Consider the following 72,089-nt stretch of genomic DNA (forward strand, 5'->3'; position numbering starts at 1 on the left):
ATAATATGTTGTTACAGGTTGGAGATGTCCTTGTTTCTATGGGTACTTTATGATTTATAACTATAAATATGTAATATGTTGTTATAAGGAGATATGTCGTTATTTCTATGGATGCCGTATGATTTATAATTATACATATAATATGTTGTTACAGGGAGGAGATGTCTTTGCGTCTATGGCGATAGAAGAAGGCTTAAGTGCTATGATTATGTACCGTATTGGGGTTTGTATCCCCAATTCGTGTTCTATTCACGACTTGAATGCTTTACTGAAAAGTGGTAAGTTTAGTAATAACCTTATAATACGTAATAAAGTGTTTATCCATTTTAATTGTAGCACACTCCACTGCATGAACGTTTAATTGCCTTTCAAACGTTATGTACAACATTGTGTATTGACACTAAAATAAATTCACTTATTAGAATAATTTTCTTGGTTTTTCTATCATTCAGTTAAAGTATCTATGAAGTAATTCTGTCAATTGATTTGTTTTGTAGCTACGACTCTTGTTCCTACAATCCAGGCAACCGCAGTTAAGTGAGAAGTGAACGAAACTCCTAAACTGACGGGAGCACAGATAGGAATTACGTAAGTGGATTTTCAACTGATTAAATATCTTATAGAGGAATAGTTTGATATTAAGTTAAAAAAAATGTGACGAAATTTGGAGAAATACTTAATTACAAAACTGTACATGATCCTGTCTAAGTAGGTAAAGGTATCTTTTGAACTAACTGTTATCTAGGTATAAAGGTTATTGAGGAACTTGTATTAGTGTCCCACCGTAATACGTAAAACAACTTAGACCATAAACTGTTCTCCATACTACTTTTGATTTATTCATTATGGATTTCAAATAAGTGATACAGAAACGTGAAATGTCACATATTCTTTTGTCTCTCATTGTCTAGTTCTACTGATGATTTCTGGTAGTCAACGAAGGGTCTCTTGGGGGGAGTAACTTGTGGGAGATTAAAAACGGACCCTAAAAGATATTTGAGTAAACTACTGATTTAAAACCTTTAGTTATAAGTTATTATTTCGTTTTAGTTCCATATCAACGTATACATTTCTTTCTTCATGTTTTTCAGGGTGATGTTCAGTTTTCTTCTACTGTTTCTTGTTCTCGGTAGTTTATTAGACATTCTGATGAATTCCCAGAGAGGGACAGTTGACAACAATAACAATGTATCCCCAGTTTTGAACAGTAAGTAATTAGTGTAAATAATGAGGTTCGAGCTTCCTTCTTTTACTTGTGAATATTAACTTGTAACAATTTATATATACATGATTTATTATCATTAATTTTATATTAAAAAATTAGGATGAAATTGTTTACTGTTATAAATAAGTTTTTGTTGCCAGGCATCTACGTAGTTCCTAGATGGTGGGCAGAGCACAAATAGCCCATTATGTAGCTTCAAATCAAAGTTCTTGTTGCCAAGCATCTACGTAGTACCTAGGTGGTGGGCAGAGCACAGATAGCCCATTGTGTAGCTTCAAATCAAAATTCTTTTTGTCAAGCATCTACGTAGTTCCTAAATGGTGGGCAGAGCACAGATAGCCCATTGTGTAGCTTCAAATCAAAATTCTTGTTACCAAGCATCTACGTAGTATCTAGGTGGTGAGCAGAGCACAGATAGCCCATTGTGTAGCTTCAAATCAAAGTTCTTGTTGCCAAGCATCTACGTAGTTCCTAGGTGGTGGGCAAAGCACAGATAGCCCATTGTGTAGCTTCAAATCAAATCAAACAAACAAGTTCCTAGAGAAAAAATGTGTTTTTTTTTTTAAATTATCTTTACTTCCGTTCAAGAAAATCAGAGTCGTTTGACTTAAACAGAAGATTCAACATTTGAAAGCTGCTAGCAAAATCCAGTTCATTGTTAGAGGATTTTTAGCTGTTGTTTTTACAATATCGTACACGAAGTTAAATAAAATGTGTTTTTTTCCTTTCCTTTTATTTTTCTAGGTAAAATATTCAAAGTTCTTCTTTGTTTTTCTGTGTATACAAATGGCAAGAAAATCTTGAATACTAAAACCGCTTCTGACAACATGGGGGCGCTGCATGGAATCCGGTTTCTGAGTATGACGTGGGTGTTACTTGGGCACACCTATGGGTTCCTCAATTTTCAGGCAATAGGTAAATCATATAATAGAATGTATGAAACATTTTTAATTAGACCATATTATTTTTCAAACATAATTATGAAATGCTATTGGTAAAGCTTACATGTCTTAAATTCTTAGACGTATCCGATTTATTGTGTTATAACACACACACAGAGGTGATACTGTTAAATTGTCTTCTTTTAGAAAACGTTGCGGATGCTGCAGAAATTACGACTAATTTTGCTTTCCTTGCGGTTTCTAACGCTACAGTTTCGGTTGACACATTTTTTTTCTTGAGGTAAGACAGGTATGAACATAAAGTAGAATTATTCTAAAAAGGGGTATTATTGACAATAATAATAATAAAAGATATACGGTTCTATTTTTCATTGACAGTTTAGAATAATTACTGCTTATTTTAGAGCTTTGTAAGCAAGGTAAAATCGTTTGTCTTCATTGTAATATAGACCCTCGTGTATCTGTCATTGTTACATATGTATCCTAATGATATGCTTAGTTACTTTTAGAAAAATTACAAATGAATATCTCGACGTACGTGTGCGCCATCTATAAAATGGCTTATTGTTTATCGTTTGGTTTCTCTGACAGCCTGTAAATACGTATCTTTTCAATGAATATTGGATGTTTATTTTTAATAATTTACTGCAAAACTGAAGTTCATGTTCTGTCGAGTTATTTATACTTGCTAACGTAAGTACTTCATGCAAGTAATGCATCTATTTCCTGTATATGTTAACACACCCTGTATGGAATGTAAGCACACGACATGTATGACATCGAAACACGAGCTAGTCGTTCGAGTATACAAATTGTTATACTAATACTCAATCAACATTACATCAGTCACCTTGCATAACTCGTAATTTAGAAAACGAATATATGGCGTTTTTTATTGGGCATTTTCCAAGGCCTAGTAAAAACATCTTGCCCGTAAGGCCTAGCTTATTTAACGATGTTTTGTTAATGTCTTTATAACTGTTTTTTTTCCCCCGATTAACTTATTATTCACTCTCTGATATTAGCACACAACAATCGAGATATTATGTTCAGTATTTTTAAGTCTACGAAATATATTTACTACAATTACACAAAATTTTATTTGGACTTCCTGGAAGACTAAGTAATGAGGTAAAGAGAACAGTTATCCTGGAGAACATAATATCCATTATGTCGAAAAGGAAGGTTATAAGAGAAAGGAGGCCTGGCATGGCCTAGCGTGCGACTCGTAACCCGAGGGTTGCGGGTTCGCGCCCGCGTCGCGCCAAACATGCTCGCCCTCCCAGCCGTGGGGGCGTTATAATGTGACGGTCAATCCCACTATTCTTTGGTAAAAGAGTAGCCAAAGAGTTGGCGGTGGATGGTGATGACTAGCTGCCTTCCCTCTAGTCTTACACTGCTAAATTAGGGACGGCTAGCACAGATAGCCCTCGAGTAGCTTTGTGCGAAATTCCAAAAACAAACAAACAAACAAAATATAAGAGAAAGGCGGTCAATAGACTCTAAAGCTTTGAATCTAATGTGGTTGCATCTCGACTGCGCATTTATTTTTGTGTCTGTTGTTAAACACAAAGCTACATAATGGACTACCTGTGTTGTATCAAGCACGGGTATCGAAACCTGATATTTAATATTATAAAAGTTTAGACTTACTGCTGAGTCACTAGAAGGGATTTGACTGAGTAATTTTCATTGCCGAAATGTAGAGCACTATCGTATTAACTTGTTATTTACATGACGTATTTTGCTGAAGCGTTAGCTGACAGCACAGATTCCCACAAAACACAAGTCAGTTAGGTTTGTGTGGTCAGTGACAGAGCTCCGAGATATTTGTGTTATACTTTGGTTTGTAAAGTCATATTAAATCTAGAGAAAGGTGTATTTAATATTTTTTAATGAAATATAGAAGCATATATTTATTTGTACACTGCTTCTACAAGAAACTTAATTTTCAAAAATAATTATAAAATATCTTATTTGTTAATCCAAATGAGCAAAAAAAAACAACAAAAACTTTCACCCAAGAATCATCACGTGCCTCTCGGTGGGACAGGCGTAAGTTCACGCTAATATTTGGGGTTCGTTTCCCCGTAGTGGACAGCCAGGCATGGCCAAATGGTTAAGGCACTCAACTCGTAATCCGAAAGTCACGGGTTCGAATCCACGTCACACGAAACACGCTCGCTCTTTCAGCCGTGGAAGCATTATAATGTGACGGTCAATTCGTTGGTAAAAAGTAGCCAAGAGTTGTCGGTGGGTGGTGATGACTAGCTGCCTTCCCTCTAGTCTTACACTGCTAAATTAGGGACGGTTAACGCAGGTAACCCTCGTGTAGATTTGCGCGAAATACAAAACAAACAAACAAAAACCAGCAGTGGACAGAGAAGATACCCCGATGTAGCGTTGCTCGAGAATAAACATCTAAGATTATTCCACTCCAGCTGTGTTTTGTAACATTGTTTATACTTGACTGTAGTTCTATATAAAATGTATCTTAGTGCATTACCTACATATCTTTACTTGTAAAGTTACATAAATATATATACATCGTTGTCTCTAATTTTCAACTTATAGACCTGAGGGAGGGGCAGCTAGTCAACAGCACCCACTCTGACTCTTGGATTGCTCTTATCAAATAGTGGATGGAAGGGGTGACTGTCTCATAGCAATTCCGACGCCAAATTACTAAAGTTCGTTTTTTCAGCAATGGGTCGTGAAACACGAGCCCCGGATCCATGTTCTGGGCACACCATTTACTATCATGTTCTGGACACACTATTTACTACCATGTTCTGGACACATTATTTCCTACCATGTTCTGGACACATTATTTCCTACCATGTTCTGGGCATACTATTTACTACCATGTTCTGGGCACACTATTTACTACCATGTTCTGGACACATTATTTCCTACCATGTTCTGAGCACACTATTTACTACCTTGTTCTGGGCACACGATTTACTACCATGTTCTGGACACACTATTTACTATGTCACTCTTAGTTCATACTAAAATAAAATAAGAATGTATGAACAGTAAATAATTATATTATATTATATTATATTATATTATATTATATTATATTATATTATATTATATTATATTATATTATATTATATTATATTATATTATATTATATTATATTATATTATATTTGTTTCTACGTGAAGTTCTTTACACTTTGAAATATTAGACTTTCCACATACTAAATACAAAATACAATTACTGTTGTACCCACGCTTCGTTAAGCCTACTTTCTAGGCCGCGCGCGGTATAATAACCAGTTTGCAACGCTCTGTGAGTCCGAGGATTTTCGATTCGCTACCCATTATTGTAAAAATACGCTCTGCACATTACTGCTGTGGGTGCACTATAAGAGTGACAGTCAGATTCCATTATTTGACAAAAAAATCAAATCCATATATTCTATCAGATCCCCTCGATATTTCAGCGGTAAACCTGAGAGCTTATAACGCTAATTATCGTGGTTCGAGATCCAAGTTGGGCACAGTACAGAGACTGTGTAGCTTTGTGCAAAATTCTGAAATAAACAAACACTTTTTTTAGTTAACCTAAGATTTTTGAAGAAGCGAGAAAAACAACAACTGTTATTTATGTTTCCCGAAAAATGTTCAAGTAGATATATATATATATATATATACTTATATACTGATATATACATGATTTTAGTAATAATAATGGTATATTTATTGATATTAATTTATTGCTTGCTTATCTAATGGCACTGTGTTCTATTGGACCAAGCGGTTTCCTCGTGGCTTACGTCACTTTGAAGACGATGAAGAAAAAAGATGGACACTTAAGTTTACCTTTGTACTACTTTCATCGATTTTGGAGGTAATATCTTACTTGAAATATTGTATGAGTTTCATGTAGAAAATGTTATAGTTTTTTTTATAATGCATTTTTATTCCTGCTACCAGAACAGTTTAAAAAGAAAGTTTCACAACTAGGTAGAAATGCGAAAGAACTGAAGAGATTGAATTTAATTTCGCAAGGAAAACTTTAGCCTGTGACCGTGTGGATTAGACTGCTACTGAAAATGTTTTCGTTGCCAACATATTTTGACGATAACCACTTTCAAAAGCTTGAGGGCTTGAAAATGATGGGCATATCAAGGATAGCCTGATAAGCTAAAGAAACATCTTTCAAATAGTGTTCAGTTACGTTAATTTAACATATATTTTACTTCATTAGACCTTAATCCCATCTAGTTCTGAGATTGGCGGCTCGGTTATGTCGTATTAGTCAAGACCTTTTTATCGAGTCCGATTTTAGGTGCAGTAAAACAGAAGGAATTTCAAACGCTTTTAATGTTATTTAATCAATAATGTATGTTCTATTAACTTCTTCCTTCCAACGATTCACGAGCTTCTGAATGTCACGTCTATGAAATTATTGGGCTTTGGAGGAAAAGAATGCAGAGAGGGTAGTTTTGACATCTTCGTGTGTTCTAAGCCTTTTTCTATCAAGATAGTTCTGCAAACTTTGGAACAGATGATAATCAGATGGGACATGGTCTGGAGAATAAAGAGGGTGTGGAAGTTTTTCCAGTCTATCTCTTCAATCTTTGTAGATGTGATCCTTGCTGTATAGAGCCGTGCATTATCCTGGTATAACACAACACCTTTATGGTTGATCAAAGCAGGCCTCTTTTATTTCAGTGCAACATTCAAGCGATCTAACTGTTGACAACAGAAATCTAATGTAGTTGTTACATTGAGTAGCAGCAACACAAAGTGGATCACACCAACAATATCCCATCAAATACTTAAGAAAACTTTCCTAGGATGGAGATCCATTGTCCGCGGCGTTAACATTTTTATAAAATATCCATTTTTCATCTCTAGTTACTAACCTGTCCAAAACAGGTGAGTTACGTTCACGAGAGTGCAGAGAAATGCAAATAACCACTTATGCTCTAAGTTTGGCTTCTGTGAAATCGTGGGGATCCATTTTTCAAATTTTGACACCTTTCCAAGCTGTTCCAGATGATGGTGAACTGTCGAAAGGTGTTTTTTGATAGATTGTTTAGGCAGAGTATTCATGATAAAATTTTGTAGAATGGACGGCAACTGCCTTGAAGACGAAAGGTGGAAGACTTTCGAAACGTCGTCCTCTACACTTGTGTCTCCACAACAGGCAGTTGCCGTCCATTCTACAAAGTTTCAACTGTTGAATGGGTTGAACTAAACTTCTGTGCTAGTTCTTCAACTGTTACAACACAATTTTCATCAAGTTCAGCCAGCAGCAAGTCATCATTAAACTCAACAGGACAACCTGAACGTGACGCATCACTTAAGCTGTAGTCACCTGATCTGAACTTCTAAAACCACCTTCGACATTTTCTTTCACTGAGACACTCCGAACTATAAACACCTTGAATGTTCCGTGTAGTTTCTGCTGCACTGTTGCCTTTTTTTAAACTCATAAATCATTATATGTCTAATGTGCTCCTCAGACACATCTATCTTCATAAGGGTGTATTTGATTAATGATCTGAATAAGTGGTGTTGGGTTAGTTTCTTTTATTTGTCTGAACATTTTTATACACGTCCTACTACATATTTTAGCCATTAAAACCTTCTGCAAAGACAGAAATGATGATTCACTTTCTGTATTGAATTTTCGGACATTAATTATAGGATGACCTGATACAATCGGATGTCTGACCCTGACAGCAACGCTAAGGAAGTAGTAAAGCTATTCACTACTCCGGCTGTGGCAAATTTACGCTAATTTGTTATCCCGTAAGGGTTAATCGTGAATCGAACAGCTCGATGACTTTACAATGTACCAATACTATATGATCTGACGTCTTTCAGGTGAAGACTAAACACAAAACGACATTTCGTTAAAACCTGTTTTTGTTGTTTTAAATTTTATTAGAAAGAAAAATATTACGTCATAGCAGCTATTAATTATTTATTTAAGAAGATATATATATATAATATTGTACTATATGACGTAATAGTAGCTAATACATAGTTATTTAAGAAAATATATATAAAATATCTTATACTATATAACGTTATAGCAGGTGTTAATTATATATCTAGGAATATATATATATAAATCTTATACTCTGTAACATTGTAGCTCTTGCTACGTATTTATTTAATCTTACAACTTTAAATCATTTTATAAATGTTACATACTCAGACTTACACCACCTTATGCCTTCGTAATCGCCTTCACTGTTGTTTGGAGAATCATGTCACGGGGTCCATTTTGGGACGAAATGGTCATAGTTCAAGCTGAGAATTGTAGAAAAAATTGGTGGGCAACGCTTTTATATGTCAGTAACTTCGTCAACTCTGAAGAAATTGTAAGTAATTCCCAGAAATATGAATATTAAATTAATTAAAAACAAGTAATATTAAAAATTACAAATCAAAAGTATGATTTTATTTATGTTTTATATTTACTTTATTTCACCTATCAAGAAAAAATATTATGTCCATCTTTATTTCTTTACCTTCTACTTTCTTTTTTGTAATTAGTCGGATTCTTCCCCCTTTCTCTCGTTCATATTGGTTTCCGACCAATCAAGAAATAGTGATATTTTTGTCGTTAGCCCCCTAGTGGGTCAAACAATAGCAACAACATCTTTCAGCGACCACCAGCTTCCTGAGCTTATACTAATCCCGTAGTAACCAGATACGTTATAACTTTATTTACTTTCTACCTGTTCCCACAATATCTTTAGGAAGGTCGTTAACAACTCCTTCCCTTTGTTAACTTTCTTACTTTTTACTGTATTATGAACTATTTTCCAAAGGTTTTACCCACAGTACGTGCGCAAAAGATCACTGGTGCAAAATTATCCGTATTGTAAGTGATCTAAAGTTGACTCTTAATTGTAAAACTTTCAAAAACGTTTATGCTAGAAGTTTAGTTTGCTTATTTGGAATTTTGCGCAAAGCTCCACCAGGGCTATCTGCACTAGTCGTCCTTAGTTTATTAGTTTAAGGCTAAAGGGAAGACAGCTAGTCATCACCACCCACCGCCAACTCTTGGGTTACTATTTTACAACGAATAGCATCATTATAACGTTCTCACGGCTGATAGGGCGAGCATGTTTGGTGTGACGAGGATTCGAACCTTCGACCATTAGATTACAAGTTGACCGCCCTAACCACCTAGCTATGCTAGACCAGAGATTTAGTGGACGGTCGTATTTATTATTTATGTTTTAACCTTAAAGCTAAGCACAATATTAAAAAATATATATATATATTGCAGTCTTTTATTTTTCTTCGTGTGAAAATATTATCGAATATAAAGTTAATATGTCAGAATGGGTGTTTGGAATTAGTTCACAATCAAACAAGACGTGTAAGTATTCACTTAAGGTTAACTGCTTAAAGCTTTAAAAATAACTTGAAAATAATAAAGCTTTAGATTCGACTATTTAATTGTCAACTTATATTTGTTTTTGGCCATTAAAATGTTAATTAATTTATTTTAAATTAGATTTAAAATTTAAAATTAAATTTAAAATTGCGACATAAACCATCATTTTCTGTATGTTTCAGTGTCCTAAATAACCTAACATTATTATGATTTGTGTCCTACTTATCCAAACCGCCTGGAGAGCAATTAGTAACAATAATAATTGTCTATAAAGAAATATTTTAACCGTTTTTCAGTGCCTTGGTCATGGATGGTATCTGTCCAATGACATGCAGTTTTACGTGTTGACTCCTTTGATTATTATACCTCTTTACAAGTACGTATCAGAGAAAATATATTCTTATAATGTTACTATACTGGTTTTGATGTAACTTACCTTACGCCTGCAAAATAACAGTGTTGTTTAGCTTAACTTTAAGAGATGTGTTGTATTTATGAAGATATGCCTCAATAACTTAATGGAACTTTCTATTTTTGTTAAACACTTACCTTTCAAAAATACGAGATTTACGATCGTAATAACAGATATTATAGGGGGATTATGTGATGAAACATAAATGTTTTATGTTAAATGTTACAATTAATAACATTGAATATGATTACGAATACACGTATGAATTATGAAAATGAATAATAGAAACAATACCAGTAATAGCAATAAATATCCAGAAGCTATTACAAAATAGTCATTAAATATTACCACGAATAGAACGTATATTTAAAGCGTGTGTGTTTTCTTGTAGTAAAGCCATATCGGGTTATTTCCCGAGTCTACTGAGAGGAATCGAACACCTGATTTTAGCCATGTGGATCCGTAGATTTACCGCTGTGCCAGCGGAAGACGTCTGTTTCAAGTAACAGACAACGTGTAACGTGTAAAAGATTGCGAGAAGCTTGAAAAGTTGTTTCTTTAATTAAAATTATATATTTTAAAGTGTATAATTAAAAAGTGTAAGAAAAGATTTTAAAGTTAACTCTCTGAGCGTACTTATATATTTTTTTTTACTGCGGATGTTTACAAACATTGTAGTAATTATTAAGTTTTTGTCTTGAATTTCTTGCAAAGTTACACGAGGGATATCTGCGTCAGCCGTCCCTAATATAGCAGTGTAAGGCTAAAGGAAAGCCAGCTAGTTATCATCTCCTATCGTTAACTCTTGGGGGTACTCTTTTACCAACGAATATTGGGAATGACCGTCACATTATAACGCCCTTACGGCTGAAAGGGCGAGCATGTTTCGTGTGATAGGGATATTAAGCTATTATAGTTATGAAATAAAAAGTTAATTACATTAGATTTAATCTTCCCATGTGTTATTAATTTTAAAACAAGTGTTAGTAACCCACATTAAATACCATGCTTGTGTATAAACTGAAATTATTAGTCTGTTTATTTTTAAATGTTCCCTCCCCTAAGGGCAAAGTGATATATCCAAGGTCGTACACGGCTAGAAATAGAGTTTCAATACCCATGGCTGGCAGAGCACAGATAGCCAAATGTGTAGCTTTGTGCTTAAATATAAACATTTACTTTTAAATTTAAATAAAATAAAGGTAACGGCACAGGCTGCAGAAATACATGATTTAATGGAAAGGCTAGTCCCCCACTGGCATAGCGCTAAGTCCGCGGATTTATAACGCTAAAATCAGGGGCTCGACTCTCCTCGGCGGATTCAGCAGATAGCTCGAAGTGGCTTTGGTATATGAAGACGCACACACATGAAAATGTTAAAAAATCTCCAAGTTTTATGTACTGTTTTATTTCTGATAAATGTAGTTTCGAGTTTTGAATATCAGACCTATCTTTATTTAGCTAACTCGAACTTCAGACCTAGCGATTTGGTAATCCGTTCATTTTGGAATAGGTTTTTTTAAAGCTATATCACTGTTGTCTACCTGCTTGTACTTCGTCAGATAAGTAAAGCTATATCACTGTTGTCTACCTGCTTGTACTTCGTCAGATAAGTAAAACTATATCACTGTTGTCTACCTGCTTGTACTTCGTCAGATAAGTAAAGCTATGTCACTGTTGTCTACCTGCTTGTACTTCGTCAGATAAGTAAAGCTATATCACTGTTGTCTACCTGCTTGTACTTCGTCAGATAAGTAAAGCTATATCACTGTTGTCTACCTGCTTGTACTTCGTCAGATAAGTAAAGCTATATCACTGTTGTCTACCTGCTTGTACTTCGTCAGATAAGTAAAGCTATATCACTGTTGTCTACCTGCTTGTACTTCGTCAGATAAGTAAAGCTATATCACTGTTGTCTACCTGCTTGTACTTCGTCAGATAAGTAAAGCTATATCACTGTTGTCTACCTGCTTGTACTTCGTCAGATAAGTAAAGCTATATCACTGTTGTCTACCTGCTTGTACTTCGTCAGATAAGTAAAGCTATATCACTGTTGTCTACCTGCTTGTACTTCGTCAGATAAGTAAAACTTCTTTGCTAGACATGATGTACTAACTACGTTTAAACTTGTTACTGGTGATTGTTGAATTTATCAAAGTGACTAAATTATGTCGTGACTAATGGTTACAACACATCATTACTAGTGGTTAACTAACACCATGATTGGTAGTTAAGTTATATCATGACTTTTCAGATGGCCGGTCGCAGGACTGGTCATTAACTTCCTGTTCCTGTTGACCGCCACAATAACTCCAGGTGTCCTGAATTCGATGAACAATTTCCCACCTAATGGTGTCATAGGACAGGACGTGAAGTAAGTATGTTTGTTGTACACATTAATTATTCAAGTTATCAAATGGAAAAAAAAAAAATATTTATTGACTTCAGCCATTATACCACCAAGTAACTAGAGGAACCGTTAATACATGTACACGTACACACATACATCTACATATATATGTGTATGTGTGTGTGCGTGCGCATTATCTCAGTTCTTTCATTGTGTTCAAAAGGTGTTATCCGTTATCGGTACTTGCAGGTCATAGTGATAGTTTATACAACCGGTTTTATCAGTTACCAATATATGTAGATTCTAGTGATACGTTATATAACAGGTTTTATCAATTACTGATACATGTATGTCTTACTGATACGCTATACTGAATTAATTTCATAAGAAATCAAAATAAGTGACATTAATTTTAAAAAAACATAAACATACTTAAATAATAATCAATAGAAACAACAACATAAAAAAGGCTTGAGAGTGGAAAGCAATTGTTATTTATAATTTATTTTTCTGTTTGAAATGTACAATAAGTTATCCTATCACTATTTTCTGTTTGAAATGTACAATAATTTATCCTATCACTATTTTCTGTTTGAAATGTACAATAAGTTATCCTATCCCTATTTTCTGTTTGAAATGTACAATAAGTTATCCTATCACTATTTTCTGTTTGAAATGTACAATAAGTTATCCTATCACTATTTTCTGTTTGAAATGTACAATAAGTTATCCTATCACTATTTTCTGTTTGAAATGTACAATAAGTTATCCTATCACTATTTTCTGTTTGAAATGTACAATAAGTTATCCTATCACTATTTTCTGTTTAAAATGTACAATAAGTTATCCTATCACTATTTTCTGTTTGAAATGTACAATAAGTTATTTTATCACTGTTTTCTGGGTGAAATATATGATAAGTTATCCTATCACTATTTTCTGTTTGAAATGTACAATAATTTATCCTATCACTATTTTCTGTTTGAAATGTACAATAAGTTATCCTATCACTATTTTCTGTTTGAAATGTACAATACGTTACCCTATCACTATTTTCTGTTTGAAATGTACAATAAGTTATCCTATCACTATTTTCTGTTTGAAATGTACAATAAGTTATCCTATCACTATTTTCTGTTTGAAATGTACAATAAGTTATCCTATCACTATTTTCTGTTTAAAATGTACAATAATTTATCCTATCACTATTTTCTGTTTAAAATGTACAATCAGTTATCCTATCACTATTTTCTGTTTGAAATGTACAATAAGTTATCTTATCACTATTTTCTGTTTAAAATGTACAATAATTTATCCTATCACTATTTTCTGTTTAAAATGTACAATAATTTATCCTATCACTATTTTCTGTTTGAAATGTACAATAAGTTATCCTATCACTATTTTCTGTTTGAAATGTACAATAAGTTATCCTATCACTATTTTCTGTTTGAAATGTACAATACGTTACCCTATCACTATTTGCTGTTTGAAATGTACAATAATTTATCCTATCACTATTTTCTGTTTAAAATGTACAATAATTTATCCTATCACTATTTTCTGTTTAAAATGCACAATCAGTTATCCTATCACTATTTTCTGTTTGAAATGTACAATAAGTTATCTTATCACTATTTTCTGTTTGAAATGTACAATAAGTTATCCTATCACTATTTTCTGTTTGAAATGTACAATAAGTTATCCTATCACTATTTTCTGTTTGAAATGTACAATAAGTTATCCTATCCTTATTTTCTGTTTGAAATGTACAATAAGTTATCCTATCACTATTTTCTGTTTGAAATGTACAATAAGTTATCCTATCACTATTTTCTGTTTGAAATGTACAATAAGTTATCTTATCACTATTTTCTGTTTGAAATGTACAATAAGTTATCCTATCCTTATTTTCTGTTTGAAATGTACAATAAGTTATCCTATCACTATTTTCTGTTTGAAATGTACAATAAGTTATCCTATCACTATTTTCTGTTTGAAATGTACAATAAGTTATCCTATCACTATTTTCTGTTTGAAATGTACAATAAGTTATCCTATCACTATTTGCTGTTTGAAATGTACAATAATTTATCCTATCACTATTTTCTGTTTAAAATGTACAATAATTTATCCTATCACTATTTTCTGTTTGAAATGTACAATCAGTTATCCTATCACTATTTTCTGTTTGAAATGTACAATAAGTTATCCTATCACTGTTTTCTGTTTGAAATGTACAATAAGTTATCCTATCACTATTTTCTGTTTGAAATGTACAATAAGTTATCCTATCACTATTTTCTGTTTGAAATGTACAATAAGTTATCCTATCACTATTTTCTGTTTGAAATGTACAATAAGTTATCCTATCACTATTTTCTGTTTAAAATGTACAATAAGTTATCCTATCACTATTTTCTGTTTGAAATGTACAATAAGTTATCCTATCACTATTTTCTGTTTGAAATGTACAATAAGTTATCCTATCACTATTTTCTGTTTGAAATGTACAATAAGTTATCCTATCACTATTTTCTGTTTGAAATGTACAATAAGTCATTCTATCACTATTTTCTGTTTAAAATGTACAATAAGTTATCCTATCACTATTTTCTGTTTGAAATGTACAATAAGTTATCCTATCACTATTTTCTGTTTGAAATGTACAATAATTTATCCTATCACTATTTGCTGTTTGAAATGTACAATAAGTTATCCTATCACTATTTTCTGTTTGATATGTACAATAAGTTATCCTATCACTATTTTCTGTTTGAAATGTACAATAAGTTATCCTATCACTATTTCTGTTTAAAATGTACAATAAGTTATCCTATCACTATTTCTGTTTGAAATGTACAATAAGTTATCCTATCACTATTTTCTGTTTGAAATGTACAATAAGTTATCCTATCACTATTTTCTGTTTGAAATGTACAATAAGTTATCCTATCACTATTTTCTGTTTGAAATGTACAATAAGTTATCCTATCACTATTTTCTGTTTGAAATGTACAATAAGTTATTTTATCACTGTTTTCTGTGTGAAATATATGATAAGTTATCCTATCACTATTTTCTGTGTGAAATATACAATAAGTTATCCTATCACTATTTTCTGTGTGAAATATGCAATAAGTTATCTTAAACTCAACTCATGATGTAATTACATCGTTTATTAGTTACCTAGAAATAAAGGTGTTTGCACAGAATATATTCAACATTTCTCTCGACGTTATTCATAATATGTGTAGAGCAAGTAGGTTACAAAAAACACGACAGAAAGATAAAAACAACAAACTGTATTATAGGAGCTCTTTCAATTAATGTACCTTTTTTTTTTATCAGGGGCTAACAGTTAAGAAACAAATGTTTTATTAAAAGTTTTATTATGTAGGAGAATGATGGAGCAGTTCAGGATGATTTACGTCAAGCCTTACTGTCGTATGGGACCTTACTGTGTAGGAATATTTGCAGCCTACTTACTGTTGAAACACAGGAATATGAAAATCAAACCGGTATGAAGAGTGGGAACCTTACGTCATTATGATCAAATAAAAACTGAAGTTAACTGTTATCTGTAGTTAGTTGAATTAAAAGATTGTCACGAAATTTCACGGAGACTACTTTACAATAATGTGAATTGAAAGACTGCAACAAAAACAAGTTTGAGCTGTTTTTTTCTTATAAACAATACTAGAATAAATTGAGAATAAAAAATAAAACTTAGCCTCTAGTGTTTGATTTAAGTCTATGTTTATTTATTTATATATAGTCATGTGAAAAAGTTAGGACACCCTACCACCCAATAGCTAGTGTTACCCCCTTTGGCTGAAATAACTGCAGTGAGACGCTTCTTGTAGCCGTCTACCAGTCTCTGACATCGGTCTGAAGAAAGTTTGCCCCACTCCTCAATGCAGAATTCTTTCAGATGTGAGATGTTTGAGGGGTTTCTTGCATGTACAGCCCGTTTCAAGTCACCCCACAGCATTTCAATGGGTTTAAGATTCGGGTTTTGACTCGACCATTCCAGGACTCTTCATTTCTTAGTTTTCAGCCAGTCCTTGGTGGATTTACTGGTATGTTTTGGGTCATTGTCATGTTGCAGGGTCCAGTTCCGTTTCAACTTTAATTTTCTTACAGATGGTCTCACATGATCCACAAGCACCCTCTGATACACAGTAGAATTCATGGTGGTTTCTATGATTGTGAGCTGTCCAGGTCCTGCTGCAGCAAAGCAGCCCCAAACCATGACACGTCCACCTCCATGCTTCACAGTTGGTATGAGGTTCTTTTCCTGGAATGCTGTATTTGGTTTACGCCAAACATGTCCTCTGTTCTGGTGTCCAAATAATTCAATGTTGGACTCATCTGTCCAAAGAAAATTATTCCAGAAGTCCTGGTCTTTGTCTAGATTCTCTCTGGCAAACTTCAGTCTGTCCTTGATGTTTCTCTTAGAGAGCAAAGGTTTCCTCCTTGCACAGCTCCCATGCAAGTTAAACTTGTGCAGTCTCTTTCTGATTGTAGAGACATGCACTTTCACATCAACAGTAGCCAGAGCCTGCTGTAGTCCTGTGATGACATGTTAGGGTGTTTGGAGACCTCTTTTGTCTGGTCGTCCAAGGCATGTTGGCAGTTGTTTTGAAAGCCCTCCACTTGTTGACTATTTGCCGGACAGTGAAGTAGCTGATCTCAAAATATTTTGGGATCATTTTAAATCCCTTACCAGACTCATAAGCTGCTACAATTTTCTTTCAGAAGGCCTCAGACAGCATGGTGCTCACTCTCACTTCAACAGTCAGGAGCACACCAAACTAAATGTCTGAGGTTTAAATAGGGCAAGCCTCATTCAAAATGCTGAGTAACGATCTTCTAATCATGTGCACCTGGTGTGATACACCTGTGTGAGAGTTGAGCCATTTTAAGTGGGAATAAATGTGGGGTGTTCTAACTTTTTCCTCAGTTAGAATATGCATTTTTGTAGAATTACATTTACAGAAGATCTTGAAAAGTCTTTTCTTCAGTTTTAATTGTTTAGTTATATTCCTATAATCTCTCAGTATTGTTAAAATTGAGATTAAATATCTATATATCCAAAAATGTTACAAAAATACACAGGCTTTCATAGGGTGTCCTCACTTTTTCACATGACTGTACCATACGTCATTTTTAAGGAATTAGGTAGGGGTTTGTTCGAACAAAGTAAAATATAAATCTTACTGTGGATTGTTTGAACAAAGTAAAATATAAATCTTACTGGGGATTGTTTGAACAAAGTAAAATATAAATCTTACTGGGGATTGTTTGAACAAAGTAAAATATAAATCTTACTGTGGATTGTTCGAACAAAGTAAAATATAAAAATATTTTTATAAAATATAAAAAATAGACTAAAAGTAAAGAATCGTGAAGAAAGATTATTTGTTTGTTGAATGGGCTGTTTGTGCTGCCCACCGCAAGGACTGAACTCCAAACGTTTATATTAAAATACTTTTACTGAGACACAGAGAATTGCAAGATGGAGGGAAAACTCGCCGTTACATTAATTTTATTTAATATTTCGTTGTTTTTTTGTATCTCATTGTAGGTCAATGTTTAACACTGAACTCGTTGATTTGTTTTGCACTTGTATGTAATTTTCATTAGGTTTGAGAGTAAATTACATATTTGATTCTGAAAATTTTTAACAATATTTTTATAACAAATTTTTACTACAACGATTTTTGTCGATTGTAATATTCGATTGATTTTATTACCTTTTACGATATAATTTAAGTGCGTGGATTTGTTATTTTAAGGTCTTTCAAGTTATTGGATGGTGCTTAGCCATAGCTTGTAACCTGTCCGTAATCTATGGCATTTATCCGTGGAACAAAGGTAATCTGCCTAGCAACGAGGTGGCAGCACTATACACAGCCACACATCGAACAGCGTGGTCCCTGGGCATAGCTTGGTTGACTGTAGCCTGCGTGACAGGACATGGTGGTAAGTTTATGAATATGGCACCAAAATCTGTTGTTTTCTTCGTGCACAACTAAGCAATGGGCTATCTTCATTTAGTTTACTAAGAGACTCGAACCTCGGATTTTAGCGTTGTAAGTCCGTACACTTACTCATTAGGTGACATTGTTATATAAAGTATCTCTATATTATAATGCACTTAAACGTGCCTTATGATAGTTTTCTCAGCGTTGTTTCACATCCGACTTGCGTAAAGTTAAGTCATTGTCGATTCTACATCATTGCAGTTAAATATTCTAAATGACTCTACATAAAATTGAAAAAGATTCTAACATAAACATACGTATTGATAAGAACAACTAGCTGCTGGTGTGGCTAACGTTTCGATGTGTAATTTACGTTAAATTTTGGATGAACAGTTTTATTCTTTAAATGATATGATTCCTATGCACAAAAGAAATAAAGAGTTTTCTGTCCACAGGTCCTGTCAACGCTCTTTTGTCTTGGAAAGCCTTCATTCCTTTAGGGCGACTAAGTTATCTAAGCTATCTTTCTCATCCATTGGTAATGTATTATAACTTTGGACGCCATAGAGGGAATTTCTACTTTTCCCATTACAACACGGTAAGTTTTTATTAAATATTTGAACAAATGTTCATAATGGACTTATCTAATTATGAATCCTTGGATAGAGTTTTTTTATTTATATTAGAATGTCAGTACTTATTTGTAAGATACAATAGAGAGATATGATATTCCAGGCTTTTAATGTTTTATGATACCACAGTCAAATAATACTACTCAGTATCTTGTAACATCCTGAAGGGGGGGGAGATATTGTGGTTTTTCAAAGCAACAAGGCCCCAGCATGGCCAGGTGGTTAAGGAATTCGACTCGAAATTCGAGGGTTGCGGGTTCAACTCCCCGTCATACCAAACATGCTTGCCCTTTAAGCCGTTGAGGCGTTATAATGTGAGGGTTAATCGAACTATTTGTTGGTAAAAGAGTAGCCCAAGAGTTGGAAGTGGGTGGTAATGATTAGCTGCCTTTCCTCTAGTCTTACACTGCTAAATTAGGGACCGCTAACGCAGATAGCCCTCGTGTAGTTTTGCGTGAAATTCGAAACAAACCAAACGAAAGCGACAAGACGGGTCCACTTTAATAACAGGAGATTCGACAAGATATTTACCAAGAAATAATTCTCTACTCTCTGATCACGGAAGCAGTGATAAAGAAAGAAAGGCTTAACATAGACATATTATCACAGTAGATAATTTAAAATTCACAACAGATAGTTCCTGTTACTGAAGAGTTAGAAACGAAGGGGATGTAGCTTCTTCGCCTCTAACTCCTCGATTTTGCTCAAGACCGCGTTGAATTCTGAACACTTCTCATCTTAACTGTTAACACCAGACTTACACAGAGCACCTAGAGCTACACACGTGACTGTTAGTCGTTCCTTAACACTCCTACGAAAAGTGGGGCCTAATTGCCATTTCATTTAAATACAAAATTATTAGCCTAATATTAATAACCTTTCAAGTTGTTCTGGGGCCTTTTAGGCCCCACTTTTCGTAGGAGTGTTAATGAAAGGCAAGGGAGGTCACTGCCTCTAGAAGCCACCTGGTCGTCTAAGGTGACCTAACAGCCACCTTTTCCACGAGAAAACAGAGTCAAAGAAACAGAACAACAAGCGATCTGAGCAAACGAATTTTAAGGGTTTCTTGACCAACATATTTTGAGAGAAATGCACGTACCTGCACGTAACATATCTAGAAAATTTCTATATTATTATAAGGAGGATTATATTATTCAATAGTTTATGATATTCCAGGGGTAAGATGACCACTAAATGTCTTAGGAAGTTGTTCTAATGAAGGATGTTATTTTGACTGTTACTTATTCGCCAATTTTATTAATAAAAACATCGAAACCAGACTCAGATAATCCGTGGTATACCAACTGCCCACGCGTGTTAAACCAATTTATTAGGTTCTGAGGGTTCAAAAAATTGTGTGTACATTCTCAAACGTGATAGCGGGATGAGCTATAACATGATTTATATGGTCTCGCGTCATAGAGCATGTTATAGAAGTCACTTCAAGTGTTTTCTGTAGTGTACGTTTGTTGTTGTTTGTAATTAAGCACAAATAAAGCTACACAAAGGACTATCTGTACTCTGCTCACCACGGGTATCAAAACCCGGCTTTTAGTGTTGTAAGTCCGTATGCACAATTACCACAAAATTGGTTATAAAGCTAGACCACAGTCTTAAGAAGATTTCCAAATGTATAGCCACTTCAAACTGTCCTACACTGCCATTGAAAATGTAGCACATATAGCAACCATGATATTTTCTTAAATATAGTCATTAGTTTTCAGCCGTAACCCCTGACCATTACAATATATTGTAAAATCAATGTCGATTCATTGTTTACTTTACTTGTCTTTGTTTGCAGAAATTAGTCTTGTAATTAGTCTTGGGTGCCACGAGGACGTATGGTGACGTCATCTAATTTTATAGAAATATCTAAATTAAAGGAACTCTTATTCATCTTTGGAACAAGTAAAAAAAATGGATGTGGGTGATAGAGTAGGACACACCTTAACAACATGTTGCCTTAAAAACCAATATAACAATATCTAACCATGACAACCCATCCGAAAGTGTCATGTAAACATCATTCATCATTTAGTATCACATATTTTCAGAATTGTTAGAGATATTTAAGCACTGTTTTTGTTTTATTTCGCGCAAAGCTACACGGGGCTGTCTGCGCTAGCCGTCCCTAATTTAGTAGTGTAAGACTAGAGGGAAGGCAGCTAGTCATCACCACCCCTCGTTAACTCTTGGGCTACTGGTTTATTAACGAATAGTGGAATTGACAGTTACATTATAACGCCCCCACAGTTGAAAGGGCGAGCATGTTTGGTGCAACGGGGATTCGAACCCGCGACCCTCAGATTACGAGTCGAACGCCTTAACCCACCTGACCATACCGGGCCTTTTCACAATTGTTCAATAGTTTCTATTTTTGGGGCTGCTGGTCGTACGCTGTAAGGATTTTTATATTTCATTTGTAATATCATATGTTTATTTTATCGAAGGACCAAACAACGACAGACCACCGTTTCACTACCATCTTTAAATAAACGGAACTCCAATATAAGACACGTAAACAAAGTTTCATCTTTGTATACTTTAGTTTGACAACGGGTTTGTATCGGTACGCGCCTATTCATGTCTCTGCATTTTCTTTATACCAGAATGAAGAAATATATTTTATCACTGAGAGTTAAGCCTCAGTATTGGTTCGCTCGTTTTTAGAAGTTCACGCAAAAATATACGAGGGGAATCTGCGCTAGCCGTCCCTAATTTAGCAGTGTAAGACTGAGCTACTCTTTTACCAATGAATGGTGAGATTGACCGCCCATTATAACGCCCATTTCTACAGCTGAAAGGGCGAGCATGTGTGGTGTGATGAGGATTCGAACCCCCGACCCTAAAATTACAAGTTGAGTGTCTTAACCACTTTGATAAGGTGGGCCAGCATCAGTGTTGGAAAGTGGAGGACAAGGACCTGTGACTTAACGTTTCGGTTGTTTTTATGCTCTTATTTACACGATATATATAACGCCACCTATCTTATTATTATTCACAATCTGAGTTCATCTCTGGAATTTTTGAGAAGGATTATTTGTTTTTACTGGAACAGTATCTTGTCTTCCCGAGATTATTAGTACCTGGTACAGCGGTTAGTATACGGATTTACAACGCTAAAATTAGGGGTTTGATTCCCCTTGGTAGACTCGGCAAATAGCCTAATGTGGCTTTGCTATAACAAAACACACGCACACTGTTACTGGAATCTTAGTTAACAACCCTTCTGTTGTTACGTCACCTATATTCTGTCCAGTTATAACTATCGTGCACTTCGTACGGTGACCAGTGCATGGGGAAATATATTTAGTATATATTTATTAGTTTTACTTGTGCATGATTGCACTAGTAGTTCGTGTTCACAACCAGTCAATTACACACACATACACATAATCCGATTTTTACATACAAACCTTTAAAAATAGAGCTACGTTTGTGTCTGGGATTCACTTAGCCTGGTACTGTTTAACCTGTATTATAATAGTTTTGAAAAAAATCCATATTCTTAGCAAGAAATGTCAGTTTTACTCATTTGACTGTGGTCCATCATATTCTACATTTATTATTGTCAATAAAAAATATAGTAACGTGTTATAATGATTTGAATTATACATAACTTGTTTGTTTTTTTCTTTATATTAGGTGTATTTGTTTCTTAGCTACTTAGTTCTGTCTTTAGCAGTAGCGTTTATTGCTTCTGTGGCGGTTGAAGGGCCGTTTATGGCATTAGAAAAGGTGATACTGCCAGGAGAGAGGAAAACGAAAACTGAGAAAACTGCGCCGACGGAGAATGGTAAAGACAGCAACGGGAACGTTGCTGTGATGATAACCAACGAAGAAAAACCGGGGGTTGATAACCCAACTTTTACCAAAGATAATCACAACACTTACATGTAACTTGATTTTACTTAGGGAACAAATGAAATTAGTAATTGCAGCTATAAACTGCACTTTCTTATTTAGTAAAATTTGATAATTATTGTGTGAAGACATTGATTATATATATATATATATTTAACGTTTGATACGTTAAGTATTAATTAAACATATTTAAAACACATACATAATGATATTATGTATAAAATAATATTCAGCCGTTTTATTCGTAATAAATTATTGAAATAAAATTTTATTATTTATTTGTTTTGGCTGTTTGTACAACCCAAAACCAACCAATCACTTAGGTCCGGCGTGGTTAAGTGGTTGGGGAGCTCGAATCGCAAACTGCGGGTCGTGGGTTCGAATCCCCGTCCTACCAAAGATGCTCGCCCTTTCAGCTGTTGGGACGTTATAATGTGACGGTCAATCTCGTTATTCGTTAGTGAAAGAGTAGCTCAAGAGTTGGAGATGGGTGGTGATGACTAACTGCCTTCCCTCCAGTTTTAAACTGCTTATTTAGAGACGGTTAGCACAGATAGCCCTCATGTAGCTTCACGCGAAATTGAAAAACAGGCCAATGACTTTTTATCGGTTTAGCATGACCAGGTGGTTAAGGCGCGCGACTCGTAATCCAAATCCAAATCGCAGACTCGAATTCCCGTCCTATCAAACCAGCTTGCCCTTTCAGCTGTGGTGGTTTTATAATACGGTCAATCCCACTATTCGTTGACAAAAGAGTAGCCCAAAAGTTGGCGGTGGGTGGTGATGACTAGCTACCTTCCCTCCAGTTTTACACTGCTAAATTAGAGATGGGTAGGGAAGATAGCCCTCGTGTAGCTTTACGCAAAATTTATAAACAGCCAAACAAGGAAACAAAATATGTAGAAAGAGACCAACATAAGTCCTACGTGTTGTAACAGGTAAGAAGATGACAATACACAGGTCAGTGGTAAAAGCGAAACAGTCACATGTACACTAGTTTGTTTTATGACATGTCCAGAAAATGAATAGTAACGGTATAAAAATGTAAGGGAGGAAATGGAGCAGTCCGCGGGGACACTCGCCGAAACTTATGCTCTCCTTGAAACCTGTACCAGTCTCGTAATATTTTTAAGTTGTTAGGGTGTTAGAAAATTTTCCAAATATGGTACGCAGCATATTTTAAAACTTGTTCAAACCAATTCGTCATTATCACCAGGTGTTGCAACAGAATTAGGAAAGTGGACCCGAATATCAAGATAAACCCTGGTCATAGTCCAATCAATATTTTGGATGCTTTGTGCTACACAGAAACACTTTCATTGTACGAAAAGGGGGTTAACAGAGTATAAAATCATCAAGATGAGGGGGTGAGTCACACCTTCTCTTTAGCCACCCAGCAACTAGAGAATTATATGGGTATTCCATACGAACACGTACCGTTTAAGCCACAGGATAAATCACCTACGTATTTCTGTATGATCGAACTGTTGAACTTGGCGTTGGGAATCCGACATCCAATCACACAAGAACGGTAATAGGAACCAAGTAGGAAAGAATGACTTGCTTTGGACATGACAACTTACAACGGCGTCTTTTGCAATGGAAACTCCCTTGCAGGGAGTTTTTCCCCACATTTCTGTGAAAATGTACTGGCATCAGACAGAGCATGACGGGACGTGGGGTCATGAACATAACTTAATTCAACCCCGTGTTTTACACGTGATTTGTAAATATTTTGTCACCTGAAACTTCTACGTCATCTCGTTTTTAATTTCAATTATTTTTAGCGGGAAAGTGTAACACAAATGTCACTGGTTTAGTTAATACGATTCTCTTCTGAAACTAAGCAAACAAATTATTTAACTGTCAATAAAAAAACATTTTAGTCAAATCTACTAGGTGATGACATGTGAGGAATGAAATCATTTAGACATGTTTATAAAGTGCAGTTTTGAAGAGTAATCTTTATATTTCAAACGAAAACGAGTCTATGTAAGATATAGCAGCAGGATCTATATAAATATAATGTCTTTCGTATGTTTACGTAACTACTTCGCAGGGTGTGAATGGATCCTCACAAAAATAAGTTTAGTTTATTTTGAATTTCGCGCAAAGCTACACGAGGGCTATCTGCGCTAGCCATCCCTAATTTAGCAAAGTAATACCACAGGGAAGGCAGCTAGTCATCACCACTCACCGCCAACTCTGGAGCTGCGCTTTTACTAACGAATAGTGGGATTGATCGCACATTATAACGCCCCCACAGCTGAAAGGGCAAGCATATTCCTTATGATGGGGATTCGAACCCGTGTACCTCGCATTACGACCCGAACGCCTTAACCCACCTGGCCTAGCCGGGCATCACCAAAATAGGTATGGAAGTTCATTAGGTCCAGGCGGGGTTACATAGAAATAGGTTCTTTATGCAAGGTTGCTGAACCTCAGATAGGTTCTTTATGTAAGGTTGCTGAACCTCAGATATGTTCTTTATGTAATGTTGCTGAACCTCAGATAGGTCCTTTATGTAAGGTTGCTGAACCTCAGATAGGTTCTTTATGTAATGTTGCTGAACCTCAGATAGGTTCTTTATGTAAGGTTGCTGAACCTCAGATAGGTTCTTTATGTAAGGTTGCTGAACCTCAGATAGGTCCTTTATGTAAGGTTGCTGAACCTCAGATAGGTTCTTTATGTAATGTTGCTGAACCTCAGATAGGTTCTTTATGTAAGGTTGCTGAACCTCAGATAGGTTCTTTATGTAAGGTTGCTGAACCTCAGATAGGTTCTTTATGTAATGTTGCTGAACCTCAGATATGTCCTTTATGTAAGGTTGCTGAACCTCAGATAGGTTCTTTATGTAATGTTGCTGAACCTCAGATAGGTCCTTTATGTAAGGTTGCTGAACCTCAGATAGGTTCTTTATGTAATGTTGCTGAACTTCAGATAGGTTCTTTATGTAAGGTTGCTGAACCTCAGATAGGTTCTTTATGTAAGGTTGCTGAACCTCAGATAGGTTCTTTATGTAATGTTGCTGAACCTCAGATATGTCCTTTATGTAAGGTTGCTGAACCTCAGATAGGTTCTTTATGTAATGTTGCTGAACCTCAGATATGTCCTTTATGTAAGGTTGCTGAACTTCAGATAGGTTCTTTATGTAAGGTTGCTGAACCTCAGATAGGTTCTTTATGTAAGGTTGCTGAACTTCAGATAGGTTCTTTATGTAAGGTTGCTGAACTTCAGATAGGTTCTTTATGTAAGGTTGCTGAGAGAAAAGTGGAAATGTGAACTTCAAGTAAAGGAAAACCAAGAGTTTGCCGAAAAACACTATTTGTTGGTAAAAGAGTAGCCCCAGAGATGGCGGTGGGTGGTGATGACTAGCTGCCTTTCCTGTGATATTACACTGCTAAATTAGGGACCGCTAGCACAGATAGCCCTCGAGTAGCTTTGTGCGAAATTCAAAACAAACAAACAGTAAAGGAACTTTCATTCATAAGTAAAAAAAAAAAACACTGAAATTTTCAAGTTTTTCCACAAGTATACATTCGTCCCTAAGTTTTAGTTGTATACATTCGTCCCTAAGTTTTAGTTGTATACATTCGTCCCTAAGTTTTAGTTGTATACATTCGTCCCTAAGTTTTAGCTTACGTTGAAGCACTTCCATTTTACTCTGAGCTTTGAAGTACTTTACCCTCGTAACCTTCATTGTAGCACTCACTTCATGTAGATAGACAAATATGTCCAAAAGGTGTTTCACTTTCTGCATCCAGCATTTGTCCCTTAGTTTGTATGCAAGTTCAAAATGACATTCAGATAAAAATAAACCAATCTCCTCACGCAGTTTGTAAAACCGAACAAACCATCAGACTTCAGTATGAAGCAGCAAATGTTTATATAAGCTTCCCATATCTTCACAGAGTAAACTGAAGATCCCCACATTAAGTGGTCTTGATTTTATAAAATTAACTATTTTTATGACATCACCCAATACCTCTTCTGGTATTTGTTTCATTACAAGTGCATGACGATGAAGACAGCGGTGGATACTCTCGATGTCCGGGTTTTTATGCGTGCCACTGCGCCTGAAAATTTTCCAATCATAGATGCAGCCACATCAGTGCAAATACTTAAGCAAAGCTGCCATTGATCTCATGTTTTTCATAAATAAATCGATCAGTTTAAATATTTCTCCGCCTGTTGTTTCAGTAGGCCAAGGTTTGCAAATTAGCATGTCTTCTTCAAAACTAGCTTCGTGAATATAGCGAACAAACATAAGCAACATTGCATAACCTGTGACATCTGTTGATTCATCCATCTGAAGCGAAAAAGTTGGACTCTCTTTATTAACGCCGTTAAGCAATTTGCTGACACATCCTTGATTCTTCGAGAAACCGAGCTGTCAGAAAGGGGCACAGAATTAATGTTTTTGTTTTTTTAAGAAATCTCTCATCAATCACGCACTCTACCAAATTTTTTGCGTATGGTTTTATAAAATCTTCTGCAATTCTATGAGCTTCACCTACTTTTGCCTTGTATTTAATTGCAAACACTTTCATTTGAAATATTTGAAGTTGGATTTTTAAATGGGAGTGTTTGGTTTCTAGATGTTTTAACTCTGCTGGATTCAAACTACTGTTACTCAGTACTGTTCCACATTCAACACACAACCCACTAGGTCCATCTTCATTACCTGTCCATGTAAAACCATATTAAATAAAACTTTCATCACACTTTCTTTTATTTTTTGTTTCACTACTTCTTGCGTCATCCTGTGTTGAAGTCCTGCACACGACGATAACGCCGTTGAATTCGTTTTAGGCCTAAGAATATTTTTACTCGTATCAGATTTATTACTGATATTCAGCCACTTATCCATTATATGGGTAACAACTAATTATTAATTTGTCTGAAAATGTATTATTATATCTTTAGCACTTCAAGAGTATTTTCACGGATACAAAATAGGTTCTTAATGAAAACTCGTACAGGCACTTTAGTTTTATTATCATACAATGTCATGCTGACCTAAGATCAGTGTTGTATTAACGAAGTCAGAAATAAGGATTTGTGGAAGAAAAACGAGGGCACTAGAATGATATATGTTTATAAAGGAAAGGTGGTAACCTATTATTTTTACATTTTCTTGTTTTTAACAGAAATTTTAAGCCAAATAAGCCAGATCTGACTGCGTCTAAATCTCGAACGAAATCAAACAAATGAAACATGACGTCATGCGGGCATATGACATCATAGAACCCATTGGTACCAAGTTTGTCTGATTAAACAACAACGAATCTAACCTAACCTAACAGTTATCAATTATAATTGTCATAAATGTAATTATACTTCATACAAATATATTTTGAAATTGAAACAACTGATACTGCATCTAATTACATTACAATGTTTCAAATTTAAACAAGTTTCAACTATGACGTCATTTCTCATTTTGTTTCATTTCGTTCGAGATTTAGTCGCTGATCCAAATCTGGCTTTTAAAAGACAGTTGGCATCACTACCCACAATTGACGGATGTTTCATATGAAAATTACTGGCTGTCTTGCATCTCCAATGACGCATGCGATCTTGAGATGGTGCCATATCAACTAGTAACCAGTGACGCCACTGTCGAAGTGAATTGAGATTGTATTAACACTTTCACCGCGAGAACTTCCCCTAAGCTAAATAAACTCGTCTGGCGTTAGGCACAATACTTGATAAACGTGTTATATTAAAGATATATCCTACTTTTCTGAACAGCGTATTCTGATTCAGTTTTATAGTTTTAGGAAAAAATATTAACATTCTAAAATTTTCTCGCGTAGCCCCAGATAACTATAGCGGAACCCAAGGGCTCCGCGGAGCATAGTTTGAAAAACCATGGTTTAATGTTTTAAAATTACAAACTTAGGCCTAATTTAAAAAGAAAAAAGAAAGACAATACTTGGCAAACAAAATCACACATTTTAATAATTACCCATTAGTACGAAGAACGTGTGGTACAATTTATGTCAATTTGAAAATAATTAAATACTGGTGACTCCATTTAAGTAAAACGTAAGTATGTACGTGAAGACAGTATGTAAGTGGAAAGTCCAAATAGGGCTAACTACAGATTTTATGATTATTTTACGTTAATTATGTCGTGTACAACCGACATTAACTCAACGTACTGCAATTCAATTCCCTGGTCTAGAGATAAGTCAACGATGTGTGTTTACTTGTCGAAATAACACTACATTTATGTTACTATTTTCAACAGTGTCATCCAAACCATAAAACTAGTGGAATTTAAAAAACGAGTCCACGCTGAAGAACAAACGAAATGAAATAATTCTTTACATTATGGTGTTTGGCTTGCTTTAAAATGTTATATTTATTCCCAACTTTAATACATACCAACTCCCCCCCCCCGGCGATAAGGGATTTAGAACGCTAACGTCAGGGGCTTGATTCCCCTTGGCGGGCTCAGCAGATAGCCCGATGTGGCTTTGTTATAAGAAACTATATACACACGCACATACATACATACAAACTAGTAAAAATAATAGCGTAAATTACCCCATAGTTTATCGGAATTTGACAGTTTAATTAAACGATCTTGGAATTAGGCCTAAGGTTTATTACCTTATTGATCGTTTTATCCATATACCTGAAATGTAAATTGTTTTAATCAAAACTTAATGTGATTTAACACGTTATTCATCTTAACGTTGTGATTTAAACAGATAATCTCGGGATTTAGTCTGTCTTGAATTATTTAATGAATTGCTCTAATGTTACAGTTTAAACAAGTAGCCTCAGAATGAATCCTACTGTGTGTTACTTTTGTTAGCATCCAATATAAATGAGAGAAATAATTTGTCTAGTATGGTTTGACATGCTTAAGCTTGAATTCTTATATTATTACTATAAAATAACAAAGAGAAGTTATTATCATTTAGAAAGCTAAACCATTTTCACAAATATAGGAGGTAAGAAATATTTCTTCTATTGTTTATTTATTAAGGTACTCTGTATTCTTGTTTTCCTTTCAAAACCCAAATGTAATGTCCAAGTAAAATATGAAAACCATGATGGCTCATTTAGATAAATGAATATATTTGGTTTGGTTTGTTTTGAAATTCGGGCAAAGCTACTGAGGGCTGTCTGCGCTAGCCGTCCTTAATTAAGCAGTGTAAGACTAGAGGGAAGGCAGCTAGTCATCACCACTCACCGCCAATTCTTAGGCTACTCTTTTACCAACGAATAGTGGGATTGACGGTCACATTATAACGCCTCCACGGCTGAAAGGGCGAGCATGTGAGGGGGACTCAAACCTACGATCCTTTCCTCTTTCGCTGTACTCAGCAGATAGCCCGATGTGGCTTTGTAACATCTCTGGTGTTACTAAAACGTTACTTAAAATTACTACATTGTGTATATCATAATGCAATAAGTATTATCGTTGAATTCAATATGTGTAAAGTTTCAGGTTTGACAGTCGTCTGTGAACATCGTTCTATTTAATAAAGAAAACTTTTTAATTCATTATTTAACAAATTATACAAAATATATTAGTTCGGCGTTAACCATCAACAAATAGTCAAACGGTACAAACAACAGCGACCTCAAGCTAAGTCTGTTATCCTGTAATAAAACAACGTTAAAAAATAAACACCCCAGAACTTTAAAGGTGCAAATGCCAGAAAACTGAGAGAGTGCACTAATTAACTCGAGGATCTGAATCAAACAGTGAATTATCTAAACACAAAAAAAACTCGTATTCGTGTCTGAATTAATTGGTTCATCTCAGGATCTCTGTAATTAAACAATAACATTAATATTCCCAACTGCACTTCTCAAAATATTTTAAATCTAACAATAAATACTCATAAGTAATTGAAGTTATTAATTTCTGAGTTTTTAATGTACGTATTAATTGAAAGGTATGGTCTGATAACAAAATAGCTTGTATTTTATACAGGGTGTTTGGAAAGTCACTGTGCACTTATATAGTTATTGTTTGTTTTGTTTTTTGTTTGTTTTTTTGAATTTCGCACAAAGCTACTCGAGGGCTATCTGTGCTAGCCGTCCCTAATTTAGCAGTGTAAGACTAGAGGGAAGGCAGCTAGTCATCACCACCCACCGCCAACTCTCGGGCTACTCTTTTACCAACGAATAGTGGGATTGACCGTCACATTATAACACCCTCACGGCTGAAAGGGCGAACCCGCGACCCTCAGATTACGAGTCACACGCCTTAACACGCTTGGCCATGCCGGGCCATATATTTATTGACAGACAAGTTTCAATATAGAATACAGGAAGTAAATATGAATGACAGTTATAAACAATATTGAAAGTGACCCCCGTTGGCATCAATACAGGCCTGGATCCTTCTTATTTTGTTTCAAAAAACTGCTATCAGTTGCTGGCTTGAAATAGACTGAATAAGATATGATTACAAAACTGCACAGTGACTTTCCGAACACCCTGTATTTTCATCTCAATGGGTACTTATTAGTAATACCCAAAATTCTCTTAAAGTATATTTTCTCATTGGTCTTGTTTATTGATCTGTTTCTGTCCAATGTTACTATCGAATATCTCCATATTATTCTAAATCACTGGAAGGTAACTTGTACAAGAACAGATGGACTTAACGCATGTATTTGTTCTCACTAAAATTTAAAATTATGATACAGAGAAAGCAAAAACCTTGTGCTCTTTTCACACCGAAGTACTCAGAAGAAATCGGTATCACTAATATTGAATGTTTATTTAATACTTACATAAATATTTTGTTTCCTTCTATAAGACACTAAAAACTACATTCTCTTTATTACAACAAACATTTTGTACCAAAAATATCTTTGGTAACATTTATGAGTGGTTATTTGTATAGAAAAGCATTATTTTATATACAAGCTACATGTTTGTCTCTTTTTTTTTTTTTATACAAATTACAATCACTTGTAGATGTGTTTTCCCTTGTTTCCATGTTAGTTCACTTCCTGGACATAACTTGATTATCTTACACATAACTTGATTATTCTTAATGTTTCCATAAGCTAAAGTGTAAAACATACAATATGGTTCGTCCGACCCACTTGTTTAGCGGTAAACCTGAGGGCTTATAATGCTAAAATTCAAGTTTCGATACCCATGGTGGTAAGAACACAGCTAGTCCATCGTGTAAGTTTGTACTATAAAAATATACCATGAGATTGGTCATTTCTGATACTGAAAGCTTTAGACGTTTCATATATGTATTAAAATAATAGGCCCAACGTATTAGAATAATACCGGTTAAAGACACCGCGTATTCTTTTCGTAAAATGTGTGAGAATGTAAAAGAAATCCTAAAGTCGTACCAACCATGTTCTCCAATAGTTCAGTGGTAACTCGAAGAAGAGATGACGCTAAAGAATAAGGGTTGGATACCCACCGTACAAGGATACAGCCCGTTCTGTAACCTTGTGCTTTACAACAAACAAGCAAAGAGATATTTGTTATTTTTATGCTTAATTCAGTGTTTCAGGTTAATCGTAAAAAAAAAAAATTCAGCTCCACACAAAATATTATTTTAAAATATTTATTCATTTTTGAGCGAAAGTTTTAGTTTTCCAACAGTTGAAGCCACACAACATTTTTACGTTTAAAATCGAAATAACGAAGCTTAAACTGCAGTGAAGCTTTATATTAAGTGAGTTTCACGAACATCTCTATACCCAGTGAAGGTTTCTTGAAATATTCTGTCTTGTCTACGGAAGTGTCTACGAATCTGAATGTGTGGTGTCAACAGCTCACGAATTCTAGAATAAATGTTAGATAACGTGAAGAAAACTAAGGATGAAGAAAACTCTACGTCAATAACATGCAAGTTGTAGGCCTTGTTATTCAGTCTGTTAATGGCTTTTATAAGATTAGTTTGTAACTTGGAGTGAATCAACACTGGCTCTAAGTTGAACTAACTGTCAGTCGAATATCTACTGTGTATTTGCTGATACTTGGTAGGACTAGAAAGAAAATCCTTGATATTTATCTACGTAACAGTCACTAGAGGGAGTATCTGAACCAAACAATTGAATATTAATTATTGATATTTATCTACGTGACAGTCAATAGAGGGGGTATGTGAACCAAACAATTGAATATTAATTATTGATATTTATCTGCGTGACAGTCACTGGAGGGTGAATGTGAACCAAACAATTGAATATTAATTATTGATATTTATCTACGTGACAGTCACTAGAGGGGGTATGTGAACCAAACAATTGAATATTAATTATTGATATTTATCTACGTGACAGTCACTAGAGGGGGTATGTGAACCAAACAATTGAATATTAATTATTGATATTTATCTACGTGACAGTCACTAGAGGGGGTATGTGAACCAAACAATTGAATATTAATTATTGATATGTATCTACGGAACAGTTACTAGAGGGGGTATGTGAACCAAACAATTGAATATTAATTATTGATATGTATCTACGGAACAGTTACTAGAGGGGGTATGTGAACCAAACAATTGAATATTAATTATTGATATGTATCTACGGAACAGTTACTAGAGGGGGTATGTGAACCAAACAATTGAATATGAATTATTGATATTTATTCACCAACCTTACATAAAGAACCTATCTGATGTTCAGTAACCTTACATAAAGAACCTATCTGAGGTTCAGCAACCTTACATAAAGAACCTATCTGAGGTTCAGCAACCTTACATAAAGAACCTATCTGAGGTTCAGAAACCTTACATAAAGGACATATCTGAGGTTCAGCAACCTTACATAAAGGACCTATCTGAAGTTCAGCAACCTTACATAAAGGACCTATCTGAGGTTCAGCAACCTTACATAAAGAACCTATCTGAGGTTCAGCAACCTTACATAAAGAACCTATCTGAGGTTCAGAAACCTTACATAAAGGACATATCTGAGGTTCAGCAACCTTACATAAAGGACCTAATTGAAGTTCAGCAACCTTACATAAAGGACCTATCTGAGGTTCAGCAACCTTACATAAAGAACCTATCTGAGGTTCAGCAACCTTACATAAAGAACCTCTCTGAGGTTCAGCAACCTTACATTAAGAACCTATCTGAGGTTCAGAAACCTTACATAAAGGGCCTATCTGAGGTTCAGCAACCTTACATAAAGCTAAAAAAAAAGTTAGTTTCCCTTTATTCCATTACAGAATTTTAGTGATAAGTGAAGCACATTTTTCTCTCTTCCTTGGTTATTTTAATTTTTAATTCAATTATCATAACTGAGAGAGTGACTGTCTAAATTATAGTATGTTTGTTTGTTTTTTGAATTTCGCGCAAAGCTACTCGAGTGCTACCTGCGCTAGCCGTCCATAATTTAGCAGTGTACGACTAGATAGAAGGCAACTAGTCATCACCATCCACCGCCAACTCTTGGGCTACTCGTTTACCAAAGAAGAGTGGGATTGACCGTCACATTATAACGCCTCCACGGCTGAAAGGACGAGCACGTTTGGTGCGATGGGGATTCGAACCTGCGACCCTCACATTACGAGTCGAACACCTTAACCCATCTGGCCGTGCAGGGCCATAAATTATAATTTCACTAACACCGAAGAAGATGTATATGCATGTGAGAGGTGTTTGTAATCTTAAAAGAAAATATTGTTAGAATATTTATTAAAGAAACGGTTAAGGCTACACGCTATGGGATGTTTTAATAATTTCATAGCACATTTGCTCTTTTTTTAATATTGGAATCCTGTTGTTGCACTTCTGTCAGCGCGCACTCGAAATGAACGTGGTATTTTTTGTAATTGCGAACCATTAATCACAGGTAGGTAAGATGTCGGCAGCAGTCTACTGCTATCTTTTCGTTTATGTTTATTTATTTATCAATTTATAGGCTAGATTTTAACAATAACATACTGCTATTTTTCCATTCATGTTATTTAGTCATTTATTAAATTACAGGGAAGGTGTCAACAGCAACCTATTGTTATTTCTTCATTTATCTCATTTAGATATGTATTCAATTATACGCTAGGTGTCGACAGCCACCTAGTGTTATTTTTCATTTATATTATTTAGATATTTATTTATTAATAAGTAAGGTGGCAGCTACAAATTAGAACTATTTTTTGATTCATGTTTAGTTATTTATTGATAATTATAAGCAGGATTTTAACAACAATCTACGGCTATATTTTCATCTATGTTATTTAGTAACTTATCAATTTGCAGGAAAGATAACAACACCAACCTATCATTATCTTCGTTTATGTCAGTTAATTATTTATTAATTTTACTTTTTCCAATTATTTGTATTCATTTTTTAGATTTATTTATCTATTTTTATGATATATTTGTAATCATTGTTATGTATAAAGTTTGTATCTCTGCTTAAATAAAATAGGATTGCACGTTAAATGTAAGGTAGTTGAATTCAAGACATTTGATCTCTTCTCAATCGTTGGGGGAGATGATACGATAATAATTATTAATTGTTCATTACAGCTACTCTTAAAGTGTTTAGCGTGCTTTTAATTCAACACGTATTTGCGGCCCGGCATGGCCAAGCGTGTTAAGGCATTCGACTCGTAATCCGAGGGTTGCGGGTTCGAATCCCGGCCGCAACCAAACATGCTCACCCTTTCAGCCGTGAAGGCGTTATGATGTGACGATTAATCCCACTATTCGTTGGTAAAATAGTAGCCCAAGAGTTGGCGGTGGGTGGTGATGACTAGCTGCCTTCCCTCTAGTCTTACACTGCTAAATTAGGGACGGCTAGCACAGATAGCCCTTCGAGTAGCTTTGCGCGAAATTGAAAACAAACAAACAACAAATATTAGATAATTGTTAATAGACGTCACGAGATTACGCTACTTCATTAGGCAAGACAAGGTCCTGGACGGTTGTCTAGTTAGGAATATAATTAATAATTAATATCAGTAGCATTCCTTTTAATTAAAACTAATTAACTGGAATATTTGTTTTACTCTACAGTTTGATGTTTAAATTGGACATTTTTTGTAATATCCATAAGGGTCTTAATTCTACGTATTGCAACTATCAACGTGGGTTTGTAAACAACATAGTTTGTTTTTAATTCGAAACTAAAGCTCGAAGTCCTCGTTTATGTCAGTTTAATGAATATTTCCCTTTGAGAGAGAAAAGTTTCCAAGTGCGCAGCTAGATTGTGAATGGCGTGATTGGCGAGTAACAAAGCTTCGAATCGTTAGCTATAAACAAATAAGAATTTGTTAAGATATATTGCTTACCAAATCGCTAATTCCAGTTTTATTGGGATGACAAATTTCTAAGAGAGAACGAGAAATGTAATGAAACTTTAAAGTTTCCAACGGTTTTCTGGAACTTTGAAGCTGAAACTTGAAGAGCGAAGTTGAATTTCTCCGTTTTCGTTATTTTTCATTATGACATCATATTAGACTCTGAAGACCGTTGTTAGGACTATTTCAAGAATTAAAATAGTATCGCATTTTTGACTCAACCATTTTGGTTCTAAGTAATTTGTGAGTATCGGTCTTTATGTATACAAACATTCATATCAACAAGTGAAGGTATTTTGATGCTGTAGTCTCTAACACAGAATTATCTGGATCAAGATTTATCGTTTAAAGCTAAACTTACGTTATGTTAGTATCACACCAGGTCAGTGGTTCCCAACCTTTTTTATGCCCCGCACCCCTAAAACATTTTAATATGTTCTCGCACCCCTCACAGTAATTATTTATTTAAGAATAAATGTGAAGGTGGCCAGAACAAATGTTTATAATTAGTTTTTAATGATACATAAACAAAAACGAAGCATTTGGAAAAGAAAAAAATATTACAACAAACTAAAAGTTGCATAAACCGGTTTCTACATGGCCTACAAAAAATAAATTAATCCATGCATGAAATGAAATTTCTTTAAATTTGAAATGTTCAAATGTTCATAAGCCAATTGAAATTTAATGACTCTTTTGTTCATGTTTACTTCTTACGAGTTTTTCAAAGCGTGGCACAATTTTTGAATATATAGGACAGTACCCTTAATATGAACAAAGAAAAACAAACTGAAATGTAACCTCGCACCCCTGGAGCCCTATCTCGCACCCTTGGAGCCCTATCTCGCACCCCTGGTTGGGAACCACTGCACTGCAATGTGGTAAAGTTATACCGTAAATGGAGGAAACTTTTTTGTCGTATTTGTTGAAAATCTGCATCTTGCAAAGTACATAAACATGTGTTTGGTAAAATCTCGAGTTTTCATAAGAGAAACCAATCAGTGGTGGTGGTGGTGGTCATGGGATACCAATCAGTGGTGGTGGTGGTCATAGGATACCAATCAGTGGTGATGGTAGTCATGGGATACCAATCAATGGTGGTGGTGGTGGCCATGGAATACCAATCAATGGTGGTGGTGGTCATGGGATACCAATCAGTGGTGGTGGTGGTGGTCATGGGATACCAATCAGTGGTGGTGGTGGTCATGGGATACCAATCAGTGGTGATGGTAGTCATGGGATACCAATCAATGGTGGTGGTGGTGGCCATGGAATACCAATCAATGGTGATGGTGGTGGTCATGGGAAACCAATCAGTGGTGGTGGTGGTCATGGGATACCAATCAGTGGTGGTGGTCATGGGATACTAATCAGTGGTGGTGGTGGTGGTCATGGGATACCAGTTTATTTTAGAAGATAAATTTTGTATTTTTAAGTTGGTTTGATGATCTTTTTTAAATAATTTAGATAAACATAGAAATCACCATTTACCATATCATAACTTCTTATATCTATTACACAGACTTTTGTTTGTTTGTTTTCAATTATGCGCAAAGCTACACGAGGGCTATCTGCGCTTACCGTTCTTAACTTATCAGTGAAAAACTAGAGGGAAGGCTTTTGGTTTGGTCTGTTTTGAATTTTGCGCAAAACTACTCGAGAGCTGTCTGTGCTAGCCGCCCCTAATTTAGCAGCGTAAGACTAGAGGAAAGGCAGCTAGTCATCACCGCCCATCTCCAACTCTTGGATTACTCTTTTACCACATTATAACGCCCTTACGGGTAAATTAAGGACGACTAGCGCAGATAGCCATCGAGAAGCTTTACGCAAAATTCATAAATAAACTTTGCTGTTAACGATATTTCAGGCTGTAAGATTAACGTTATCAGTGCTTACGTCATCAAACATAAAGTCGAGCAAGGATCGCTACCGTGAAGTAGGTGAAACAAGTTATAGCAATGCGCAACGAATCATTATTCATCAGCTATAAAACTTATTACAAGTTTTCTTTGATATATGTTTCTAAAACATACCTGATAAGTAAACTGGAATTGTTTTGTTTGTTTGTTTTTGAGTTTCATGCAAAGCTATAGGAGGGCTATCTGTGCTAGCCGTCCCTAATTTCCTAGAGTAAGATTAGAGGGAAAACAGCCAGTCACAACCACCCACCGCCAACGCTTGGGCTACTCTTTTACCAACGAAAAGTGTTATTGACCGTCACATTATAACGTTCCCACGGCTGAAAGGGCGAGCATGTTTGGTGCGACAGGGATTCGGACCCGCGACCCTCGGATTACGAATCGAGTGCCTTAACCACCTGACTATGCCGGACCGAGAGGGAAGGCAATTAGTCATCACCACCCATTGTGAACTCTTTGGGTTTTCTTTCACCAACAAACAGTGGTATTGACACTAACTTTATAACCACCACATTGAAAATTATGTTTGATGGAATGGTAATTCGAACCCTCGATCTAAAGATTGCGAGTCGATCGCTCTACCGACCTAGCCATACCAGGTCTGGAAGATGTTGGTAACAACGGTAGAATCCGGGTTTCGATACTCATGGTGGGCAGAATACAAATATCCGTTGTGTAGCCTTGTGCTTAATAACAAACAAACAAAACAATTTGGTTGGGAGATAAGAAAAACATAAATTTCAAGAGTTACTTACCAGAGTTAGAAAAATAAGGAAAATTTCGAATGAGACCATTGGTTTGTTTGTAGGTTTTGTTGAATTTCGCGCAATGCTACTCGAGGGCTATCTGCGCTAGTCGTTCCTAATTTAGCAGTGTAAGACGAGAGGGAAGGCAGCTAGTCATCACCACCCATCGACAACCCTTGGGCTACTCTTTTACCAACTAATAGTGGGATTGACCGTCACATTATAACGCCCCCACAGCTGAAAGGGTGAGCATGTTTGGTGAAACGGGGATTCGAACTCGCGACCTATCTGGTCATGCCGGGCCTGAGGGCATTGGTAGCAAAACATTAACTTTTCTCAACATGATTGTTTGTTTGTTTTTGAATTTCGCACAAAGCAACTCGAAGGCTATCTATGCTAGCTGTCCCTAATTTAGTAGTGTAAGACTAGAGGGAAGGCAGCTAGTCATCACCACCCACCGCCAACTCTTAGGCTACTCTTTTACCAACGAATAGTGGGATTGACCGTCACATTATAACACCCCCACGGCTGAAAGGGCAAGCATGTTTGGTGTGACGGGGATTCGAACTTGCGACTCTCAGATTACGAGTCGACCACCTGGCCATGCCGGGCCCAGATGCAATTATTAAGAAGTTAATACAGGTGGTCAACATAAATGTTTTAATTTTTTTTAATCTAACAAAAAGTAGAAATTTAGAGAATGAAATAAAACATATACTACGTTTCTGATACTCTAAACAACTTGTTAAACTCTGAACTTAGTGTTTTTCAGAATGAAATAATTTATTATAAAGATTTGTATTCTCATAAAATGTGTTAAACAGGTCATAGATATATGGTACTGTCAGAGTAAAATAACGTAAAATTATTTTCCCTGTAATTAGAGTTTCAAAGAAATTTCTTAAGTTTCATTAACTTCGATTTCAATCATGAAGAGGAAACTAACTGTATAAGTTTACCAATATTTTTTATGCTGCTGAAGAATACACAAATAACTAAGACAGTGTCACTGTGTTATATACTGTTGCATAAATTTGTTACTTTTCGAATACTGACTTCGTTATGACGCAGTTAGGCTTAATCCGATAACTCTGAGAAGAAAACAAAGTTAACTTTCAAGATCAGATTATACGGCCAACAGACAGAAACGTCAGGTGATGACGTGAATTCAGTCCAATCAACTTTAAGAAATATTCCAAGTACTAGTCCTCATAGGTGTTCTTGTAAATGACTTGCTAATCTAGTTAGTTTGGTTAATTTAGAGTAGGATTAGCGAAGAGGTTTAATTATTTCAAATTGCTAGACCAATAAAGCTTAATTACGTTAAGCATTTCTGCTAACCTAATCGTTTGAAGTTCAGTAAAACAATATTTTCGAAAGCTTGTACCTTTCTCGAACGTTACTCGAAAGGAAAACAATTTTTGTGTCCATTCGATCTAAACATGTAAAATAAAAGTGTAAGAAAAAAAATACAGTCGAGAGTGTTCATGTTGTACTGTTAAATATATTCATGTTGTGCTGTAAAGTATGTTCATGTTGTACTGTTAAATATCTTTATGTTGTACTGTTAAGTATGTTCATGTTGTACTGTTAAATATCTTTATGTTGTACTGTTAAGTATGTTCATGTTGTACTGTTAAATATCTTTATGTTGTACTGTTAAGTATGTTCATGTTGTACTGTTAAATATCTTTATGTTGTACTGTTAAGTATGTTCATGTTGTACTGTTAAATATCTTTATGTTGTATTGTTAAGTAGGTTCATGTTGTACTGTTAAATATCTTTATGTTGTACTGTTAAGTATGTTCATGTTGTACTGTTAAATATCTTTATGTTGTACTGTTAAATATCTTTATGTTGTACTGTTAAGTATGTTCATGTTGTACTGTTAAATATCTTTATGTTGTACTGTTAAGTATGTTCATGTTGTACTGTTAAATATCTTTATGTTGTACTGTTAAGTAGGTTCATGTTGTACTGTTAAATATCTTTATGTTGTACTGTTAAGTATGTTCATGTTGTACTGTTAAATATCTTTATGTTGTACTGTTAAATATCTTTATGTTGTACTGTTAAGTATCTTCATGTTGTACTGTTAAGTATGTTCATGTTGTACTGTTAAGTATGTTCATGTTGTACTGTCGAGTATGTTCATGTTGTACTGTTAAGTATGTTCATGTTGTACTGTTAAGTATGTTCATGTTGTACTGTCGAGTAGGTTCATGTTGTACTATTAAATATCTTCATGTTGTACTGTCGAGTATGTTCATGTTGTACTGTTAAGTATGTTCATGTTGTACTGTTAAGTATGTTCATGTTGCACTGTTAAGTAGGTTCATGTTAAGTATGTTCATGTTGTACTGTTAAGTAGGTTCATGTTAAGTATGTTTATGTTGTGCTGTTAAGTATGTTCATGTTGTACTGTTAAGTATGTTCATGTTGTACTGTCCCATGTTGACTGGTAAAATCCATCTGGAGGAATAAAAGATTTCCTTTACTGCGTCAGTTTTAAGAACAGTTCAGTATCGCTTCAGTTTGTTACATTTTGTAACATATCTGGCTTTTCCAATTGTACCAATACAATTCTCCTATCTTGGAATGGGATAGAAATCTGTATATCAGAACGGCTGGTATGGATAATAACACTTTTATTGATAAGGAGAGAACAACGTTTCGACCTTATTAGGTCATCTTCAGGTTAGCCTTCAGGTTGTTTTCTGTTTATCAATAAAAGTGTTAACATACATACCAGCCGTTCTGAGATACATTTGTATTTTAAGTGGGATTCTCGTCATCAAGGGATATAAATTTGTCTTTGTTAAACTATCCTCTTTGCGAACGTCTGTACAGAATCATCAGATTTATGGACCAGTACACTAGGTGAAAGACAATTACTTTTACGGGGTTTTATAATGCCGTATTTCAGCATATATGATATTTGTTACGTGTATTTTATCAGCCTTGATTGAATTCACGCGATATTAATGTTGCTTCACAGCAGAAACATCACATGTATCTACATCATGAACAGTTATGTGGGTTTGATTAGGACCATCCATAAATATACAATCGTATTCAATCAATAAACTAGCAAGTTGACTTCAGAAGGCAGGCGATAGAGGTTTGAGTCAAGATTGGTCAGAACTACTCAGTTTGATATATCATTCGTCTCTGATATTTTCAGATTTACGGGTGTCTGAGTGAAATCGATTGTCATCAATATCAGGGGAACACCCAATGGCTAAAATGTTTTCAGATACATCTCGGATGTGATAGAGCTTCAACATATTGGCACGATATAGGTGGGAAGACTTGCGACGACCAGGTGTTTTCACAACATAGTTTGTGCAACTGACTTTCCGAATAATGGTGGGAAACAATTCTAAGACGATGTCACCAGAACTGAACTTAACTCTTCAGTCTTGCAGTCATGCAGTCATAAACGTTTTTCTTATTCTAACTTGGGATGACTTCAAATTTTCTCGACCCAATTCACAAGCACGTAAGAGCGGGACCAAAACGTGGAATCCAGCACGTACATTTTTCTCAGGTCATCTTCCAACCATTGTTCATTTTGCAACTTGAAAGGGGCACGCATTGAGCTAGAACGGGCTAAACCCTAACAACTCCTAAACTGACTCACAAACAACAAATAATAATAAACTAACTCCTTCATCCCAATAATTCTTATTACTGAAACAGTAATTGTTTGTTTGTTCGTTTTGGAATTTCGCACAAAGCTACTCGAGGGCTATCTGTGCTAGCCGTCCCTAATTTAGCAGTGTAAGACTAGAGGGAAGACAGCTAGTCTTCACCACCCACCGCCAACTCTTGGGCTACTCTTTTACCAGAGAATAGTGGGATTGACCGTCACATTATAACGCCCCCACGGCTGAAAGGGCGAGCATGTTTGGAGCGACCGGGATGCGAACACGCGATCCTCAGATTACGAGTCGTACGCCTTAACACGCTTGGCCATGCCGGGACCTTGAAACAGTAAGTTCACATCTTATTTTTCAAAGTGGAATAGAATCTTTCAAGAGCACCTTGCGATTATAGGTGATATGCACCAGATTAACTCTAATTAGCGTCAAGCTGATAAACAATTTCTTAAAACAACCCAGACATAAGATTTGAGATCTGATCAGACTGAATTTATTTGTGTAAGCCAAAAATTAAAAAAAAAAGCTTTAGAAAATCTAAAAATTTTCAAAGCTTTAGATTTTTTTGGCTGAAATATTTCTTAAAGTGACAGCAACTGGAAATTGAGTGGATGCGCACATGATAGTCAACAAATACTAGATTTATGACCGAGTTTTTGGTGAAGATCCAACACAATTCACAAACCGATGACAACACATGTTTTACCAAACTTAGGAACGTCTTACCTAATTTTTGGCCAAAAGAAAGTTCTCACTATTTTGTCAAATTTCTTGTTAACACCTAAATGACCTCCCTTAGAGAATTCACGGGAAACTTTCAATATTTCGAAATGACATGTTTTCTGCAAAACACTTTGATAAACTAAAACCTAATTCTGTGAAACTGGCACATCTGGTGGTCTCAATTTTGGGCCTGGCATGGCCTAGCGCGTTAAGGCGTGCGCTTCGTAATCTGAGGGTCGCGGGTTCGCGCCCGAGTCGCGCCGAACATGCTCGCCCTCCCAGCCGTGGGGGCGTTATAATGTTACGGTCAATCCCACTTTCGTTGGTAAAAGAGTAGCCCAAGAGTTGGCGGTGGGTGGTGATGACTAGCTGACTTCCCTCTAATCTTACAGTGCTAAATTAGGGACGGCTATCACAGATAGCCCTCGAGTAGCTTTGTGCGAAATTCCAAAGAAAAAAAGGTCTCAATTTTCTTATAAGTACACCATTTTTGAGAAAACTAACCATTTCAGACTTTCTACAGTTCATCTTTTTGGAGTGAATATTTAATAACAAAGAGATTTGCGTATCCTTTTTTTTTTCTTGGCTAAACTCGAACCTGAAGGCAATAAATCTTGTGACAACAAATGATTGAGTCACCCCAGTATCGCATAGAACACGTATAAGTATGGGATTGTGAATCTCATTTGTCAAAGATAGAGATCACAAGAGTTCCAAATTCCACCTTGACTATATCTGCTTTTACATCAATGATCAAATAACATAACATTACCAGGTTTTTAACAAAAACTGGATGACAGGTCGTGGTGATTTTTATGAAGTTTTATCCTGACTGTGAGAAGATTTCGAACTAAAGGATCTGGAGTTTTGTTAGAAAATCCTCCAGATTTAGTGGATTGAACAGACACAGGATTTTGCTGAGATAACAGGCTTTTCTTTTTATGAAAATTGTTTTATGTGTTAACGTGTAGTCGTCATGAAGGGCCGCGTCTGTTCCTACCTCCAAGTAAGACTTGACGTTATCACTTCTACAGCGTTGAATTTCCTTAATTAGACATATACATACACACATAGTAAGTACATCGTTGTTTATTACATTCTAGTATCTTCTACAGCTTTAGTGAACAGATGGAAATTTCGCAATAAAGATTTAACAGTATAAGCTAAACGAATTTCTGAATATTTACTTAACTAAACCAAGTATCGATATTAAAACAAATTTTGTTTTAATATTGTTTGTTAAGTTTTAAGTTATCTCGTATTCAGAATACACTAGGTGGGCTCTTAAGGACCTGAGAACATTTACGTAACTAATATAAACAATAGTAACTGTTAATTCGAGTTAAATAAGTTTCTCATATTTTTTGCTGAATAGGGTTACAAATGTTACTAAAATCAAGAAAACCATCTAATAGATAGGAACATCTAAAAATAAATACCTTCGACAAAAGTGAGGCTAGAATAGTAAAAAAAACCAACATTCAAACACTGATTCGTGACGACAAGAAACCCACTTAAAGTAACAATGTATCTCAGGACGGCTGGTATGGGTATTAATACTTTTACCAAAGCAAGGCAGAGAACAACGTTTCGGCCTTTTTAAGTCATCTTCAGGTTAACAAAAAGTTGCTGCATTAACTCGTTTGGTGGAATTAGACAGGACAGTATGCCTTAATAAACTTACGCGGCGCACATGGCCTGGATGATACATTTACTCTGTAATTTGTACTTCCTGCCAAATTAAGTTTAATAACTGTCCATTGAAAGGTTCCTCATCAGCCTTGAGAGAAGTTGATATAAAATATTTATATTTTACGTGCCCGTGGAATTAACATAATTAAATATTAAACAACCTGTTTTATTAGTTTTCATTTAGTATCTTTAACTCTCAAAGATGGATTTATTAAACCTAGTGGATCCGGCATGGCCAGGTGGTTATGGAACTCGGCTCGTAATTTGATGGTCGCAGGTTCGAATCTCAGTCACACCAAACATACTCCTTCTCTTAGCGGTGGAGGCGTTATAATGTGACGTTCAATCCCACTATTCGTTGATCCAAGAGTAGCCTAAGAGGTGGTGGTGACTAGCTGTCCTCACTCTAGTCTTACACTGCTAAATTAGGGACCGCTAGCGCAGATAGCCTTCGTGTTGCTTTGCGCGGAATTCAAACCAAACTAAACCTAGTTTTATATATTTACGCATTTCAAACTGATCGAGAATGCAACGAGAAAGTCTCTTTCTTTTAATTAATTAAATATAATAAATGTAATAATTTAAATAATAAATACAGGTTTATATAAAAATTTATGTGTTTCGTTGTAGAATAACCCGTTAAATTCAGTAATAAAAAAAACGTGTTTCTCTTTCATATTATTTCTAGAGGCCTCACAATAGTTAGCTAGCGGTTGAAAAGAAATATATATTTTTCTTCACTAACTAAATGATTATTTAAAAAAATTAAGTGCAGATAGGTTTCTAATTTTACGAGATTTATGCGCCGACCCATGGAACAAACAAGCACAAATTTCTACACGCTTTAACTCTAAAAACATTTGCCGGAAGTTGTTGATGTAATAAACATCCAAACGTGTCACATAATTAAGTGAACACTGTACAGTGGAGGACTAGTTGATAGATTTCTGGCACTAACTACAAACATAAATTATTTTTACAGAGAATATACAGAGGATTTGTTTGTTTTGAATTTCGCACAAAGCTACTCGAGGACTATCTGCGCTAGCCGTCCCTAATTCAGCAGTGTAAGACTAGAGGGAAGGCAGCTAGTCATCACCACCCACCGCCAACTGTTGGGCTATTCTTTTACCAACGAATAGTGGGATTGACCGTCACATTATAACGCCCCCACGGCTGAAAGGGCGAGCATGTTTGGTACGACTGGGATTCGAACCCGCGATCCTCGGATTAGGAGTCGAACGCCTTAACACACTTGGCCATGATGGGCCAATATAGAGAGGAAGAAAACTGGGGTTTTTGTACGTGAATAAATTAGGAGTTTTTTTCTAAAATGATATTTTTTAGATTTATTTAAATAAATAAATTTGTATTTGTTTATATATATACAAATAGTTTGTTCATTTAGACTTTATTTATGCCACCTGTTTTGATACTTCTTTATCAGTTTGAAGCGCATCCAAGTTTTACGTTGTGAATTTTTATACGGATACTAAATTGAAACTAATATAACAGGAGTTTATCAAGTTGCTTTATATTTAACTATGTTAATTTTACGGAAACATAAAGTATACATAATGTGTTTGAAAATCTTTTAATTTTTTTATGTTATATGTACCCCGCTTGTCTACGGATTTACAACCCTAAACTCAGGGGTTCGATTCCCCTCGGTGGACTCGGTAGATAGCCCGATGTGGTTTTGCTGTAAGAAAACACACACGTAACCACATGAAATATTGTACACCAAGTGCATATGTTTGTTACGATATCTAAGTCACTGTCTCTGAATTATTTTACTACTGATAATTGTACGTATTCCTTAATATCTTAACATGATCAAGTCGAAATATTTTCTGCCAGGTAATAACCACCAGGTAATTATGTGTTCTGAACAAAAACTGTTTTTCTCTTGTTGTTCAGCCTTTCCTACTTTTATCTCTTCCATGAAAATTCATAACACTATGTTACAAAATATTTATTTTTGTTGTTCCTGGGCAGAAAGTGTTATTTTCCAATTACTTATGCCTAAAGTAAATAGAAAAAGACCTATTTTTTCTCTTCAAACTTTACTTTTGTGACCTGGGAGCGTATAACGAAAACATGACAGGAGACTATATTTGGGGGCTTGTACGTGAGGGCCCGGCATGGCCAAGCGTGTTAAGGCGTGCGACTCGTAATCTGAGGGTCGCGGGATCGCATCACCGTCGCGCCAAACATGCTCGCCCTTTCAGCCGTGGGGGCGTTATAATGTGACGGTCAATCCCACTATTCGTTGGTAAAAGAATAGCCCAACAGTTGGCGGTGGGTGGTGATGACTAGCTGCCTTCCCGATCCGTGTTTGTTAAATTGATTGAGTTGCGTGAGAAATAAATTCATTAAACAGCCTTCGATTACTCTTTTACTAACGAAGAGTGGGATTGACCGTATGTTTATAACACCCCCGCGGCAGGAAGAGTAAACATGTTTGGTGCGACAGGGATTCGAAGCCGCAACCTCCAGACTACGAGTCAAGTTCCCTAACCACCTGGTGACGTCGAACCGCATTAAAAAAAACGACTTTGACAATTTCTAATGTATAGAAAAGTCAGTGCCTTTTGGTGACATTAAGTTCCGACAATGGATTTTATGTCATGTTTCTTAGCAACGAAAGTATAATCTAATAATGTTGTTAGACTGCATACTGAAAGTATAAAGTGAAATGTACAGACAACATAAATGGCAAAATATTTTTTGTTGACATTTTAACTTCTTTGTGATTATAGATATTTGTTTTTTGTTAAAAGCTTTGGTAATATGACAGTAAATAATCCAATATTTTACTTTCATGATAAATTTTATGCACTAGATGATTACGCACTAGTTTTTTTGCTTTAGGCTTATTATACTAACACTCACTACACTTATAAGGTTTCACGGCACTCTACCATCTCCTTACGACCCACTTTCACCCAGTCACTAAAATTGTAATGGGCAAAAAATAAACAAACTATTCTGTTTGGATAAATACATTATGATTCCTTTCATTTTGAGAAATGAAGAAAATTCAAGTGTAACGTGACACACCGGCTTTTATATAAGTGAAACTATACAAAAATACGTGGTCACGTGACGAACGGGCAATGATCAAAGAGCAACTACATTATTTGTTTATAGACAACTTTGAATTTTTTATGGTTTCATATGCCACGAAATTATACTTTGTTGATTTCAAACAATTATAAGCAACTTAATATGTTAGAAAAGCAATACTGTTGAAGTTCACAGACCTTTTACTTTTATAATGTGCGATACCTTACGATGGATGGTTTAGGATAAGATGTGATTTTCTGGTACACGTAGATAATACACAATTCGCCCTTGACTCATAGCCTACCTGATTCCTATCTGGAATATTTAAAACATGGTTTAAGTTTTTGAATTATCGTCTAGTTTAAACTGTAATTGTCACGAGTAAAACAGAGGTTGGTTTACCCCATTTTGGGCGTTGGTTCGTTTTATCAAACCTTAATGGTGAAATGGCCCTCAACAATAAGTAGCGTGTGTTTTCAATATTTAAAACGTACATGTGTAAACTTTGTTTTAAATACAAGTGTCACTCATGATAATATAGGGTTCATTTTAAAACCATTTGTTTTTCGTGGTATTCATTTTAACTGTTTTATCTGTTAAACAAAAAGTTACACGATACGCCGTCTATGTCCCGTCTTCCGCGGTTTTCGAAACTATATACTATACGTTACAAGCTCATTGATTTACCACTGAGCTACCTTAAGTGATTAAAACTGCATTAGAAGTTAATTTGGTGTCTTACTTACACCTGTCAATGTGTCAGACATAACTTACAAGAAGTTTAAACAAAATAACAGCGTAATAAAATTGTAAGACTTTTTTGTTTGTAAATCCCTTGTTTATTACTTACGACTTTATGACGATAAAATTCGGGGCTCGATTCTCCCTGGTTCACATAGCAGGTAGTCCAAATTGGTTTTATTTCAAACACACACGAACAAAGAAATAATACTCTCGTAATAAGTAGCCTGACATGGTTTTGTTCTAAGCCTAAACAAACAACCAATCATCTCAGCGAAATCCTAATAACGACTTCCAGATTTGTATAGAAGTACTCTTTTAATGCTACTTAAAATGCTTTACATTATACGAACGATTATTACGAACGAGAAAATTAATGTTTTAGAACTTGTAAGTTCTTCGAGTACTTTTCAAACGGCGTTTTTTACAGAACTGCTTAATTAGAACGTAAAATAATTAAACTTCAAACATATATTTCTCATAACATATCCGATTTATTAACAGTCTCAAAACACCGAATGTTAATTGACACTAACTTATGACGGAAAATCTCCAAAAAAAAACTGACTTTTAGTTTTAATGACACTTTCGTTAAGTCATGGTTAGTGAATCCACGCTCTGAAGTGGTTGAATTTAATACACAAATATGGCTGTTTTTAAATCAACAAGAGTAATTTCGAACCTATAAGCCGATACTGGAGTTTTTTCCCCTGGGACTCGTAAAATTCGAACGCGAAGGTTTTTATTTCTATTTTGTAACTAAAGCATACCTTAAAGCAACTTTGGTAAACCATTTGCTCAACAGCCCTTACAACGTCATTTCATGAGCTCGTATCCCTCTTTTTTCCCTCGAGGTTGTTTCTCTCGCGAGCGCGTTAGTTGATCTGAGACACTTTCCCAGTCTTGGATAACAGCTTCCAAATAAGAACTTAAAAAGTAGATGTCGCCTGAGTCTTTTTTTACATATTTATTTTAATATACATTATTCTTTATATAATACCAAAACTAATACCGGTGAGTAACCGTAAGCGAAAAAGAAACAGCTTTTATAAATTAATAACGAACAAGTATTTTTTTTTTTTTAAGTTTAAACATGCGAAACACAACAATGTCAAATGAAGATGTAAGCTGTTTCGAACGATCCAAGGTTTGATTTGTTCCAGATTCGTAGAATGTGTGATGTTATAACTTACTGGAAAGGAATAAAAACTACTTACATTCATAATTTTATTATATTTTTTATTTTAAGTTAAGCACAAATTTACACAATGGCTATTTCTGCTCTGCTCTTCACCGGTATCGAAACTCGGTTTCTTGTGTTGAAAATCCGCAGACATTCTGCAGTGCCACTGGACATGTTCACGACACTCCCAAAGCACGGAAAACACAGAAACAATGTAAAAACCCGTTGATAGAATCAGAGATCTATTTGAAACTGAATAAGTCTTATTTGTCTAAGAAAGCATGTATGTTGCTGTGATGTAAGATTATTCTGTCAAACAGATTACATCTGTTAGTGGATTTATGTGGCAGTTCTTAGCTTATATTAAAGAGAGTTTTATGTCATGATACAGTAGCCAACCATGGAAAGCTTGAAGGTTTTTAATTCTACTATCCTGGATTCGGTTTTCGCAGTAAGCACAGCGAATATATTCCATTCTTTAGTTTTGCGCTTTAAAACAATCGAAACCGAATACAATGTAGCACCGGTCTTTGTCTCAGTAATTACTATTAGTTTGAGAGTCGTTCTCTCAGCTGTATTTCAAGAAGTGCGTCGTACGGTTTGTCTTCATGATTGTATAAACATGTTCGCTCAGTTGTTTCAAACGAAAGGATGAGATATAAATTATCTAATTATCTAATAAGATAAAGCTCTGGGTTCTGAGTAGTCCATTTCAGGTCATTATTGGTTGGAAAAATAAAACTGGTCTTGGAAACTTTGTGATAGAAAGCACTAACCTTCGGTCTGTTCACAAAGTAAAAGCTTTTGGAATGTTTTGGAATACCTAAAGTAGTGTACTGTAATAACAAATATATGTATGTAAGAAAGCGAAATAGGCGAGCAAAGTTCACGTGCTATCATCACTTAGCTCCAGTTGCTGGTGGAGACGCACCTGACGCAGCTTCAAGATCCTATTCAGCCTCTATTCAAGTCGAATTCATGTTGAACTCATTGAAAATACTACAAACTTAATGTTGCTAAGTGCAAAGTTACACAGAGGGCTATTTCTTCTGTACCTATCACAGGTATCGAAACCTGGTTTATAGTGTTATAATTCCCGCAGACTTAGGACTGTACCGCTAGGGCTTAATATAATCTTCTTTGGTAACTATTTTTTATCCTCCATTATTTTTACTGTTTAATTTGATATTGTTATTAACAGTTGATAAAGTGACTGAGTCTGTTTTATGTCTGTTTTCTTTCACTCTTCAAAGTTTTCCAATGTTCTTGTTTTTTGCTGAAATAATAATTTTGACTTTCCAACTTTATTTTCCCTATTACTAGAATTTTCACATTAACTCCTAGGTAAAGTTTGAAGCTCCTTTCCTACTGAGTAGTTTTTCCTTTCATAATTGTATTTGAAGGCCTAATTTATAATTCACCAAAACGCATAAGGATTTATAAGTGTGATTCCAATTAACAAAACAACCGTTCAATTAACTTTCTTTAAGAACGGCTGCGCCAACAAGATTTAAATATCCAAAACCTCCATCACAATTTGTTTGGTACCGTGGATAGATAAGTAGATAGAGGGATGCTTAAAGCAGGAAAAGTCTTAATAGAGCTATTCATTTTATCAATGCATTAGTCAAGAAACACAAAACTAGGAAATACTCCTAAACAGAATATTAGAATACAATGGACCAAAACTTCACCTGAAACACCTGATCCCTGAATTTCTTTACCAAACAGAAAAACTATAGCATTCAGTATATGTTGTTATTGTTCGTTTTTGTTTGGTGGTCTCTTATTTTCTCCTCGATTTATATTTTCGTCTTAAAACGTTCTTACCTCGATGAATGGAATTTGAACAGAAAGTATGTATAATTTGTTTTTATATCCTGCTGAGAATTTTTTATTTTAAATTCGCACAAAGCTACTCGAGAGCTATCTGCGCTAGCCGTCCCTAAGTTAGCAGTGTAAGACTAGAGAGAAGGCATCACCCACCGCCAACTCTTGGGCTACTCTTTTACCAACAAATAGTGGGATTGACCGTGACATTATAACGCCCCCACGGTCTGTTCACAAAGTAAAAGCTATATTATAACTAAAAATAACATGACTTCTTGAAAGACCTCTTAGTAACCTCAGGTTTATGACCAGGTCACATAGTTCATATGGTCAGTAGGTTCATTATCAAATGATAATTTTTATGCAGAAATGCAACATATTCATGAATAATAACTTATGTAACGCAATACAAAATTATGTAATTATGTGTACTTTTGTTTGCTTTTTGAATTTCGCGCAAAGCTACTCGAGGGCTATCTGCGCTAGCCGTCCATAATTTAGCAGTGTAAGACTAGAGAGAAGGCAGCTAGTCATCACCACCCACTGCCAACTTTTGGGCTATTCTTTTAACGACGAATAGTGGGATTGACCGTAACATTATAATGCCTCCACGGCTGGTATGGCGGGCATGTTTGGATTACGAGTCGAATGCCTTAAAACACTTGGCCATGCCGGGATAGTTTATCAACGAATAGTGGGATTGACTGTTACTTATAATGCCCCCACGACTGAAAGGGCGAGCATGTTTAGTGCGACGGAGATTCGAACCCGCGACTCTCAGATTACGATTCGAGTGCCTTAATCATCTGGCCATGCCGGGCTTTAAATGCTTTAACGAAGGCTCAGCACTTAGCTTAAAGGCCTATTAGGCCTGGCATGGCCAGGTGATTAAGGCACTGGACATTCTTTTCACCGAGCATGGTCACAATTTCGGCAATGGGGTCGTTACAATGTGATGGCCAATCCATCTGTTTGTTAGTAAAAGAGTAGCCCAAGAGTTGACTAGCTGCTGTTCCTCTTGTCTTGCATTGCTAAATCAAGATAGCCCTCGTGTAGCTTTGCGTAAAATTCAAAAGAAAAACACCATTTTCACGTGCTACTTTAGCATATAATGTTACGTGTTTACCATAAAATGTTTTGTGCTGTTGATAAATAAATACGGTTACGGAAATAAAGTAAGATACTTATTAAAATTCATAATTAAGACGATGAAGACTTTCTTTTAACGGCTGTTATTCCCAAACCAATCGAGCTGGTTCTTCCTTTATGTCAGTCCGCTGAAGACCTCTTAAATGTGCTCGTTATCAGAACATAAGACGTGTTTTTCTGGAGCGCAATTTGCAGGTTTTTACTACCGTACATAAGATAAGACGCGTATCCATACATGATTACATCGATTTATATACGCCCTTAGAAAGGACCCTAATTTTCTTCCTTGAACGTATTCAAGCATTATTAACTAAGATACATTAACTTGGTAGCGATGCAATTCTCAGGTGATGTGCCTAATGGAGCCTGATGTATCTGGCACATACGTTGTGCAAATGTTATGGGAAAGTTTTCTTAAAATCTTTAAGAAAACGTACCTGTCTGTAAAAGTTATTTAATTAGACAAACTACTTACGACATTCCAAGTGTACAGAACGACTAAACAAACACAAAACATTAAACTCGTGGTTAATGAAGACTGCGTGTGTTTAAAGATAAAGTCATAAAGATATTTGGATTTTATGACAAAATTCTGTTTTTATATCATTAAACTTTACTTAACCATTGAACGTTTTTGATTTTAAGAACGTCCACAAATTAATATCGCAATATGTTATTTAGTTTTTTTTTCTCATTGCATTTTAAAACCCTAACATGTGTCCTCAACGAGTCTTAACTCGTTCAGTTTAATATTTTACTTAACATTCCTGCCAAAACAGCCAGGGTGATGAACGATCCAATCGTAGATCGGGGTTACAACTGGTGGCAGGTTTAATTAGCTTGGAAGCAACGTTGATGGTAGTATATCCAATTAAAATATCGTAAAACTTTATTCCACTATCTACTCTGTTACACGGAAACAGGAAGAAAACTGCCCTTCAACCATTCTCGTCTGTTACTATAGCGACGTTATGCAATGAGGTTGTTTCTTTTATGAAAAAAAATTTATAATATTTAACACCTGAATTTTTTGTAACAATTACGTTCCACCCTCACATTCACATCCACGCTCATCCAATCACATTGATTTTAGGATTTGCTTTAACCTGTTCAGTGCCGTAGACGAGATAACTCGTTCAAGCTGATCGGTAGCACAGTGCCATGGACGAGTTAATTCGTTCTCAATAATACCTAACTTCAACGCTAGATGTCAGCACCATACATTCATTTGACCTACTTACAAATTGCTTAACTTTCGATCCAAAATGGCGTTACGAAAAAGAGTTACAAAATGAAGAAGCATTAGCGTTGTATTGTAGCAGCTGAAATACTTGGCAGTCAACAGGTTAATTCCATTTTGTTTTCTATCACTGACTTCGAGGGGTTCCTGGAATTTAATTATAAGCGTTTGGTTTTCGTTACTTTCAATTTTCTGATTATCATTTTGTTAATTGTACCAAGGAATATGCAACAGGTTTTATTTGTTTTTTTCGCAACCACATCTTTCACTTTAGCTTTGGATGTGTAAAATCTTCTCTATCCACGGAAACTATTGCTCGACTCGTAATCTGAGGGTCGCGGGTTCAAATCCTCGTCACACCAAACATGCTTACCCTTTCAGCCGTGAGGGAGTTATTACGTGACGGTCAATCTCATTATTAGTTGGTAAAAGAGTAGTCCAAGAGTTGGCGGTTGGTGGTGATGACTAGTTGCCTTCCTTTTAGTCTTAAACGCTAAATTAGGGATGGCTAGCACAGATAGGCCTTGTGTAGCTTTGCGCGAAATTAGTTTGTTTTACAGAATGCACAGACAAAGTTCTCCATTATACCCAGTTACTTACATAGCTACCCAAATAACTCGACATAAAAACAAACTAAAAATATATTTGTACGTCTTCCTATGGTACCTGAGCATGTGTGCTAATACTGGTCCTACTGGCTGTATGAACACAGTCTCAAATGTGGTGCCTTCAGATTCGTTTTCGGCGACCTAAAAAACATACTGTCATACCTAATCTTGCCCGGGTGACATCCCTGAAGCCCTCATAGAAAGCAACGTCATATAGATCAGGAAACCCCCTGGCTACCTCTAGTCCGCCTGGTAAGTTTGATTCTATTACTTCCATAACTATGAGAGAAGTTAGCTGGACATGTCTACAAGGAGGATTAATTACACAGAATTGTAGTTTGAAACGGATTGGTAACATTCTCATGAGATTTGAACAGTGATTCACACATAATGCGGGAGTCTTAACTTAGCTCGAGAACAATAGCACCACGGAAACAATGGGAAAGACGTTTAATGTTTCGCAAGTTTCTTATTTCGTGTCCAGTAAGATTAAAAATGTATATCACTGTAATAGCTGTGTAATTAAACATGCCTCAGTTCAGTTCTAAATTACTTTTAATCATTGAGATATCACAATTGTTCGACTGTAAACAAAACACAGTAAAACTTCACAAGCTTTGTTTATCTCTGTTATTGTTTCTGATCAAACAGTTTATTTCTTTGTTTTCTAATTTTGCGTAAAGCTACACGAGGGTTATCTGCGTTAGCCGTCCCTAATTTAGCAGTGTGAGATTAGAGGGAAGGCAGCTAGTCGTCACCACCCATCACCAACTCTTGGGCTACTCTTTTACCAACAAATAGTGGGATTTACCGTCACATTATAACGCCTCTACGACTGAAAGGGCGAGCATTTTCGGTGTGACAGAAAATTGGAACTCGGATTACGAATCGATAGCCTTAACCACTTGGCCATGCCGGGCTTATAAAACAGTAACGTTGAAAGTCTTCGAATGGAAATGAATGATACAAAAATACGAGGAATAAAATGTTTCGTGAAACAGGAAATCGGTGAGTGTTCATAAAACAAACAATCGATTTGATATGCTCTATAAGTGATATTCTATGATTCTTTCATTAATGTTACATTCATTAGAAGTATCAGCTACAATCAAGACACACACAAACATAAAATATACCGATTTATATATTTTTATTTGTCGTTATTATGCAATTTTATTGTTAGAATTATTTTGCATTATTGGTTTGCCGAGCTTCATGAGATTACTAATGGGATTACTGCCGAAAACATCGATAAGAGTAAAAGCACTAAACAGACAAAATATATGTTTACATGCATGCATTACGTTGAATTTATAAACAGATCAAAGCAAATTGGGTTTCACAATACCAGAAATTCTCAATGCGCAGACTCATAAAGTCGCACTAAACTCTGGGAGATCCACACCCTCATGCCCTCCAGCTAGTGTTGTTTACACAGAGAATACAGTTCTAGAGAGTATTTTTTCTTGGCACGTGTGTTTCTGGTTTTGTTGTCCATCTTTTTCTGAATGCTTACCTCACTAGAATTTTTCAGCTTTTCTGTTTAGTTCAAAATGTTGCTACTTTATATCATCAAGAAATATCACAAAATTACTAGATCTGTTTTGTTTTTTTATCCACTAATTCACAAAGGTTTGTTTGTTGAACTTCGTGTAAAGGTATACAAAAGCTAGTTACGCTAGGTCTCCTTAATTTAGCAATGATAAACTAGAGGGAAGGCAGCTAGTCATCACCATCCAACACTAACTCTGGAGTTACGTTTTTACTAACAACTATTCACACGGCTGAAGGAGGGAGAACGTTTGGTATGAAAAGGATTCGAACCCAAGACTCTCAGATTACGAGTCGAACACTTTAACTACCTGGCCATGTCGGATGTAGTTCATCAACCATCAAATTCACTTCACAGTCTTGTTTAAAATATCACTAACGGTGTCATCAAATACCTTTTTAACAGTTCTTGATGACGAGAAATACTTGAAATAAAAATGTGTCTCAGAACTGCTGATGTGAGTATTAATACTTTTATTAAAATACAGTAGAGAACCTTCTTCGGTCATCCTGTTAACAAAAAGAGTTTGCAACTGACTATTGCCGAGCACATGTCTTAGGGACGAGAGTATAAACGGGTACGGGATTGTAGGGGGCGTTGCAGTTAGATGTTAGGTTATTAATTAGTATAGATATAAAGGTGTGCCATTATATTGGTTTAATTTTGGTTTAAGTTGTTGTATAAGTAGGGCTTCTTTAATTTTGCGTTTGTTTATGTTTGTTTCTTTATTTAGTATTTGAGTGTTTTCTATGGTTATGTTGTGTTTATTTGACTTGCAGTGTTCAAAAACGTGTAAAGGTGTTTTTTTGTGTTATTTAAATCTGGTTTTCATTTTTCTGCTTGTTTCTCCAGAATAGAAGTCGTAACAGTTGTTACATTGTATTTTATAAATAACGTTGGTGTTGTGTTTGTAAGTGTAGTTTTTACATAATATGAACTTTAGTTTTGTACCTGGTTTTATAATGAATTTGGTGTTTACTGGAATGTTGTGTTTTGTTGTAAGTTTTTTTTTTTTCCAAATGTTGGTTATTTTTTCGCTGATGTCGGGAACATATGGTATGTAGCAGTGTAAGGTTTTGTAGTTTGTCGTATCTTGGGATTTATTGTTGTTTGTTTGTTGTTGGTCTAGGTGTGTGAGTATAACTTTTTCAACGGTTTTTGGAAGATGTTTGTTGATGTTGATAAAATGTTGTTTTATTTTGTTGATTTCATCGTTAGTTTTATCAGGTGAACATAGTTTTGTGGCTGTGTTTATTTGGTTTATTAATATGTTGAGTTTTTGTTTCATGTGCTGAGTCCCAGGGAATGTATTATCCAGTGTGGATGATTTTTCTGTAAATTTCTGTTTTGAATTGTGTATCAGTTCTAGTGATCTTGAGGTTAAGAAATTCTATTTGGTTTGTATTTTCCCTGTTCACAAGTGAACTTAATGTTGTGGTGTATCGAGTTAACGTGATTGTAAAAACTAAGTGTGCGTTCTGTAGATGTGAATCCAGCAATTGTATCATCAACATACGTGTACTAGTATAGTGGTGGGTGTAAGGCTGAATTGATCGCTTGAGATTCAATCTGTGTCATAAAAATATTGGATACAACTGATAACATGGGATTCCCATACTTAGGCCATGTATTTGTTGGTGGTTTTGGTTATTGAACATAAAGCTCTTTCTGAAAGAATTTCTAAGTGCCACACGCAACATTACTATATTAAAGTCTAATATTTGATTTTCGATTTTTTTCCATTCAAGAAAATGTTTCATAGTTTCATCTATACAGAACAGCAGTATAGTAAAACAGTGGTGACAAAATTAATCGGTTGTATAACCACAATGTTATTTAATGTTCATGTTTCTTTCAATAGAATTGAATTGAATTGTTTGTTTTGGATACGAACCACGAATTCCTTGTAAATCACACTTCAATACCACCATCAAAGGACTTTCCTCCCGAATGGACAGCGATGCGTCTGCACACTTACAACGATTCAATCCGGAGTTCGATTTCCCACGATAGATATATCAGATGACCCAGTTTGATTTTACTCTAAAACAAACAATATTTTAGGTCTTGGTATGGCTTGGTGATTAGGGCGTTCGATTACCAATTTGAGGGTTGTGAATTCGAATCCCCGTCGCCGAACATGCTCGCCTTATACGGTTGCCTACTAAGCTACTCACCCGGATGTAAGAATTCATGGATTAGAAAAATACCAGTCGACCCCAAACTTGTTGGGATTAAGGTCGTAATATATATATATATATATAATAAATGGTTTGTTTGTTGCTACGTACAAAGGGCTATCTGCACTCTCCCCACCACAGGTATCGAAAGCCGGTTTCTGGTAGTATAAGTCCGCAGACATCCAACTGTGCTACTGGAAGGCAAATAAAAGTACGTTATTACAACGGTTTGTGTGTACCTTATTACAACGGTTTGTGTATATTGATTTATTTATTTGTAATTAAGTAGAAAACTACACAACGGGCTACTTGTGCTTTGTCTACCACGTCTATCAAAACCCGGTTTATAGTGGTGTGAGTCCATAGACATACAGCTATGCCACTGGGGTACTCGTGAATGTTAGAATGATACACTTAGTCTGATAAATCAAAGGGTATAACTTTCGAAATATATGCATTATTGATTAATCTCCATCGGAGTTTGGAGACTGCTTGAGTGGTTTGGTTTGTTTTGAATTTCGCGCAAAGTTACAAGAATATTAAGAAATATAAGATTTCAAATGAAGTGAGGATCCTGCGACAAAACATAATATATACAGATTTTTTTATATAAACAGTAAAGTTATCACGCACGTACTTAAATATTTTTTAATCATAATTCAACCCAACAGATGGCACTACATATCGATAGATAGACTCATGACTATTTCTAAAGGTAAAGTATTTACTTTATACACGGATTATATAAAAAGTAAACAAACATGAATATTAAGAAATATAAGATTTTAAATGAAGTGAGGATCCTGCTACGAAACATAATGCATCCAGAATTAAACTCACAATCTAGATTTGTGAAACTTAATCCCTACTTTGACAATTTATATACACTTATCTGTAGGCTAAAGTAAGAAAATAGCTTTTATAAATTTGTTATTGTGGTTTTAGTTCTTGTAAAAATGTTATAACTATCAGAAATATTAGTTTACTACAAGTATATAGATGTTGTGTCCATCAACGGTCATAAAAACTGAACAAATAAATAGGGTAAAAAATTAAAATTTTAACAGAAATCAGGGATTGTTGGTTATTCGTGGAATTACTATGACGTACTTCCTACACTTTGATTAATTATTATTTCTATGGCTCACTCATTGTCTAACCTAACTGATATTTGTACTGACACCCTTCGTTTATCGAAAGGCTGATAGTCTTACATCGTTCTTGATGGTAAGAACAAAAAACGTTTAGGACTTTCAGTGTAACTTCTTTGTGACGTTAAACGCCTAAGATGGCGAAACGATGACTTAAAAGTGACGTTGATCATATATTCCTTACTCTGGTTTTAATTAGTAACCTTAATACTGTGTGTTTGTTTGTTTGTTTTGAATTTCGCAACAAAGTTACTCGAGGGCTATCTGCGCTAGCCGTCCCTAATTTAGCAGTGTAAAACTAGAGGGAAGGCAGCTAGTCATCACTACCCACCGCCAATTCTTGGGCTACTCTTTTACCAACGAATAGTGGGATTGACCGTCACATATATAACGTCTTCACGGCTGAAAGGGCGAGTATGTTTGGTGAGACGGGGATTCGAACCCGCGACCCTCGGATTACTAGTCAAGTGTCTTAACCACCTGACCATGTAATAAAGTTTATGTCGCTGGCTGTTCAAGCTGTCTCCACCCATTACTCTCTGAAAAGTGGTTTCCTCGTCATCTAAATGCGAATTTAATTAACAATTGAAACACGCAGTAAAAGTTATATACAAAGTTAATAAATAATAATACAGCGTTTGAAACTTACGTAACTTATTCACTATCTAGTTTGGTTTAATTGGATAAAGTGAGTTATCCGAATCAGATTATGCTATACTTAATTATTGTCGTATGAAAGTATCGTTTAGGTAGAATTTAGGAATCGACCCAGAATACACGGATAATATTTTTACTTATACATGTTTAATGATGTATCTCGGCGTCAGAATCACGAGTAGTTATTTGTACCGGTTAATAATGATGAAGCGACTTTTACAAATCGCTGATAAATGAAGTGATAATCGTCTGTTAGCGGTAGTCTTTGTGTTTTTCGTCATCACTATTTTTTCTTAATTGGACTTTCGATGCACGTGCACAGGAAATGCTCACAGAAATAGCGACCATTACTGGATATAACTTAAAAACTCGCGCAAAAAGCCTGAGCATAATCTGAGTTTAATCCCCCCAAGACAAAATTAAAAAAAAAAAAAATCATCTTGTGTTGTAGTTCTTATTTGTATTGACAGGTGGCGTATTTACTTATACAGTCAATGTGAAATATTTTATATTTCGAGTGATTTTGAACTAACATTTGTGTTTCTTTCAGGACATAAAGTATTTAGAATTATATGCGCATGTTTACAAACGTAAATAATATTATTAAAACCAATCCTGCTTGTTTTAAAAATAATTTTACACTTGACGCTATTATTGTACACGGATAGCCCTTTGTGTAGGTAAACAAGCAGATATCACTAACTAATCTACGACCATAAAAGTGACAAATGCAACCTGATATGTCACCATCGCTACGAATGATGTGACAAATGGAACGGCATTTTTACTAGTTTCTATTAAACACTTGCTGGTGTGATACTTAAAGACGGTTTAAATCACTCCTTTATCAAGTTAATTATCAGTTCAGGCTTTAACAATGACTAACAACAGATATAGAGGTACGAACTCTGGTGGAATAGTTGAAGTGGCTTTTATATTGTTATTGATTGGTTATTATCAAGATAGTAGACAAAGGTGATGGAACTGTTATTTGTTCTTGTATTTTTTAAAAATATGCTTTTTCTCCTTACACGTGTAGCCAGTAGATTGGAAGCTAATATTATTTTAGCTTTTGTGGACACAAAAAATTAAAAAAACAATGGCTTAATACAAAGGTAGGAACTAAAGCTACGTAATAACATAACCAAATATATATATATCTGCATTTCAGAATTTATATTGCACGCTTGAGGAATTTAGACATTTGACAATAAAGTTAGAAATAAAATACCTTTACCTTCCAGATAAAAATATAAACGTTTTATTTCAGTATAAAATAAAAAGTTTATTCTATTACTATTATAATCTGTAGAGTAAAGACCTTGTTTTTTTAACCTAACCAAAGCTGTTATTATTAAGGGGCCCGGCACGGCCAGGTGGTTGAGGCGCTCGACTCGAAACGTAAGAGTCACGGTTCGAATCCCCCATCCCACCAAACATGCTCGCACTTTCAGCCGTGAGGGCCTTATAATTTGACGGTCAATCCCACTATTCTTTGATAAAAGAGTAGCCCAAGAATTGGCGGTGGGTATTCTTGTTTGTTTACTTTTTATATAATGCGTGTATAAAGTAAATACTTTACCTTTAGAAATAGTCATGAGTCTATCTATCGATATGTATTGTCATCTGTTGGGTTGAATTAGGATTAACAGATATTTGAGAACGTGCGTGATAACTTTACTGTCTATATAAAAAAATCTGTGTCTATTTATTGAAATGTCAAAGGCAGATACTCACAGCCTAGGCAAGTAAGCTGAAAAATCTTGTGTCGGTAGCCCGATCCGTCTTGGCGCAAGCCCCACTGACGTATACAGGTAGGTAGGTAGGGGTAGTCGGAAAAGTTGCTGTTTTAAAATTTTTTCAGTTGTTATACTGGAAATGCCAGAAATATTTTTGGCGTATTATTAATACATATGCACATAATATATACTAACCAATATATTTAGTCGTCGGTTTTTCAATAGGATGGTTTTTGTCTCGTGAATTATTTGCAATCTTTATCGATCTCTACTCCTAAGAGTAAAGTGCTACCGTACTTAATATCATAAAGTTCAGACATGACTAACACATAAATAATATGAAACACACTGAGACAACTAAAGAATATTGATTTGCGTTTCCATGTTTCCAATACATAATAAAAAGGGTAGTTGCTTCATATTTCAATTATTATTGTCTACGATACGGTTTGAAGTGCACAGACAAAATTACATTAGTCCATAAGTTTTACTGATGTTTCTCCTGGTAGCTATTTCATGGTTTTTAATTTGTTGGATTTGGAACAATTCTGTTCGAGGGCTCTCTGAGCTAGCCTCACTAATTTTGAAGTGTTTGTTTGTTTTTATTTGTTTTTGAATTTCACACAAAGCTACTCGAGAGCTATCTGTGCTAGCCGTCCCTAATTTAGCAGTGTAAGACTAGAGGGAAGGCAGCTAGTCATCACCACCAACCGCCAACTCTTGGGCTACTCTTTTACTAACGAATAGTGGGATTGACCGTCACATTATAACGCCCCCACGGCTGAAAGGGCCAGAATGTTTGGCGCGAAGGGGATGCGAACCCGCGACCCTCAGATTAACGGTTGCCCGCCTTAACACGCTTGGCCATGCCGGGCCAATTTTGAAGTGATAGACTAGAAGGAAGACAGCTAACCAACATCCATTATAGCTAGCTGTTTCTACTTTTGAAGTGAAAAATTTGAGGGAAGGCAGCTAGCCAATATCCATCATAGCTACCCATCTCTAATTTTGAAATGACAGACTAGGAGGAAGGCAGCTAGCCCTCTCTTATTTTGAAGTGATAGACTAGAGGGAAGGCAGGCAGTCAACATCCATCACAGCTAGTCGTCTCTAATTTTGAAGTGATAGATCAGAGGGAATGCAGCTAGTCAACATCCATCATAGCTAGTCGTCTCTAATTTTGAAGTGATAGATCAGAGGGAATGCAGCTAGTCAACATCCATCATAGCTAGTCGTCTCTAATTTTGAAGTGATAGATCAGAGGGAATGCAGCTTGTCAACATCCATCATAGCTCGCCGTCTCTAATTCTGAAGTGATAGACCAGGAGGAAACAAGCTAGTCACCCCCACCCATCACCAACCCTTGAGCCATATTTATCAGACTAAGTAATACGATTGCACCTTCACTGTTATACCACAACGTGGGCTCTGAATATCATAGCACGGTATTCTGGGGGATGGTAACATGGTGCGAAAAAACAGAACATCAGTAGTGGGCCACGCCCTGCCTGCATACACCCGAACTGGCGTATGAAGCTAGATTTACCAACGTTAATAAATAAGATGAGCATACCACTTGGATACTACATTTACCACATACACAACGATAATAATTTAATACTATTTTATTCCTCTAAGGATTATAAACTACAGGCCTCGTGCAAACAAGTATACGTATCAAAAGGTGAAGGAATACCAAGGAAAAGATTTAGTAATAATATCAATATACATCAATACAAGTTAGTTTAAAGTTTAAAAATATGATTCACAGATATCAAACTCTGCTTCGTTTTAATTCTGTTTGGGCCCGGTATGGCCAGGTGGTTAAGGCGTGCGACTCGTAATCTGAGAGTCGCGGGTTCGAATCCCTGTCACACCAAACATGCTCGCACTTTCAGTCGTGGGGGCGTTATAATGTGACGTTCAATCCCACTATTCGTTGGTAAAAGAGTAGCCCAAGAGTTGGCGGTGGGTGGTGATGACTAGCTGCCTTCCCTCTAGTCTTACACTGCTAAAATTAGGGACGGCTAGCACAGATAGCCCTCGAGTGGTTTTGTGCGAAATTAAAAAACAAACAAACAAACAATTCTGTTTTATCATCTCCAGTCAGAAACGTTTGTAATGTTTCCTTTCTGGAAAATTCCAAGAAGTAGAGAGAATTTTTAGATCGTTTCGATCTTCTGGTCTATTTTAGTGATCATGACCATGCTCCTCTCCTGATGTTGTATTAATGACGGTCAGTCAGTTTGCCCTTAAAACGAACCCTACTGTGATTTGAACATTTCACTAACTGCATAGCGTTATAAGCTGCTTAAGCTGTTCATTATGTAAAATTTTAGAGTCGTATTTTCATTTAATTCAGTTTTGCATATTACACGTCAATGGCGGATTTAAGGTTGTGTGGGTCCAGGGTCTAATGATTTTTTGTTTGTTTTTGAATTTCGCGCAAAGCTACACGAGGGCTAACTGCGCTAGCTGTCCATAATATAGCAGTGTAAGACTAGAGGGAAGGCAGATAGTCATCACCACCCATCTTGGGCTACTCTTTTACCAACGAATAGTAAAATTGACCGTCATATTATAACGCCCCCACAGCTGAAAGGGCGAGCATGTTTGGTACGACAGAAATTCGAACGTCTTATCCCACCTGGCCGTGGGATTTTCTCTCTTTAGTAGTTAAGAAATGTGAATAAACAATTATATTCTTATAGGCAACCCTGGATTAAGGCATGGGCTTACCGGGCTGAAGCTCAGGATCTTGCACTAATTAGGAAGCCTCAAGCTATGACTGTAAATGTATTGCACATAGAAGTTCTTTCTGTAAGTGGAAAAGCCTGGAATTAATGAAACCCTCAATCCGGTCTTGATTATAGGACTTAATCCTTGCCTAGAATTAATGAAACCCTCAATCCGGTCTTGTTTATAGGACTTAATCCTTGCCTAGAACTAGTAAAACCCTCAATCCGGTCTTGTTTATAGGACTTAATCCTTGCCTAGAACTAATAAAACCCTCAATCCGGTCTTGTTTATAGGACGTAATCCTTGCCTAGAACTAATAAAACCCTCAATCCGGTCTTGTTTATAGGACTTAATCCTTGCCTAGAACTAATAAAACCCTAAATCCGGTCTTGTTTATAGGACTTAATCCTTACCTAGAACTAATAAAACCCTCAATCCGGTCTTGTTTATAGGACTTAATCCTTGCCTAGAACTAATAAAACCCTCAATCCGGTCTTGTTTATAGGACTTAATCCTTGCCTAGAACTAATAAAACCCTCAATCCGGTCTTGTTTATAGGACGTAATCCTTGCCTAGAACTAATAAAACCCTCAATCCGGTCTTGTTTATAGGACTTAATCCTTGCCTAGAACTAATAAAACCTTCAATCCGGTCTTGTTTATAGGACGTAATCCTTGCCTAGAACTAATAAAATCCTCAATCCGGACTTATTTATAGGACGTAATCCTTGCCTAGAACTAATAAAACCCTCAATTCGGTCTTGTTTATAGGACGTAATCCTTGCCTAGAACTAATAAAACCCTCAATCCGGTTTTGTTTATAGGACTTAATCCTTGCCTAGAACTAATAAAACCCTCAATCCGGTCTTGTTTATAGGACTTAATCCTTGCCTAGAACTAATAAAACCCTCAATCCGGTCTTGTTTATAGGACTTAATCCTTGCCTAGAACTAATAAAACCCTCAATCCGGTCTTGTTTATAGGACTTAATCCTTGACACTTAGTTCGAGTACTTCAGAAATCTCGCATGTGTGTTTAAGTGACTTTACCTTTCTCTACTATTAGAAGAGATACCACAAGCATGATTGTCCAACATCCATCTCTCATGATTGCGTACACTGGCTACTACATTCAACAACGTTAAACTCATCTTATAGTATCTACTTGATTTTTGTAGTTTTTCAAATAGAGTATTTGTATCATGTTTCAAGTGAAATCACATTTTTCTTTGTCGACCCATTTTTGGAAAATCTCGTTCATACATGGAATGAAAGCCCATTATTGTGTGGCTTAAATAACTTCACAGTATTTTGTCACCAGGTGGCGTTGAAAGCATCTTTTCTAACATTTTTACCCACGTTTCATTTTTGTGTGCCAACATTAAACGATATTCTGTTTTAATCTCGATATTTGTAGATGGCTCTGGTTGACAAAGAGATTTTGCAAGCTCTGTATCTGCACACTTACACGTTAGAAACCAGGCTTCGATACAGGTGGTTGGCAGATTACAGATATCCCATTAAGATGCTCTAGGCTTCGTTACAGACAAATTAATTTTGTTTATAAAAAAGATATATTTTTATAGGAAATTTATTATTCGAGGATTATTTTAGGGTGTTTAATTCCATATAGTTTTATTTATTTATTTATATTTCTCTCCTTTTTTACCCAAAATTTCATTATTTACTATTTTTATTTTCATTTACCATCAATCATTTTTGGACTTAAACCATTCATGTTGTAGAGGGTGTCCGAAAGTGTAGAACCACATGCAGAACAACGAGTTTTACAGAATGTGTTCCACGTGCTATTCTTGTGATTGGAAACAAGTTTGGTTGAACCGGAAGATTAACTCGACCTTCTCATACTTTGACATGACCTCCACCAATCATATCTAAAATACGAAAAGCTGCAAGTCACCTAGGGTTCAAGTCACCTAGGGTTCCAGATGTTTTGGACACCGTGTAAGCTAGCTTCTAGTGGCAGAGCCGTAAGTCTCCTGACTTACAACGCTAGAATCCAGGTTTCGATATCCGTGGTGGGCAGAGCACAGGTAGCCCACTGTGTAGCTTTGGGCTTAATTGCAAACAAACAAACAAGACACCCTGTAGTTAACTTCTATTAGACTCGTAATCCGAGGGTCGCGGGTTCGCGCCCTAGTCGCGCTAAACATGCTCGCCCTCCCAGCCATGGGGGCGTATAATGTGATGGTCAATCCCACTATTCGTTGGTAAAAGAGTAGCCCAAGAGTTGGCAGTGGGTGGTGATGACTAGCTGCCTTCCCTCTTGTCTTACACTGCTAAATTAGGGACGGCTAGCACAGATAGCCCTCGAGTAGCTTTGTGCGAAATTCCAAAATAAATTCTATTTTTTTTATCCCTCATTCCCTAAGTTGTACGAACACAAAACTTCATTTGTTATAATTTTCGTTTTTATTTATACTGTACCATTCCAGGTTTTTAGAATTTCAACCATTTATTTCAGCTGTTTTCATAATTTCTCCCATTCAGTTTTACAAACGAAACGTTATTCACTGCCATTTATTATTTCTAATTTGTAATATCTAACTAATACACGGTCTAGTTAATTAAAAAAAAAAAACTAGTTTCGTATTTTATCTTTCTTTCCTCTAATAAGTTTCATAAAAAGAAATATTCACCCTTTACCATTTCTGATTTTTGAGATGAAATCGGTTCACATTTATTTTTTTTTGTAAAAAAAACTTTATTTTTATTAGCTTTCACCCATAAACAAAAAGAGAACCAATCTATTATTTCTAATTTGTTTTAGTTTAACAATCCACGGTGTAGTTATATCTTAAAAACCTAGTTTCTAGCTGTATTGTTCCTGCTCACACATGCTAAGTTTTCACGAGTACAAAATTTTTATTTTTTTTATCATCTTCTCTCAGCCCTGTACTCGTATTTCCAACGTCGATTCAGAGAATATACCTAGATACATTCCTCGCTGATGAAAGTCCTCACGTTTAATATCAGAAAAATGTCTAGAATGTCGCTGTGCTCTTTCAGATTTCAGACTATGGAATGTCTTCTGAATGGATAAGAAACATGACTGAAATTCATGAGTGATCCTTAAGGGACATACCAGAGTTGTCATTTGACACTTTTCATCACCAACGTTTTTAGTCTCGAAATTCAATTATGACCCATACAGGGCTGTCGAACGTGAAACACGATGAGACCTCAAGAATCCGATACACCAAAAAAAAAAAATTAATGGTATATAAATATTTTATTGGCTCTTGTTTTGTGTTTGTGTTTGTTTGTTTCAGTCAATATTTATCGTGAAAACATAGCAGCTTTTACTGTTCCAATATTAATCGTGTAGTTTCTCTGTAACATTCAAAAGACCTATTGGATATTAATGCTTGAAAATTAGGGGAGTTTCCAAAATCTATCATATAATATTCTTACTAGTTTTTGTTTAGTTTCCATAAGAAGTATTGTACCTGTACGTGAACCTTCTGTTCATATAAACATTAGTTTTATAGCAATGTTAGAGGAAGACCTTTCGTCTAAGGCCCGGCATGGCCAGGTGGGTTAAGGCGCTCAACTCGCAGTGTGAGGGTCGCAGGTTCGAATCCCCGTCGCACCAAACATGCTCGCCCTTTCAGCCGTGGGGGCGTTATAGTGTGACGGTAAATCCCACTATTCGTTGGTAAAAGAGTAGCCCAAGAGTTGGCGGTGAGTGGCGATGACTAGCTGCCTTCCTTCTAGTCATACACTGCTAAATTAGCGCAGATAGTCCTCGTGTAGCTTTGCGCGAAATTCAAAAACAAACAAAACCTTTCGTCTAGTTCGAGCGTCTGTAAATTAGTCTTGGAAAGGAAAGCTTAAGAGATTTAATACTTTAACATTTAAACAGTATAAAAGTTATAAGATAAAGAAATATTACACCAGTAAAATGTCAGCATTTCTTGCCGCAAAAGGCTTTATTTCATGAAGGACCTTTCTTATCATGCATTTAGATGGATCGGCGTGACAATCATGCATTTAGATGGATCGGTGTGACATCTCTTAACAGGTTTAATTCTCGTCAGTGTTCAGAGTACCAACAGTTCAGCGTGTGACCTCGTAGAAAACAAACATCAATCTGATAGTTTCACTATTTTAGTGTTTGGATGGATAATATGTTTTTAATTCAATAGTGTAAACCTTTTTAACACTTGAAAGAGTCGATTTTTTTTTAATCTTAAGCTTTTTTTTTTTTTTTAAACCTCGCGCAAAGCTACACGCGGGCTATTTGTGATAGCCATCCATAACACTATGTAACAAAATTTTTATTTACCTTGTTCGTGTGCAGAAAGTGTTATTTCCCAATTGCTTATGACTAAAGTAAATGGAAAAGACCTATTTTTCTCTTTATACTTTGCTTTTGTGACCTGGGACCATATAATGAAAACATGATGGGAGACTATATTTGGGGGCTGATACGTGAAAGTGATTTACATTACAGTCGCAAGTCTCGAAAAACTACTCACTTCTAAACATTTTTGTATAACTTTAGTATAAATACATGTAAATCTTTATTCATATGTTGTTTTATTCAGACCTTATGTAAATGAAAATGTACAAATTTGCCCGTTTTTACATATAAAATGGATTAATTTCATTATCCAGGTCACAAAAGCAAAGTTTGAAGGGAACAATGGCCATTTTTTGTACTTTTACAACATAAGCAATTAAGAAATAACACATATTATCAGGAACAAAATTTGTGTTACATAGTGTTATTTGTAAGACTAGAGGGAAAGCAATTAGTCATCAACACCTATCGTCAACTTTTGGGCGATTCTTTATCAGTAAACAGCAGGATTGACAGTCGCAATATAACGATCCCACGGCCATGATGACGAGCACGGGGATTCGAACCTGCGACCCTCACATAACGAATCGAACGCCCTAACCAGCTGGCCATGCCGGGCCAGAATATATAAAATGTTTATTTTTCCGATTTGATAAGCTACAGAAGTACTTAGATAACATTCGAAAAACAAAATGCCACGAGGAAGATAGACGCTGAAAAGTACCAGTCAATGAACGCACGCATTACAAATAGCTAAAATAATTACATTCAAGAAAAATTGCTTTATTTAACTACGTCATAATTTCAGAGTTTATGTGAGTCACTTAACGCCATCGTTACACAAGCGATGATCGATGTCTTATTCCACAAATATTGGCCAATTTTATTATAATTAACTCCATTAAAAGACAATATTGATGTAATTATATAGGTATAAAGTGTGGGTTTTTATAGTTAAATTACATGTGAGAAATAGAGAGGAAAATCGGATAAAAAACTGGTGCCATTTTGAGTAACAAAAGTATAAATTAACAAAGCCGAGAAGAAACTTCATTGGATTTTTAATATATTAATTCCAAAACAATATGTTTATACGTTGTTCTTTTAATGGCATTTAGGTGACCACACTGTAAGTTTCATAATAGCTTTAAGACCACCACCTCTTGAAAAACAACGTGTGTTTTATGAAGTGAGTTAAAAATGCACGAATTTGAACAAACAAATGTTCAATTCACTTAATTTACATTTAGATGGAAAAGGAATGCATAATTAACACATAAATATGGTCGAAATATTAGAGTAACTTCAGACATATTGGTTTATTAACGGTGTTGATGTCAGACTATTAGAGTAACTTCAGACATATTGGTTTATTAACACTGTTGATGTCAGACTATTAGAGTAACTTCAGACATATTGGTTTATTAACGGTGTTGATGTCAGACTATTAGAGTAACTTCAGACATATTGGTTTATTAACGGTGTTGATGTCAGACTATTAGAGTAATTTCAGACATATTGGTTTATTAACACTGTTGATGTCAGACTATTAGAGTAACTTCAGACATATTGGTTTATTAACGGTGTTGATGTCAGAGTATTAGAGTAACTTCAGACATATTGGTTTATTAACGGTGTTGATGTCAGACTATAAGAGTAACTTCAGACATATTGGTTTATTAACTGTGTTGATGTCAGACTATTAGAGTAACTTCAGACATATTGGTTTATTAACACTGTTGATGTCAGACTATTAGAGTAACTTCAGACATATTGGTTTATTAACGGTGTTGATGTCAGACTATTAGAGTAACTTCCGACATATTGGTTTATTAACGGTGTTGATGTCAGACTATTAGAGTAACTTCACACATATTGGTTTATTAACACTGTTGATGTCAGGCTATTAGAGTATCTTCAGACATATTGGTTTATTAACACTGTTGATGTCTGACTATAAGAGTATCTTCAGACATATTGGTTTATTAACGGTGTTGATGTCAGACTATTAGAGTATCTTCAGACATATTGGTTTATTAACGGTGTTGATGTCAGACAATTAGAGTAACTTAAGACATATTGGTTTATTAACACTCTTGATGTCAGGCTATTAGAGTATCTTCAGACACATTGGTTTATTAACACTGTTGATGTCTGACTATAAGAGTATCTTCAGACATATTGGTTTATTAACGGTGTTGATGTCAGACAATTAGAGTAACTTAAGACATATTGGTTTATTAACACTGTTGATGTCAGGCTATTAGAGTATCTTCAGACATATTGGTTTATTAACACTGTTGATGTCTGACTATTAGAGTAACTTCAGACATATTGGTTTATTAACACTCTTGATGTCAGACTATTAGAGTATCTTCAGTGTTATTTGTCATACCTTTGACATACAGCCTCGTTAAACAAAGTACCACATCATAGTGTTATACTTTAAAATCGCTGAGGAAAAACAACTGAAATGATCGACTGACTCGGTTACGAACTTTATAACTGAGCTACAAAGGAAACAGCACACATGTTAATACCTAGAGAGAATGTTTTGGTAACGTATTAAGTGTATCCATTCATTACCAAGTAGAATGCTCAGAACTTATTATGCACATTATGTATTAAAATAAACCGAATAGAGGATTTGTTGCTTTAGAAAATTATAAGAAACAGAAAAGAAATATAGGAAGGAAACACAAGGATATTAAACAGCTTTCATAGATCAGAATGGATCGTATGTTACTATTTCATTACTATTATCATATCTCATACATCTGAATGAATCGTATGTTACTATTTCATAACTATTATCATATCTCATACATCAGAATGGATCGCATGTTACTATTTCATAACTATTACCATATCTCATACATCAGAATGGATCTATGTTACTATTTCATAACTATTATCATATCTCATACATCAGAATGGATCGCATGTTACTATTTCATAACTATTACCATATCTCATACATCAGAATGGATCGCATGTTACTATTTCATTACTATTACCATATCTCATACATCAGAATGGATCGTATGTTACTATTTCATAACTATTACCATATCTCATACATCAGAATGGATCGCATGTTACTATTTCATTACTATTACCATATCTCATACATCAGAATGGATCGTATGTTACTATTTC

At 35.4% G+C, this 72,089-nt stretch overlaps 1 protein-coding gene across 1 annotated transcript; it reads left to right on the forward strand.

The window, feature by feature from the left end:
• Positions 1-561: 561 nt before the first annotated feature.
• Positions 562-23,033, forward strand: LOC143245255 (nose resistant to fluoxetine protein 6-like). Its single transcript, XM_076491411.1, has 12 exons — positions 562-588; positions 1,092-1,207; positions 1,970-2,140; positions 2,314-2,407; positions 5,896-5,988; positions 8,314-8,479; positions 9,804-9,883; positions 12,174-12,293; positions 15,670-15,790; positions 18,071-18,257; positions 18,715-18,857; positions 22,537-23,033. The coding sequence occupies exons 2-12, from the start codon at positions 1,096-1,098 to the stop codon at positions 22,789-22,791; spliced, it is 1,542 nt and encodes a 513-aa protein (XP_076347526.1). The 5' UTR covers positions 562-588; positions 1,092-1,095; the 3' UTR covers positions 22,792-23,033.
• The last annotated feature ends 49,056 nt before the right edge of the window (positions 23,034-72,089 follow it).

The sequence above is a fragment of the Tachypleus tridentatus genome, chromosome 2 (genome assembly GCF_004210375.1).
Source record: "Tachypleus tridentatus isolate NWPU-2018 chromosome 2, ASM421037v1, whole genome shotgun sequence".
Lineage (NCBI taxonomy): Eukaryota > Metazoa > Arthropoda > Merostomata > Xiphosura > Limulidae > Tachypleus > Tachypleus tridentatus.

What these genes read in the sequence shown, in the direction of transcription:
- LOC143245255 (XM_076491411.1), top strand. Translation starts at nt 1,096, where the DNA reads ATGTTCAGTTTTCTTCTACTGTTTCTTGTTCTCGGTAGTTTATTAGAC. An exon ending in TCGTCAACTCTGAAGAAATT is followed by an intron (nt 8,480 to 9,803) that starts GTAAGTAATTCC and finishes ACCGTTTTTCAG; the next exon opens with TGCCTTGGTCATGGATGGTA. An exon ending in ACTTTTCCCATTACAACACG is followed by an intron (nt 18,858 to 22,536) that starts GTAAGTTTTTAT and finishes TCTTTATATTAG; the next exon opens with GTGTATTTGTTTCTTAGCTA.